The sequence below is a fragment of the Bufo gargarizans genome, chromosome 1, assembly GCF_014858855.1.
Source record: "Bufo gargarizans isolate SCDJY-AF-19 chromosome 1, ASM1485885v1, whole genome shotgun sequence".
NCBI lineage: Eukaryota > Metazoa > Chordata > Amphibia > Anura > Bufonidae > Bufo > Bufo gargarizans.
Genome location: NC_058080.1, coordinates 573,322,432 through 573,388,601, shown reverse-complemented (window position 1 = coordinate 573,388,601; position 66,170 = coordinate 573,322,432). Strand labels below are relative to the sequence as shown.

The 66,170-nt window shown below is 43.9% G+C and overlaps 1 protein-coding gene across 1 annotated transcript; it reads right to left on the bottom strand.

Annotated features, from left to right (window-relative positions):
• Window positions 1-9,507: 9,507 nt before the first annotated feature.
• On the bottom strand, window positions 9,508-65,209 carry ABCB9 (ATP binding cassette subfamily B member 9). Its single transcript, XM_044282012.1, has 11 exons — window positions 64,609-65,209; window positions 61,862-61,976; window positions 58,767-58,897; window positions 44,651-44,856; window positions 26,591-26,788; window positions 26,294-26,422; window positions 23,619-23,807; window positions 19,329-19,502; window positions 14,147-14,306; window positions 12,760-12,896; window positions 9,508-9,952 (listed from the first exon to the last, which is right to left on the bottom strand). Exons 1-11 carry the CDS (start codon window positions 65,207-65,209, stop codon window positions 9,671-9,673), a joined length of 2,322 nt encoding a protein of 773 aa, XP_044137947.1. The 3' UTR covers window positions 9,508-9,670.
• Window positions 65,210-66,170: the final 961 nt, after the last annotated feature.

The following is a 66,170-nucleotide window of genomic DNA, read 5'->3' as shown; positions in this document are numbered from 1 at the left end:
AGTATGGCCATTCAAAATGCCTTAGCTGTGTTGAGGGACACCATAGCCCACCACTGTTTTTGTCTAATTTCTATCTGAGTAAGTACTTGTACTCGCCTGATGTTTTCAGTCGTGGATTTACCTGGCATAAACCCAGATTGATTTTGGTTCCAAGTTGGAGAAATCTATGATGTCTTGTCTGATATTTCAAGGGATAGCTCCCAGACAGCAATGGCACAATCTGATGCGGAATCCCTTGCAAAAGTACTAAACAACTTCAAAATGTTGTGTTTCATTGTAATGGGGGTACAACATTCTAAATAGAATTAACTTTGTCAGCAAGCTGCTTCAAAGTAAAAGTATGTACCTTCCAGATGTAATTGATATGTTGGAATCTACAACAACTTTTTTGAAGGATTATCGTTCAGATCAAGGATTTGAAGATTTGCTGGAAGAGGCTAAAGATCTAGCCACAGAAATGGAGATTGAGCCTGTCTTTCCCGCGTTAGTGCTGCAAATAAAGAAAAAGAGGTTGTTTTCTTATGAAGCGCAAGATGATCCAATTGATGATCCTGCAAAAAAAAAATTAAGTTGAGTGCTTTTTTAACATTTTGGATGTTTGCATTAATTCTCTTGATGAGCGATTTGAGCAAATTAAGCATCACAGCAGGCACTTTCAGTTTCTTTACGATATCCAGAAACTATATCCATATGAAACACTTATGAAGTATTAGAAAGTTGAAAAAATTGCTCCAGCACCGCAATGTATGGTATGAAAATCCCGGTCTTTATTGACACCATAAAATCCAGGTGAGTACAGCAATAAATGACAAACACTAGTGATCCCAGGAGCCCCGGATCTACGCGTTTCGAACCGTTAGGTTCTTAGTCATGATCCTAAGTGTCTTCCATGTTCGAAGCCTTAAAAACTATCCGTCCGCCATTATCCCCTCCTAGTAAGGGAGGGGCATAATGGAACAGGGCGGGCAGCAGAATCGGCCAGGTCCATGGGAGACACCTGTGTAAACCCAATCATAGGTAACATAGTTTAAACCCCGCAAACACATTCTATAAGTCACATGAGAAGTATATACACATATAAAACCTCTTACTATAGATAACTAATATAAAATCTTCTGTTGGTTGTCTCTCCAAGCATGCTTAGTAAGGTGTTCTTATTCATCATGAATTATAAATCAGCAGGCACAATATTCAGAAATCAAAACAAAAAACCAAAACCCAGGATAACTATAAGGATCCCTGAGTTTTGGTCAGTATCCAAAAAGCGGCAAATAATCATATTTTACTAAAGTGTCCCATTTGTGTCACATATTTCTTTGATGTTCATCCTTTCATTTTATTCATCCATTATATTGGAATTAAGTATTTTATTTTCTTCGTTGAGCTCAAGAAACGCATTATGTGAACTAGGACAAAATGGGAGAAAGAGAAACCGCTTTTATCGGACATAAGATATTAGGTGGTTAGTCCATAAAACCAAACCAGAAGTATATCATATATCATGTGAACGGCTGCTACACAAATCTCCACAGTACATGCATTAATATAAAATACATGTGTGTGGAAAAAGCAGACCGTCTCACATAACAATAAAATTATTGCAGCGAAGAAAAGACAGAATTATCATAACAGCCGATCTACATATATATGATATTAACTCCAAATGCCTATCCATTTTGCATATGCACACCATGGGCAGGTTGTAATAATATATAAACTAGTACCCTATTGTTATAAGGACTTTTTTCTCTTTTTTCAGAGACATACTGGATTATTATATTTGATCCTGTATATTATCTATATCCATGTCTCGTTTCTGAGACATGGACTATCTATGCATCAAGCTTTATTTTTTGGGGAAGACATTAAAGCAACAACTATAGGAATCAAAAAAATTTAAAAAATTTCAAAGATTCAGCAATTCAGAACCGCACATGTGTTAGATCTGTGCTCCAATCCCGCCTGTAATAAACAAACATTCATTGTTCGCTTGATATACAAGAGGGTATGAGGTGAATAGAAAGACATTTCCATCCCCCCTAATACTCCTATTATGAAATCAATCAGTGTGAGCAATGTCGATCACATGTGCGGTTTTGATTCCAGCACTATAGCCTGCTGTTCATTACAACATTACTGGTTATCATTGTCTACCCTTGATTTAACATGATGGTATATCAGTAAGGAGAGATGACACTATCAGAAGAGGAAAAAAGAGCGAAAGAAAAAACCTTAGCAGTTAAAATAATCATATAAATATATATGTTAGGTTAAAAATAATGGCAAATCATGCGTATGCTGCAAGTCATTATCAGTATAAGTACATTAGTTCCCTTTTGAGATTGAGCCCCAAAGGATATCTTGTGCTCAATCTCCAGATCCAAAATGCTTCTCTTAGAAAGATTTTTTGTTTCAGGTCTCCACCTCTCTCTGGCAATGTAACCCGTTCAAAGGCAAATGTGCTGAGATTGTCTACACTACGTCCATGCACATTTATGAAGTGTTTGGCTGCATTCGATGTACCTGTTGCTGATGGATTACGGATATAATTGAGATGTTCTCTCAATCTATCCTTAAATTTTCTGCTTGTGCAGCCTACATATATTAAATCACATAATGTGCATGTGATAATGTAGACAACCCCGACTGTATCGCAATTTATGTAGCTCCTAATGGGGAACCCTTCTGAGTGGGTTGAGTTGAAAAATTCCTTGGTGTTAATAGTGAATTTGCATGTTATACATCTGTTGTTCCCACATTTGGTAAAGCCTGTATATTTTAACCACGTAGGTGGATCTTTGGCTTGAATTGGACTATACATGGAAGGTGAAAGTAGTTTGCCTAAGGTTCCGGGTCTCTTTGAGACCACGCGGCATCCATTTTGTAAGATTTCTCTGAGAATATTGTCCTCATACAGGATTGGAAGGAATTTTTTAATAGTTTTCTTAATTTCAGGAAATTGTTTACTGTAAGTTAAAACTAGTGTCGGTACGTATTCATCCGTCCGAACCTTTGTAGATGGAGTATACGTTTTACTATAATCATCTTTTTTCCTTTCATCCTGTATAGGACATTCATATCCTGTAGGGAATCTATTAGATTTGTACTTGGTCCTAAGTCCTAATAGGTCTGTTCTCGATTTATTTTTTGCTATTTTTAGACCTCTATATAACATCCAATGTGGGTAACCTCGCTTTTTCAAACGGGCCCAGATGTTAGCACATTCCCCAAAGAAAGCCACATCCGTGCTACAATTTCTTCTTGCTCTTATGAACTCCCCCACTGGAATGCTCTTAATTGTATGCAGTGGGTGGTGGCTATTAGCCTTTAGGATGGTGTTGCCAGACACCTCTTTACGATATGTCTCTGTCATCACCATACAACCTGGCTTTCCAGTCAACTTTAGATCTAAAAAATTGATACTTTCAGGGTGATGGAAACAAGTAAATTTCAAATTATATCTGTTGTAATTCAGATAATCTATAAAGCCCGGTATGGCAGACACATCGCCACTCCATATGAGTAACAAGTCGTCGATGTATCTGCCATACCAGGCAAGAGAACCAGAATAGGGACCATCCACTGAATATATATACTTTTCTTCCCAGAAAGCCATCGATAAATTGGCCAGAGATGGGGAGAATTTAGCTCCCATCGAGACCCCTGAGGTCTGAACATAAAAGGTTTCATCAAATGTGAAATAATTATGTGTTAGGAGATAAGCCGTGATCTCCAACACATAATCAATATGAAGTATTGTTTAGATTTGCAGACTGTATTGACTGATAAAAACTCAGAAGATACTAATTTGGATGGAGCACAGCTGTGTGAAGAGCTCACCATATTGGCTCCTATCTTGAAACCGACAATGACCCCTACACAGATTTTAGCATATGCAATTAAAATCGACTTTGCTCTCAATGTCTCCATAGCACTGCGGATATTATTGACATTGCCAATATCTGTTGCATCTGGTGAACAAAGCTTTTTAAAGATCAAATTAATAAAAAATTATCTACATTCAACAATATCACAAGAGAGATTGGTGGGACTTGAAAACCGTATTGCACAGGACATTGATTTTCAGACTTTGCTTTATGATTTTGTGAGCACAAAAGCAAGAAAAGTTAAATTTTTATCGAGCTCACTTTGAATGTGTGTATTATCTAGCACTTTAGTTGAATTGCGCTCAGTTAACTCGCAGGACACTTAAGTTATGTTATAGTTTGAAAATATGTTTATAATGTGAAAGGAAAAATGGGATTAAAGGGGTTATCCCATCTTAGACAATGGGGGCATATCGTCCACCACCAGGCGCAGCTCCCCGCCTCTCCCACTGAAGTGAATGGGAGCGCACCGCGCATGCGCGGCCACCGCTCCTATTCATTTCAATGGGGCCGACGGAAATAGCCGAGCCAGCGCTTGGATATTTTCGGAGGCTTCATAGAAATGATTGGAGGGTGGCTGCGCATGCACGGTGCGCCTTCCGCAACTTTCTCAGCCCTGTTCTCCTTGTAGATGCAGGTCCCAGAGGTGGGACCCGCACCTATCAGACAATGGGGGCATATCCTAGCGATATGTCCCCATTGTCTAAGATGGGATAACCCCTTTAATGTGTTGTCTTGAAACCTCACTGATCCTTATTGCACTTCTTTTTGACCAATAACTGGTAATGTTTTGCCTTGAACGGGCTGTTTTAGTATAGCACTGTTTGTGTGTAGTGCTTTAAGACAAGTATGTTTGCACTTTTTCCTGAACTTTTACTCATTGTTAAAAACTTAGTTTTATAGATGTATAACTTATTTTGTTGAACCGTTAATAAAACCCAGTTAACAAAAAACACAATTTAGTTTGTTTTTTATATAAAAGAAAAATAAGGTAAAGAAACATATACCGTATGCACAGGAGGTGGGTGCAGTAGGTGCACTGCAGAGTTTTGCGAGGCAGGCATTCAGGTGATTGGAGTGGGGTCCGGGTGGGAGCAGGTGATTGGAGTGGGGTCCGGGTGGGATGCTGGTGTTAGGGGGAGTTCTGGAAGCAGGAGGCGCCAAAATGTACCTTCGCTTGTGTTGGCAAAAATCCTTGCACCGGCCCTGGCTATGGATGACTTCAGGCAACCCCTAAGGTAAGCTTTCAGGGTTTCTCATAGTACTGATGGATTTTCAAAGGACTCATGATCAGTTAAAAATATGGATAGCTGATCAGGTATCTGGTCATTTGGTGTTAGGGGTGTCTGCCAAAATGGATGTATTCTCATGGAGACAGTTGGTCGATCCATTGAAGTAGATATGGTTAATTGTATGGGTGAGTGATCAAATATTCCTTGTAACCCATAATTTACATCTGAAACTTTGCCATATAGCATAGGGTTGCCCAAAGCATAGTCTATACGCAAAAGAGATTGATGACTAGACCAATTACAAGAGTAGGTAGCGATATTAGGGTTCCTGACTCTCCATATGTCTACCCATACCACCTCCTGTATTAGGCTAGCTAGCGGGATGGGGATATGGGTTCTGCAGTGTTTTTTGGGTTAATTTTATCTATTGAAGGGTCTAAAAGCATATTGTAGTCACCAATGCATATGATTATGGTTTGTGGAAAGGCAGCAGCTAAAGCTACAGCATTAGTCACCACAGCCATGGTTGCAGGAGGGAGAACATAAATACCCATTATGATATACAATGTAAAATTGATTAATGCCACTACAAAAATCTACCTTCGGGTCAATAACCAGGGTATCCACTTCCCACCTCACTGATTTACGTATCAAATAAGTGTGTAAACCATAAGTGAAAAATTCACATAACTGTTTGTGCAATAGCTGTGGCTGTCATGACAGGGAGTGCTGGTGACTGTTGTCGTCACTTGCACTAATGTTGCCACGTGAAAAAAGGGAAAAGTGCAAACATGTATCTCAACATAACAATGAGAATAGTGCTATTTCAGCTAAATTGGGTATATCGCACACATCAAGGAGGTAGCGAGGAGTGAAAGTCCCAAGTCTACAAGGCAGTGGACTCCAGAATGTTGGCTCAGATCACAGGCCTGGCAGGTCTTCTCTTGCCGTCAATCCAGGCACTTGCTTCAGTGGGTGTGTTGAAGAATCTGATCGTTTCCCCATCAACTATTCGCAATCTGGCAGGATACTCCATTGAGTATGGCATGTTTAGCTCTCTGAGTCATCTCTTGACCACTGTGAAGGTTGCTCTCAGTTTCTGTAGCTCAGCCAAGAAATCCGGGAACAGCATAATGGAAGTGTTCTCAAATCGGATCTCTTTTCATCTAGCTAGTTGTAGGATTTGGTCTTAATCAGTGGCGTTAAGTAAGCAGGCAAGCATAGGGCGAGGAGGAGCACCTGGAGGAGGAGGCTTAGCTGGCACACAATGCGCCATCTCAATGGCGAATGCAGTAGAAAACTTTGCTTCTGGAAACGATTAAGCCACTGAATCATGAATTCACAGGGGTTAGAGCCTTCAGCCCATTCGGGCAGGCCTATAATTCTCAATTTATTTCTCCTTAAGCGATTTTATACTACCAAAAGTTGACTTTTTTCTCAAGAGAGGCAAGCTACGCAGGGATAGGTGCAGTACAGTCTTCTAGCTCAGAGACACGGGTCTCAGCTTCTCGGACCCTATCACGCAGATTTTGCATATCGTGCCCTCAGTCCACTTTGACCTCCTCCATCTTACCCGATAATGATAATCTGTAGGCTGAGATAGCATGTAGTAGTTGGTCGGTGACCTGTTTCAAAGTGAGTTCAGCATCTGGCTTGATCTCTCCCGCATCTGCAGCTTCCGGGGAGGAAGGTCTGGATGGTGAGTCAGCACCATCTTGGGTTTCTGTGCGTGCAAGGATTTTAGCTTCTCAGCTGCTGTGAGGGACTTGTTCCTTGCCATGCTGCATCCCCGGGTCTGCCTGACCTCCTGCCTCTGGGTTGAGGAATTGTGATGGCTGTTAAAGTTCAGGATAAGAGTTGAGATAGCGTGGAGCGGCGCTCACTCAAGCACGTCTGTACATTCCCGCAGCTGGCCACACCCCCAATATTCATATTTTAGCCTGTGAAAATCAAAACCCCATCAACATGTGGTACCCATACCAATACTATCTTATGACATGTCTCTATGTAAAAGATTTTGACAGGATCTACTAGCAAACTCATGTCTATGACAACATCACCCGTCAAAGGATTTAGGGATCGAATGGTTGTTTGCTTATTATTTTCCTCTTCTGAGAAATTCTGTAGGAAAGCTGACCTATAGCTTCTAGGTTATTGGAGAGAAACCACAAGGATTTAAATTTTCACAAGCTGGTATATGTAGTACAGTCAAATTACTATTTATTGCCAAAATTAACAACATTTTGCTCTGGTTTTGTGGTAAATCGCCGCAATAAACTGCAATTTGATTGCACAATGAGAATATATCCTAAAATAATTATTTTCTATACTTACATTGTGATAGTGATTTCCTATATTAGTGAATATACATGGGGCTATGGTTTAAAAAGAGAAATTATTCTTATTTGCTACACTAGTAATGTATGAGCAATCTAGAGTTATACACACACAATGTTATGCAACAAATCAGTCCATGAACAGGAATATTTTTGGTATTTTTTTTCCCCATACATTGATGCGAGTAGTTAAAGGGACTCTGTCAACCACATTATGCCTATAGAGACGTATATAGGTTATGGTAGTTTTCCTGTAGCATGTCAGAACTATACCATTATCAAATTTATGGTTGCTTTAGTTTTGCCATACAATTGTTTTTATATACCTGTCAATCACCTATGAAAAAAGTCCAAGGGGCCGTTTCAAACGTCTGTGGAGCCCAGCCGCTCCCATTCAGAAGCAGCCTAGCACTGCCCCATATCCCAACGTCCCCTCCTAGCTCCCCCACCTTCACCCAGAGGACTCAGTGTAATCTCGCGCAAGTGACTGTACTCCTCACAAAAGCACTTGCACAGTCTTCCATCCCTGTACTGGTATCAGCCTCAGGAAATGGACTCTTTTCAAACCTGATTGACAGGTATATAAAAACGATTTTATGGCAAAACTAAAGCAATCATACATTTTTACACTGGTATATATGTAGTGTCCCACTAGGTAAGGTGGGCACTACACAAGGGTCAATTGGGCCACGTTGTCCTCCTACTCCTAAGGGACAGTGGCAGTATATTTAACCGTCCATTTTAATGTATTTTCTATATGCTTTTATATGTATTGTTCCCCTGTGATATGTATAGCAGGCCTATTGGGGTGTAGTCTAGCATCCTAGACACTAGAGGGAGATAGAGAGCCCCTAGTATAAATGTTCAGGCCCAGACAGGGAGGAGGGAGTCTGTAGTCAGGAGTCTGTGGAGACAGAAGTGAGAGGGCACCAGCCAGAGATATGCTGAGGGCCTCCTCCTGACATGCAGCTAGACAGTCCAGGGTTCTAGTTGCTACCAGGAGGCTAGTGGAAGGATCCTAGCCTGCCTGGGGATAAAGAGCCAGAGTTAGCTCAGAAGATTCACCCCATGAGAAGAGTTTGCCTCCTGGGAGAAACCTGCAGTTCCCACAAGCCAAGCAGAGCCAGTGTTTCCAGCTAAAACAAGTAAGCTGAAGGGCAGAAGTATTATTAGTGTAAAGCAAGGATAAATACAGGAGGAAGATTTCTACCAAGGATAAAGCCAGTATTAGGGCATCCGGGCCTTGGGATAAAATCAGACAGGAGTTCTAAGGAACAGTGTACACTATTTCTGAGGAGAAGGTACAACCTGATCTGAGTGTGTTGTTGTTTACCCTCTGAGTATCTTGCAAGGAACAGTATACCTGCCATTATTGTGAAAGCATGCTTGTGAAGGGAACCTGCTATATGGAACTGTATTGACAACTAACTGTACAAAGTTGTACTGTTGCTAGTAAAGAACAGTTTGGTTTACCATACCATCGTGTTCCTCATTTACTACAACTAGAAATCGGTGTGCCACCGTTACAGGCACTGGCGTCACGAACCTTAAAGGGACCTTGCCCTAGGCACATTAAACACCTGTAACATCCAGGGCACCTCATCCACCATCAGGCCTGGTCCCGAAATACAGAGTGTGCCCCAGAGGACCCCTGTGCCAGCCTCTCCTTCACTGCTGTACGCCTGCCCAGGGTTTTCCTACGGAACTGTGAGTAACCCTCGCTTGCCCATAAACCGTGACCTCACAATCGCAATATCCTGCAGGTCTGGCGTGCTGCATAGTTATGACATGCTATAGACCTACCATAACCTATAAACAGCTCTATAGGCATAATCTGCGGCAGCATGGCAAACATGCCGAGAGGCGGCCGGAATAAAACTACGACGTGTTTGTCTTGCTGCCGCCGGAACTCCGGCCCCCCTCCATTATAGTCAATGGGGCCAGGGGTGGACCTCCGGCAGGCACCCGCGCACTAGCGGCAGCATGGATCCAGCAGGCTGTTCACCTGCCGGAGAAGGCTGCCGCTAGTTTGAAAGTAGCCTTAGTCTTGCCCGCAAAACGGACAGGAATATAGGAATATAATTTGCAGCATGGCCACACGGATGCAGACAGCACACGGATGACGTGTGTGCCGTCTGCATTTTTCGCAGCTTCATAGTAATGAATGCCGCTAAAAATGCAGATTGAATACGGTCCAAAAATACAGTCTGTTTCCCTATGCCAGTACACTGGCTGGTTCAGATATTTCTGACTCTTTTGGGGGAACATGCAGTGAACTGGTATGATCTTTCTCTTCTGCTCCAAAACCAGAAACTTGACGCTGGACAAGCTGGGAATACAGTCCGCCTTCTTCCATCAGCTCTTTGTGAGTCCCTTGCTGCACCACTCTGCCTCCGTCTAAAACAATGATGTTGTGTGCTTTCTCCACAGTGCTCAGCCTGTGTGCTATTATTAACACTGTGCGCTCCTGGAGATGGCTGTTCATCGCTTGCTGGATCTGTGAAGAGTGAATCATCAACAGTTCCTTATGTGTTGCAAATATGTGTTAAACCTCCTAAACACCAGTGCCTCATGTTTATTCAAGACTATCAGTAGCATAAAAGTAACACAGAAAGGCACATGGAAAATAAAGCATACTAAGGCCTTAGTTACTCAGTACGCAGACTTCTGTGCCAATACCATGCGGTGTCTGTGTGGATGCCTCCCATTGTTTTTAGTATAAGCCTGCACTACCGTTCATAAGGCCACAGCTGTTCGGTTTTCCAGACCACATAAAGAAAGGACGCGGCATTCCTTGGTGCGGTTTCCATACAGACACTGCCGGAAATTGCAGAGGGGGTCTGCTTGCAGATTAGCTGCATTGAAGGAGCTAATTCAAACTGCAAAGCCGCACCAGAAACCATAGATCTGTGTCAAAATCCACGCACAAAAACACATGTGCACTCACACTAAGACAATTTACAATACTCACAAAAAGTAAGGGATATTTGGCTTCCTGGTGAAATTTATGGAAAACTTAAAAAGTTCACGCTACAGTCATATTCTATCATGAAAGTAGATTTCCTCATCTCAAACATTTTATTGAAACAAAAGCCAACACCAGTGGTGGGTATGTCACCACAAAAATTTATCCGTAACTTGTTATGTGGCCTTGAGCATCAATTACAGCTTGACAATGATGTCTCATGCTATTCACAAGTCGACTTATTGTCTTCTGAGGCATGGCATCCCACTCTTCTTGAAGGGCAGCCCTCAGGTCATTGAGGTTCTGGGGTACAGAGTTACGAGCCTCTACATGGTAACGCAGCTGATCCCATAGGTTTTCAAAGGGATTCAGGTCTGGAGAAAGTGCAGGCCACTCCATCTGAGGTACCCCAGTTTCCAGTATCCATTCCCTAATGATGCGACCTCGATGAGCTGGCGCATTGTCGTCTATGAAGATGAAATTAGGCCTGTGTTGTTCATGCAGAGGCACAATGACTTGATTAATAATGTTATTAAAGTAGTATAGGCTTGCTATTGTACCATTCACAAAGTGTAGGGCAGTTCTGTATCGACTAGACACACCTGCCCACACTGTAACACCACCACCAAAGGCAAACAATGGTTAATGCATAGTGCTCTCCTTGACGTCTCTAACATAGTTGGCGGACATCATTTCTGTTCAACGTGAATCGAATTTCATCAGTGAACAGCACTGAGGCCCACTGGTCCCTTGTCCAGTGTAGATGCTCCCTGGCCCATGCAAGACGATGGCGCCGGTGGTCAGGTACCCTTGCAGGTCGTCTAGCACACAGACCACACTGATGTAAACGGTTTTCAATGGTCTGACATGACACTTGGGTGCCTCTCACCTCCCTTAAATGTGCCTGGAGTTGTTTGGCATTCATTATCCGGTTCCGCAGGGCATTGTTCATAATGAAGCGGTCATCAGTGTGTGATGCGGCCAAAGGACATCCACTTCTATGCCTTTCTGTGACTCTTCCAGTCTCTCTGTTGCAACCAGCTGATGACACTCTAAGCTCAATGGCCCCTTCCATCTGAGAACATCCTGCTTGAAGCCTCGCAATGTCGAGGTACTGTTCATCAATTGTTAGGTGTCGTCTTGGTCTCATGATGTCAAAATGTGAACAGCATGATTAGTAGGACCGTTTACATACCAATTCTAATTGAACCAGGAAATTGGGCCATTCATGGATCAAACACATGTTGTGAATTTTGCCATTAAGCTCCTTGTTAGAGAACAGCAAGCTGTGCAAAAAGTACTGAAACATTGAACAGTTGATCAAAAGTTTAGAGAAGGTCACATTAAGTTCGCCTGTAAAGGTTAGAGTGCATTTTAGGTTCATCCTGAAATTTCACCCACAAGCCAAATATCCCTAACTTAGTAGTGTATATTACTGTTGGAACAATCTTAGGGTACTTTCACACTTGCGGCAGAGTGATCCGGCAAGCAGTTCCGTCGCCGGAACTGCCTGCTGGATCCGTCAATCTGCATGCAAATGAACAGCATTTGTAGACGGATGATGCATTGCAAGAACAGATCAGTCTGTCCTTTTGTCATACGGACAAACGGATCCGTTAAAAAAATTAAAAAAATAAAAAAATAAAAAATTTTTTGCTCTATTTTGAATGCCGGATCCGACACTAATACATTCCTACGGCATTCAGGCAAGTGTTCCGGATTTCTGGCCGGAGATAAAAGCATGCTGCAGTATTATCTCCGTCCTGAACAGTCAAAAAGACTGAACTGAAGACGTCCTGATGCATCCTAAACGGATTACTCTCTATTCAGAATGCATGGGGATAAAACTGATCAGTTCTTTTCCGGTATTGAGCCCCTAGGACGGAACTCTATGCCAGAAAATAAAAACGCTAGTGTGAAAGTACCCTTAAAAAACATATCCAGATATAAAGCAGAGATATATTTTTCTGCCTAATCTAGTTAAAATACAAACTACTGGGAAACACATTAAGTAAATGAAAAATGTAGCACATAAAAAGGTGAAGTGAATGAAAGGAAGAGAAACCTTCTTGCATTAAACCAGAAACATTCAACAATGTGACAAAACTAGAAACTGCAGTGAAACCCATGACAAACACACACCCCAGGGTATTGTACTTTTTATTTGCATTCTTAGCGAGAAAGATTTTGCATACTCACCTAACAGAAACTAAAAGGGGTTTTACATTATTGAGATTTGTATCTACCACTACTGCAGCAATACTGTATATTGAGAATAAAAAAATGAATAGTAGCTGAGAAGTGCTATAGAAAGCAGCTTAAAAATGCATTGGACTTACCGCATGCTCACTCTCTGAATCTAGTGCACTGGTAGCTTCATCCAAAATAAGCACCCTAGGGTTCCGGATTAAAGACCTAGCAATAGCAACTCTCTGCTTCTGACCCCCTGAGAGCTGTGCTCCCTTCTCTCCAGTTTCTGAAGCACAGAAAAGCAAGAACGGTATGGTATATATTAATAGTAAGGTTTACTGTAAGTACTCATTATACTTGTTATTCTGCAGCAAGCTGTATTACAATTATGGGGCTTCTGGTGATCCTGAAAACATTGGGACTTTATGCCCCGTTGGCTTGTTCTCTGCAATGCTGCTCCATTTACTTTCTCCCAGAAGCAGTAGTGATTACCATCTTCACATGCCCTGACTTGGAAGATGAAGTCACTGCTTTTCACTTCTCTCCTCAGCTTTTCTAGACACTTACACTCTTAATCCCATTCCCTCACATCTAGCGTCTCTAAAATTCCTTCCTTTCCACATAATCATTAATTTCCTCTTCTGTCTTGAATTCTCTACTTTAAACATCAATCCCATCAGTCATACTTCTGATCATTCATATGAACAATCCCCCACAAGGCACATAGCATTGTCATCCATGAGACGCAAAGTAGAGAATGACTCTGGGATCGGGCAGTTATCTCATATACATCATTTCTGTTCTCATGCTTTCTTATAGTCTTACTTCCAACATCTTCAGTTTGATCTAAAACCTTAATAGAGGATCTAATAAACCCTGTCTTAATAACCCCTATATCTGGCGGTGGATCCGGTGAAGTTATGAAGAGGCGCCAGCCTCTACATAACTTCGGAGCATCCACCGCTGGTCTAAATATAAGCCATCTTCCTTGCTGGCTTACATTTAGACCATTTTCTACGCCTAAGACTTCCCACACCCACTGTTTTAGACCTGGCATGAGAGGGGCAATCTGCGTCTGGAATAAACCTAATATAGGCGTATTTCAGGATAGTAAATGACCCCCTCAGTGTCTATGTGATGTCTCTCCAGTGGTTATACTGATGTCTCCACTCATTCATTATGCCTGTTTCCTCAACCATCATTGAAAAGAGTCCCCACAGTGCCACATCTTCTCATATCCATTCTCTCATTTCAATCAACCTAACCAATTTCTGATTGCCCACTGACCGACTATCATTGGTACTCATGACAATCTCCCATTTTCATCACCAAGAATACTTCCAGACAACACATTTACTGTGTAATGCTTTGCTTCTCGCCATCCACATGCAGTTGTTCTATACCGAAATTTAACAAATAATGCTTCTTGCTACTGGAGATGCCACACAGCATATATCCTTGGGGCTCCCATTCACTATCCACTTGATAAATTCAATCATGTATCACATTTGTATGAGAAATACAAATCTACAATACCTGTGTCATACCCATCCTGAAGCTCCATGATAAAATTATGGGCATTGGCTCTCTTGGCAGCACTTGTAATTACTTCCAGAGGGACAGAACTTAGACCATAAGAAATATTATGGTGAATGGAACGGGCAAATAGCACAGGTTCCTGGCTAACCATTGAAACCTATTATAAAGTGAGAAAAAAATAAAGGAGAAATCCCAAGTGTTAGCAAAGCAACATTGAAACATAAGCATCAATAATACTAAGACCGAACAGTAACAAGAAGTAGCCACTGCGCTAATCACATAACGTGCCCAGCTCAGCCGTTTCCTTTAGAAGAACAAGATGGCGTGGCTGCAACGACGGAGAGGATCAGAATGGTGGAAGTGGATCAGAGGAGGTTTGAATGGGTGATTTTAAGATCTTCCCTGCGCTTTAACATTTTTATTTGCTCTAAAAAAAACAGACTCTGAAAAATATGTTAAAACTGAGTAGCTGGAAGAAGCTCTGCAGGAGTATGGTGAGGGCAGACTCCAAGAAAGTATCAATGCTTGTCACTTCACCGACCTCTCCTTCCTTAAAGGAAATGTGTCACCAAAAATGTTATCTGCCAGTTAAAACCTGATAGTGACACATATCCTTTTATTCTAATCTCTTTTTATTTTCTGATTGCAGATGTATTTATTCTATTTCTGAACATGATTATGGGGGCGACCATCTTGCCTGAGCTGTTCTTAATGGCATTTACACAGCATTAGGAAAATTGCTTTACAGCAGCTCCATGGGCCATAGACACAATGGACAGGAGGGGACCTCATTGACTTCTATGGGAGAGTTTTCTAGGCATGATCTGTGACCTGTGCAGAGGTCATTGTACAAGGAAAGAATAGATAAGCTTTGGCAATCATCTATTGTAAATGGTGGATCCTGTCTTATCTATATACAGAGGTGATACCATTAGAGGCAGGATTAGAATGACAGGTAAGTAAAGATAACTGCAGTAAAGTGATCTGTACAGCCCAAGAAGTGGCACCTATTATCAGACATAGTGGCCAGTGCAAAAACTGCAGGATTTTATGTTTTTTATATACAGTGGGATGCGGAAGTTTGGGCAACCTTGTTAATCGTCATGATTTTCCTGTATAAATCGTTCGTTGTTACGATAAAAAATGTCAGTTAAATATATCATATAGGAGACACACACAGTGATATTTGAGAAGTGAAATGAAGTTTATTGGATTTACAGAAAGTGTGCTATAAATGTTTAAACAAAATTAGGCAGGTGCATAAATTTGGGCACCACAAAAAAGAAATGAAATCAATATTTAGTAGATCCTCCTTTTGTAGAAATTACAGCCTCTAAACGCTTCCTGTAGGTTCCAATGAGAGTCTGGATTCTGGTTGAAGGTATTTTGGACCGTTCCTCTTTGCAAAACATCTTTAGTTCCTTCAGGTTTGATGGCTTCCGAGCATGGACAGCTCTCTTTAAGTCACACCACAGATTTTCAATTATATTCAGGTCTGGGGACTGAGATGGCCAGTCCAGAACGTTGCACTTGTTCCTCTGCATAAATGCCTTAGTGCATTTTGAGCAGGTTTAGGGTCGTTGTCTTGTTGAAAAATCCAGCCCCGGCGCAGCTTCAGCTTTGTCACTTATTCCTAGACATTGGTCTTCAGAATCTGCTGATACTGAGTGGAATCCATGCGTCCCTCAACTTTGAGAAGATTCCCAGTCCCTGCACTGGCCACACAGCCCCACAGCATGATGGAACCACCACCATATTTTACTGTAGGTAGCAGGTGTTTTTCTTGGAATGCTGTGTTCTTTCTCCTCCATGCATAACGCCCCTTGTTATGGCCAAATAACTACATTTTAGTTTCATCAGTCCACAGCACCTTATTCCAAAATGAAGCTGGCTTGTCCAAATGTGCTTTAGCCCACCTCAAGAGGCACTTTTTGTGCTGTGGGCTTCCTCCACATTACTCTCGCATACAGCATCTCCTTGTGTAAAGTGCGCCGAATGGTTGAACGATGCACAGTGACTCCATCTGCAGCAAGATGATGTTGTAGGTCTTTGGTGCTGGTCTGTGGGTTGACTCTGACTGTTCTCACCATTCGTCGCTTCTGTCTATCCGAGATTTTTCTTGGTCTGCCACTTCGAGCCTTAACTGAGCCTGTGGTCTTCCATTTCCTCAATATGTTCCTAACTGTGGAAACAGACAGCTGAAATCTCTGAGACAGCTTTCTGTATCCTTCCCCTAAACCATGATGGTGAACAATCTTTGTCTTCAGGTCATTTGAGAGTTGTTTTCAGACCCCCATGTTGCTACTCTTCAGAGAAAAGAGGAGGGAAACTTACAATTGACTCCCTTAAATACTCTCTCATAATTGGATTCACCTGTGTATGCAGGTCAGGGGTCACTGAGCTTACCAAGCCAATTTGAGTTCCAATAATTAGTTCTAAAGGTTTGGAATCAATAAAATGACAACAGTGCCCAAATTTATGCACCTGCCTAATGTTGTTTAAACAATTATAGCACACTTTCTGTAAATCCAATAAACTTCATTTCACTTCTCAAATATCACAGTATGTGTCTCCTATATGATATATTTAACTGACATTTTTTATCGTAACAACCAACGATTTATACAGGAAAATCATGACGATTAACAAGGTTGCCCAAACTTTTGCATCCCACTGTATATATAAAAATAACATTGAAATTTCTCTGTCACTAGGATTTACCCTATAGAGATATTTATATGTGCCCATCAGTCTCCTTGTTTTGTATTAAATGATCCCACTCTTACTGCTCTGTGTGTCTTTTATTTTTCCAAAAAGCGATTTTATAGATATGTAAACTACCTTGCTAAGGAGCCCAAGGGGTTGTCCCATGATCCGTTGGAGCCCAGCCGCTCCCATCGTTCCGGAGCCCAGCACCGCCTACCAGTTAATTTATTTACTGCACTTGCCCTGACGTCATTCCTTCCAAGCGCCGTAATCTCGCGTACGCAAGGAGCCGATGCATGCACAGTTGGCTCGACGAAGCCTGTACCAGTAGTCCACACGGGCGCAGACTACTGTCTACACTGCGCCTGCGTGAGATTACGGCACTTGGAAGGAATGATGTCAGGGCAAGTGCAGTGAATAAATTAACTGGTAGGCGGTGCTGGGCTCCGGAACAATGGGCATGGCTGGGCTCCAACGGATCGTGGGACAACCCCTTGGGCTCCTTAGCAAGGTAATTTACATATCTATAAAATTGCTTTTTGGAAGAATAAAAGATACACAGAGCAGTAAGATTGGGATCATTTAATACAAAACAAGGAGACTGATGGGCACATATAAATATCTCTATAGGGTAAATCCTGCTGACAGAATCCCTTTAAAACATAAAATGTGATTTAAACAAAAGGTCATTTTCTGATGACACATTCCATTTAAGGTCCATTTACACTGCTCAATTGAGCAGACGATTGTTGGAAAGGAAGCGTCACTGACAATCGCCTGCTCGTCAGTGAAGGAGACGGCTGCTATTAAATGTAGTATGGGGAGGAACAATCGCTAATGCCATCGCTCGTCCCTATAGCGAACCATTGTTTGCTAGCAGCAGAGGCTGTTTAGACGGCACGAACTGCTGCCAGCAAGCGATGATTTAGGTGACTGCATGAAAGATCCTATTACCAGATGAACAAGCAGAACAGTAATCGGTGGCACATTTACAGTGGCAGATTATCACTAACAAGCGTTCCTATGATTTGCCTGATGCTTAGGCAGTGTGAACACCTCCTACAGCTGTATTTTAACAGGATATTAGATATTGTGTATGCTACAGGAGATCGATCTCACTGTTGGTAGGACAAAGATAAATTAGACACCATAATGTGTACAATAATAGGGCTATCAGTGTATTAATGGCAATTTTGTGGTGTGAATATCTCTTAAAATGTGATGTTACAAACACCATATTAGAAAGGGCCCAGAGCCACATTTTCAGATACACACAAATGTATTGGAAAGTGGTCAGGGATTTATAATTGCTTTCTAATTGTACCGAAGTTATATTGGGAACCTGCCAGCTGCATTTTGTACTAAAAATCTACTTATAAAAAAGGATATGTCACTAGTCAAAACAGACAGGACTTTGTTTCCGTCCTGCATAACGGAAACCAGATGAATCCGTTATGCTTGCCCATAGACTTATTTTATGATGGATCAAAACGGAATGCGTCCTTAAGGCTTCCGTTTTGCATTCCGTCCAGGAATTCCGTAATAAACTGAACCTATAATGAAATGCCATAATGCCCACCCTTAGCAAAATGCTGGACACTGTTCAACTGACCCAGCATCTTGTCCTGAACAGTTCCAGCCCTAGAGCTGTGCACAATGCAGCATGAGCCAAAGAGTCCTGAGATTCCCGAGGACCCGCGTCCTTCTCCCACACAAACTGATTGCTATAGGGAAAATACGAAAATCAGCTGCAGATGGGGAGAGCCAGGTTCTCATGAATACTAGGACTTGGCATGGGCTTGAAGTGTTCAGTACAAGATTTTAGCAAAATTGCTGGATTAATTAAAGAATGTGAACCAGTGGTTTGCTAGGGAGGTATGTAACTAATTTATGCTGCCATTAGTTAAGATAGCTAAAAGCTGGTGGCAGATTCTCTTTAACAGCTCTACAAGCATGCCTGTGCCTATTCTGGCTGATACAGAATAATGCAGAAAATGATCATTCATGTGCTGTATTATAAGTCACTGACAATAGTCATCTGGGAGGAGCCACTGGCCCCTGTTGTCATGCAGTCCCAGCTGTAGCCACACCCACTAAGGCACGCTTTACATTCCAGAGAGGGTCCGACGCCAGCAAAATCACTACTGAAATCTCGTGCATGCACTGTGTCCCCAAGTTCTCAAGTGATTCTACTGATATTGGACCTTCTCTGGAAAGTCAATGCCTCAACTAGCTCACTAAACAGGGGAGTGCATGACTATTGCAGCCAAAGCCTCCATCCAGATGACTAGTGGCATCACATGAACCATTTCTGTTATTCAGAAATAGCTACAGGCATGCTTGTAGAACTATTAAAAGCTGGTGGTTTAAAGTGCAAAATCGGGTGACAGGTTCCCTACTTTTGTTGTCTATATGAACATATTTAGATATGGATATGAAGAAGGGACTAATAGACCTGTAGCTAATCACATACCCTTGCATGCAGGTATTTGTGGTCATACATTTTAATTTCCTTATCATCAAGAACGACTTCTCCTTCCTGCGCAGGGTAAAAGTTTTCCAGGAGGTTCACACAAGAGCTTTTCCCGCTACCAGATGGACCCACCAATGCAGTCACTTTACCAGGATGCAGTGTGAAGGACAGATTCTATAGAAAGTCAAAATGAACATACACATTATACATACAGTAAACTGTCAAATGTACACACTGGTGTCATGGCATTTTTACAGATTCAATGACAGATATGGTGATCAGTCATTATTTTTTTCTTACTTCCGGTGACCTATAATGAGTCCATTGGGTTTCAATTTTTTCCCCTCTATTGAATGTTGCTGCACACTATGCTAATCTGACCATTATAAAGTAACAAAAAAATAACACAGATGTGAACAGAGCCTAACATTCATTTCATACATTCCGTTTTGGAAAAAAGTTTCAAATCTAGTATGAACCAAAGTCAGGTGTAGATAAAAGGGCAAGATATAAAATACAATCCTCCTGAATACAGCAGTATTCGATGCCCTGCGAAAAGACAGGTTTCTTTTATCATCTGTCTCCAGAACTGAAACACAAGTGCTGTGTGCTGCGGCAATGTGCTCTTCAGGAGACTGAACCTCAGCTTTGTGCTCTGTCACAGAAAGATATTTTGATGGTTCTTGCAATGAAAGAAATGCCTGTCTTGCTGCAGATCTAAGCCATCTTCATACTACTGGAAATTAACTGGATGAGGGCAGTTAGGTTTCCCAAGGGAAAATCTGCCAGAAACAATGAGCAGAGAGATTCAGCAGCACATAATCATGAGTGGGGGGGGGGGGGGGGGGATCTGTTCAGGAATATCATCTTTCCAAGTGTAAAACTGGATTTACAGGTCAACTGAGTGGCCGATTGTTGAGAAGGAAGCGTTCCTTCCCGATAGTCGGCTGCTCATTCAGTGAAAGAGACCGCTTCAGTTACATGCAGCGATCTCCTTCACAGTATGAGGATGAGGGATGACTATTGTGATCCCTCGTCCTCATACAGATTCATGGTTTCTGGGCAGCAGATCGCTGTTTAGACCACAAGATCTGCTGCCCAGAAACTATGATTGGTGGTGCCTGCATGAACAACAGGATCACCCGATGAATGAGCTATTCTCTCATTCATCAGGTGATCAGCGGCACATTCACATGGCCGGATTGTCGGGAATGATCGTTTCTCAACCCGATTCTCGGGCAGTGTAGCTGCACCTTAACTTGTTTTATTTGGAGCAGCTAAGGCAAGGTTCAGATCCTCACCGTTTAGGCTGGGCTCACATCTGTAATGAACTCCAGAAGTCTGTTCTGGTGGAGGAACAGACTGCCGGAGTTCACCATGTCCGGCATCGCCAAATAACACCGTGCACCGCCGGTAGTCCATTCACTGTAACAGGATCTGGCGATAATCCGGAAGCTTTCTGACATATATGCAGACTTTTGGCCAGACAAAAAATTTTGCATGTAGCAATTTTTGTCCGGCTGAAAGGCAGCATGTACGCGGGATACAGTGACTGGATTACAGAGCCGGAGTTCACAACAGAGATGCGTCAGAAGAACAGAAAAAAAAAAAGCGGTTATTTTGAGTATCAGTTATGCATAACATCAGTTTGTGTCACTTCTGTCAGAGATCAGTTATTTTTGATGGGACAAAAAGTACTGCATATCAAGAATAACTGATCTCTGACGGACGTGACACAAACTGATCATAACTGAGGCTAAAAATAATGGATCAATTTTTAGCTTATTTTTCATTAAAGATCAGAAGAAAGGAAGGCTAACCTATAATGTGAACTCGGTCAAATACAACATTTTAGCCATAGAAGTATGTGTCCTTAGTAGGAAGAGGGGTGGATGTTGCTGCCAAACTGCCCTGGCAGTGGCTTATCTCCCAAAGAACAAATGTATTGGGCAGTTGAAATCCAACATGACCAATCCTCATCTTCCCGAACATCTGCCATCTGGGGAGTACACATTAGACGGTCATCCAGTCCGGCCAAAATCAGCAGGTTCCGCTGACATGCATATAAGGTCTTGCTAAGAAGACTCTTTACACCCTGTTTTCTAGCACAAAGAAACATCTTTCCCTAATGAAGTATATCACAAAAATGTTTACCATCCCTGCCCCTACACTATATTAAAAATAAACCGACACATCAGGTTGGCTGCAATAAACCACATTTAGGGTGGTTGCACATTTCTTGTGTGAAAAACGTGGCAAGTAAGAAATATAATTTACATTGCATTACATTACATCTTTATCTTGTGTTTTAAGGCAGTTTCCTGGTGTTTTTTCCTCCCTTGGCATTTTTTCCTCCCTCTGGGTATGGCATGTTTCATGTGTTTACCCCAAAACTTCTCTATAGGTAAAAAAATGTGACTAAGAAATGCAACCCTAAAAAATGCTTATCTGCAAAATGTGGACTGTGGACCTTTTTCAGTAAATGGGTCTGCAAAAAAAATAAGTTTGGATGGCACACAGACTACTTTCGCATTTTGTTTACGGTCGTGTGCATGAGGCCTGAATAAAGTGTGTTACTACAGAAATCTGACAATCTGAATTCTAATGACAGAATACCTAAGATATCTTTATTGCATTGCTAAACGACATATGGTATACAGTGGAGGAAATAATTATTTGACCCCTCACTGATTTTGTAAGTTTGTCCAATGACAAAGAAATGAAAAGTCTCAGAACAGTATCATTTCAATGGTAGGTTTATTGTAACAGTGGCAGATAGCACATCAAAAGGAAAATCGAAAAAATAACTTTAAATAAAAGATAGCAACTGATTTGCATTTCATTGAGTGAAATAAGTATTTGAACCCCTACCAACCATTAAGAGTTCTGGCTCCCACAGAGTGGTTAGACACTTCTACTCAATTAGTCACCCTCATTAAGGACACCTGTCTTAACTAGTCACCTGTTTAAAAGACACCTGTCCACAGAATCAATCAATCAAGCAGACTCCAAACTCTCCAACATGGGAAAGACCAAAGAGCTGTCCAAGGATGTCAGAGACAAAATTGTAGACCTGCACAAGGCTGGAATGGGCTACAAAACCATTAGCAAGAAGCTGGGAGAGAAGGTGACAACTGTTGGTGCGATTGTTCGAAAATGGAAGGAGCACAAAATGACCATCAATCGACCTCGCCCTGGTGCTCCACGCAAGATCTCACCTCGTGGGGTGTCAATGGTTCTGAGAAAGGTGAAAAAGCATCCTAGAACTACACGGGAGGAGTTAGTTAATGACCTCAAATTAGCAGGGACCACAGTCACCAAGAAAACCATTGGAAACACATTACACCGCAATGGATTAAAATCCTGCAGGGCTCGCAAGGTCCCCCTGCTCAGGAAGGCACATGTGCAGGCCCGTCTGAAGTTTGCCAATGAACACCTGAATGATTCAGAGAGTGACTGGGAGAAGGTGCTGTGGTCTGATGAGACCAAAATAGAGCTCTTTGGCATTAACTCAACTCGCTGTGTTTGGAGGAAGAAAAATGCTGCCTATGACCCCCAAAACACCGTCCCCACCGTCAAGCATGGGGGTGGAAACATTTTGCTTTGGGGGTGTTTTTCTGCTAAGGGCACAGGACAACTTATTCGCATAAACGGGAAAATGGACGGAGCCATGTATCGTGAAATCCTGAGCGACAACCTCCTTCCCTCTGCCAGGAAACTGAAAATGGGTCGTGGATGGGTGTTCCAGCACGACAATGACCCAAAACATACAGCAAAGGCAACAAAGGAGTGGCTCAAGAAGAAGCACATTAAGGTCATGGAGTGGCCTAGTCAGTCTCCGGACCTTAATCCAATCGAAAACCTATGGAGGGAGCTCAAGCTCAGAGTTGCACAGAGACAGCCTCGAAACCTTAGGGATTTAGAGATGATCTGCAAAGAGGAGTGGACCAACATTCCTCCTAAAATGTGCGCAAACTTGGTCATCAATTACAAGAAACGTTTGACCTCTGTGCTTGCAAACAAGGGTTTTTCCACCAAGTATTAAGTCTTTTTTTAGAGGGTTCAAATACTTATTTCACTCAATGAAATGCAAATCAGTTGCTATCTTTTATTTAAAGTTATTTTTTCGATTTTCCTTTTGATGTGCTATCTGCCACTGTTACAATAAACCTACCATTGAAATGATACTGTTCTGAGACTTTTCATTTCTTTGTCATTGGACAAACTTACAAAATCAGTGAGGGGTCAAATAATTATTTCCTCCACTGTATATAGCACCATATGACATACCTTTAGTACTTGTGCTGCTGGACGGGTAGGATATGAGAAAGTAACATTTCGGAATTCTACCTTCTCTTCCATATGTTCGGGAGCATAGGTTCCATGGTTAACCATTGTTGGTTTGCGATCTATGAACTCAAATACTTTTTCTGCAGCACCAGCACCTTGCATTAGCCCTCCATATACTGATCCAATAGACTGCAACACATAAATCACAAATAAAACAATTAGACATGAATAATAAAATACTATCAGAATCATACTCCGAAAAGTGAGCAGTGTTGGTGAAGGAGGAGAAATCTGTCACTCTTTATTATACAAAAGAAATAAACAATAATACATGTTTAAAAAGATCCAAGAGAGGGGAAATAGATATACACATAGCTGCAACAGGAAATGGTAATTAAAATGAGAAAACATAAAAATGCCTTTGAAAACGTTAATATAGTTTCAGCAAATGAAGGTAAATCTTTGTATATTGAAAAGTTAAACAATTTTTCCAATACAGTCTCTGGTAGGGATGAGCGAATTTCAAGTTTTGAAGTTCGGGTTCAGGTATATGCTGAATTGCGTTATGGATTCCGTTACAACGGACCATAACGCAATTCCATGTCAGAAGGCATTCCGTTATGTATTCCGTCATAATAGAAGTCTATAGCCAGCATAACAGATCTGTCCAGTTTCCGTTATGCAGGAGAGGACTCTGGCTGATCTCCTGGCGTTTTTCAGAATTTCTGCTTGCTGTCCTTCAGTGGCAACCTTAATTGTTTACTTTGGGTAGATTAACTCTTAATGACCAGGCAATTTTCAATTTTTTCATTTTCGTTTCTTACTCCCAGCCTTCCCAAAGTGAACTCTTTATTTCTCCATTCACATAGCTGCATGACGGCTTGTTTTTTTGCAGGACAAGTTGCACTTTCTAATGGCAGCATTTACAGTTGCATGCAATTCGAAAAGGAATGTAATTATGAAAAAATATATACAATATTCCACTAGTTTTATAGGTTTTGTTTTTACAGCATTTGCTGACCTGTTAATTTCATTCTCCGAGTCAGTACGATTACAGTGATCACACATATGTGTCGTTTTTTTTTTTTTTTTTTTTCGTTTGAATACTGAAAAAAATAATAATAATTGGACTTTTTTTTTTCTCTTTGCATCGCCATATTCTGACCTCCATAAATTTTTTACTTTTATCTGTGTGAGGGTTCATTTTTTGCAGGCCGATCTGTACTTTTAATTAATACTATTTTGGAGTGTGTATGGCTTTTTGATCACTTTTTATAAATAATTTTTTTGTGGGAGGTAAAGCGACCATAAAACGGTGAATTGGCCATTTTGCCTTTTTTTCAGTTTGCCATATGGAATAAATATTTCAGATTTTAATAGTATGTGCGGCTTTGCATTGCGACCATGGCCATGATTTTTTTTTAATTGTTTATGTATTTTTATTTTCATTTTGGGGAAAGGGAGGTGATTTGAATTTTTTAATTAAAATTTTTATTTTTTTTTAAAAACCCTTTTCTTTCTCTTTTTTTTTTTTATTTCCTTACACCTTAATAGTTCCCCTAGGGAACTATAACAAGCAATCATTATATTGAGGGGTTAAATGTATGCGATAAATGTTATGATTGATCACATACTTTAGTCACAGCTGCCTGCTATGGCGCCTGCTTAACTCGCAAGCAAGTGCCATATTGAAAGTCCCAACCGCTGACGTATATAGTCGTAAGGTTGTTGGGAACAGGTTAAAATCTGTCTTGGTCAAAAGATGGAAGATGGACAATGGGCACACAGGTGCAATGCTTGCATAACTCCTAATTTTAAAAATAGTAACCTTTAGGGTGCAGAGGCGTAGCTAAAGGCTCATGGGCCCTGGTGCAAGAGTTCAGCTTGGCCCCCTTAACTCAGTGCTTTGTGGCCAGGGGCAGGGAAGCACATAGCCTTCATGCTGCCCAAGTAAAAAAATGACCCCTTCCCTCCAGCCAGAGGTGTAATTTGACCAGCATGCACTTTCTATAATACTTCTTATGTGGCAAAAGGGTCTTTGGGCCCCCTCAGGCTCCTGGGCCCGTTAGCTACTGCTACCTCTGCACCCCCTATAGCTACGCCCCTGTTAGGGTGTCTTCAGAAAATATGCAGGTGCAGATTTTTACAAAGTTGTGGATTTTGTGGTGTGAATTATCGTGTAGATTTTCTATATGAGAATCTCTCTATTCAAGTCAATGGCAAATGGATTCTGCAGCATTTTCCACTGCAGAATCAGTTTCCCATTGAATTGGATGGAGAGATTCTCATACAGAAAATCCACATTATTTACACTGGAGAATGTAAATTTTTGCCACGGACACAATGCAGGGATAACCGGTTTTAAGCCCCATAGGAAGTCTTAATTTTGTGAATTTTCTGGCAGAAAATTCCACCACATGTGAAGGCACGTCCTGCCCTTTGTTAGAACTGCCTATTGGACAAGAATAGAACATATTCTATCTTTTTTGCAGGCACATGTCATGGACATACACACACGTTGTGCTGTTCCGCATTTTTGCGGCTCCGATGAAATGAATGGGTCCCTATCCAATCCACAAAAAATGCAGATCGGATGCAAACCAACAATTATGGTCGTGTGAATGGGACTTTCTCTGATAAAATGTCATGAAATGTGCCGTCACTTCTGTTCTTACCTCCATACAGTCACCCAGTAGAAATTCATAAATTACAAAGGATATCAGATTACCGCTTGTCGTCTGTCCGGATATCACAAGGTGTCCACCATAGTACAGAATACTAATCTGTAAAACTAACTGGGTAAACTGGGGAAAAAAATAAAAAAATAAAATAAAAAAAGAATAAAGTATAAATACAAGTGGAGGAAATGATGCCTTTATTTTGCATTGTACATTGTCATAGTTATGACCACTTAATGTAACAAGTCCAGTGATGACAATGCAGAGGTATAGCATACAGGACAACATACTCACCCCAGTAGACCACACATAGTAAGTATGAGCGACAGCTTCCTTTTTGTACAGAGCGTAAACTTGCTGCAGTTTTTCACTATACACATTAGCCTCTGTCTCTTCATTGGCAAAACTGCGGACAGTTTTGATGGCAGAAATGGTCTCTTCTGCAGTGCTGTTGGCCTTTGCTAAAGCGGTCTGAACTTCTTTGGAAAGTTTCTTTAAAGGAAAAAGAAGAGAGAAAGAAAGAAATGTTTTGGATACATCTATGAAGTTTCTCAGTCTAAAACAGAATCAATTCCAAAAACAGATTTCCATTATTATCGGCCAAACGTTGCCACGCGTCTGCCGTTTAGGAGGTACGTATGTATACCACAGGGCTTGTCACCGAAAATGGCACACTACACACATTTCAGGGAATATAATAGAAAAGCCAATAGGATGTTGTCAATCTATGGTCTGCAGAATGTGCAGACCTCCATGGAAACACATACAAAGGACTATAAGCATCTGTACACTTGTCCTTCCTCGCCTATACTAAATTCAGTCCCTGGTTTGACCTGAAATTGGTAGAGATTACAACAATGGATAAAAGAGCCTATGCCTAGGTAGAAACATTTGTATTTTTTCATGGGCTGTGTCAGGGGATAGCTCTCTCTCAGGGGGTCGTCGCAATCACAGAATTCTCCTCTGATGACGGGGTTAAAGTCCAAAAGGTGCTTTATTTTGGCACTTTAGCACCAGCACAAACATAAGTCCAAACCAAACTAAACACCTGCCCGTCTGGGCCCTAGCTAATACAGAGGTCTTCTCCCTGACTAACCTCTAAAGCACAGTTTACCCACAGGATCTCAGGTTTTTATACTATGCCAGTCAGCTCACCAAACACAAGTCCAGGGTAGAGATCCAGCTTCACTTAGCCGCACGGTCTAGCAGCCCTCCAGGCTGTGACCACACAAGCCTCTCTGGCTTCCCTCTCTGTGGGGCCCTTCCTCTTTCCCCAGACTCCTACACTGAGGGTTGATTTATCCCTTCTTGATTAACCCAGCTGGCCTCACCTGGGACCAGGGAAACTGTAATGGATTAGGGGAGTGGACTGAGAGACTCCCACTACCAACCTGTCTCCCAGTCCAAAGAAATCCAGCCCATACAATTTTAAATAAAAAACATCTTCAGCAACTATGCCTTACTGAAGCCATACCATTTCTGGATTTCAGTTCTTACCTAAACTGAAAAACCGGACGAGATACACACCCCCACCATACCTCTACCGCGCACTTTACCATACACATTACCACAGCTGCCAAAAGAAAATGCAGAAAAAAGTGCAAACTAATACAAAATAACTAATAAAAAGATATAATAACATTTACCAGAACTGCATAAAACTGTAGCAAGTAGTCCTGATCCAAGTGAGATCTAATTTTCATGCTGACTGGGTACAATTCACCATGTTTAGATACAGAGGAACAGTTGGGTACCCCTATACAATTTACATCAATAGTAAATCCTCTAAAAGTTGGTGAAATCCAATCCATTAACTTGAATGAGTCTACAATCCTGAACATACGACGAGGTACAGAGTGGAGACACGGATTGGAAGCCCACATAAATGATTCCGTGGGCTTTTTAGTCCTTGCCTCCACACCACAAAAGATAGGACATGTCCTATCTTTTGCCATATATTGAGGATGGCGGAGCCATTCAAGTAAATGGGTCTGTGCAGCAATATGAGATTCACGCGGCCAGTGCTTATGCATTGCAGACTGCAAATTGTGATCCAAAGCACGGGCAAGGATTTTGACGAAACCAACCTCACCACTGGGTGGTGGAGAGGCCTGGCTACCAGCTTCTTGCCCCAGTATTATGGGCCCTCTCATCAGCCAGGCTTCCTTTGTTCACAAAAGAACTTTTACTAACGTTTGAACCCCTGGTCTAATTCGTGCCATTTTGGGATATGTGAAATGTCTATGTGTACTGTAAAGGGTGGGACATTTTATATTTGAGTAGCGATGTCTGTCCTATTGTCCCCACGTGTGTATTGGCGATTTCCCTTTGTCCTGAGAGATAATTGACTTACTCCTCTGTTGTCTCCAGGACAGAAGACACTGTGTATTCTCTTGCCTGTGATAAAATTGCATCAACCCATTGTGTGGGGTAATTGTATCACAGGCAGAGGGGAGGATTTTGTGTGGGAGTGTCTGAGTGTATTGTACATGGTTATTGGTTGTTTTTACAAAACTCTGTGGGTGGTAACCGTGTTGGAAAATGGGTATGTGTAAAGTCAATGCTTGTGTGTTCAATAAGGAGTTCCTGTTTTACCCTTAATCATGTTGACGCTGGTGTTTGGGTAACTGATCGACACTGGGGATTGCTATACGCTGAAGATTTGTTATACTCCCCTGGCTATACTATTAGCTCTTGTAAGAGCTGTTCCTGCTCTCTGGATTTAGGAGAGGTTCACCCACTGGAGCCTGGAGCCTTGTTGTAGGTCCAGGTTGGGTAGGAGACGGTGAAACCTCAACAAAGCTTCGGCGGTTCGTGGGGTCTGCAGTGCTTATGGTGTCAAGTGGAGTGCTTGGAGTCCTCGGGAAGCGCTAGTTGCATCTATTGACGGAGGTACCCGGTCGGGGTGCCAGGAGATCCGTTACAAGGATGGCTTACGTTTGTGTGAATGTACCCTTACACGGTTTGACATTGAAAGGTTACTCCTAGTGACATGGTAACACATGGTTTTCTCGTAAGAATGGAGGTCTGAATCAAAAAGGAGATTAATTGGCTCATGCATGTGGCGGTAGCCATTTTTGCAGTTCACAAATTGTAGATCTGCAAAACATGCATAGTGGGTGTATGCGTTACGAATTTTGCAGAACAGAACGTCCTGCCATATTTAAACCAGTCCTATCCTGGTGTGGTATACGGTGTGCTGCCAGCATCTTTTGCAGCCCCATTGAATTGAATGGGTCCTCATCCAAGCCGCAAAACATGCAGATCGGATGCAGATAAAAAACATGGTTGTGTGCATGAGCACTAATGCAAATAGAATGCTTGCAAAGAACCAAAAATCACAGTTAAAGGAGCTGTGCAAGAATAGTGGGTTGGCTCTCTTGCTGAAATCATACAGTTTGACATCACCGCAGCCAATCACTGGACGCAGAGGAGACTGGATCCTCTTACATCATGTGACCATTTGTCATGACATAAGGGGAGCCAGTCACCACCGTGTCCAGTGATTGGCTGTGGTGATGTTAAACTGGATGTTTATATCAAGGAGCAGAGCATCGCAGACCAGGAAGAGGAGTGGGGAGCCTGCGCCGGGAAGCAGGTAAGATATCTTCCTTTTACAAGTCTGGCCAAGTGGGGGAACAGGGGGTTGCCCCCCCCCCCCCCATACCTGCACAATCCATTTAACCCTTTCTACCCCAGTTTTCACCTTCCTGCCCAGGCCATTTTTTGCAAATCCGACATGGGTCACTTTATGTGGTAATAACTTTGGAACACTTTTACTTATCCAAACCATTCTGAGACTGTTTTCTCGTGACACATTGTACTTCATGACAATCCTAAATTTGAGTCAATATATTTCACCTTTATTTAAGAAAAAATACCAGATGTACCCAAAATCTTCATTTCTCTGCTTTTAAAACAGAAGGCTTAGAAGTTAGAAGGCTTAGAATTTACGACATTTTTCAAAGCCCACTTTTGAAGTCACCTTTGTGGGGCTTACATGGTAGAAACCACCTATAAATGATCCCATTTTCGAAACTACACCCCTCAAGTTACTCAAATTGATTTTTACAAACTTTGTTAACTGTTTAGGTATGCCACAAAAATGTAAGGAAAATGGAGATGAATATATTTATTACACTGATTCAGCAATTTATAGAAACACATGTAGTGGTAAACTGCTGTAAGTAGTTGGAAACTATGGGATAAGGTGACAGTTTTATTGGTACTATTTTGGGGTACATATGATTTTTTATTGCTCTATATTACGTTTAGGCAAGGTAACGTTTAGGCAAGGTAACAAAAAATGGCTGTGTTGGCACCATTTTTATTTTTTGTTTTTTACAACGTTCATCTGACAGGTTAGATCATGTACTATTTTTATAGAGCAGGTTGTTACAGACGTGATATCAAATATGTCTACTTTGTTTGTTTTAGTTTTTGTGTCTCGATTTTCTGAACGCCATATTTTTTTCTGCCGATCGTCTTGTGCAGGGGCTCGTTTTTTTTCAGGAAGAGTTGACGTTTTTATTGGTACCATTTTTGGGGTACATATGATTTTTTAATCATTCATTATCACACTTTATGGGGCAAGGTGACCAAAAAAATGTGCTGTTTTGGCACAGTTCTTTTTATTTATTTTTACAGAATTCACCTGAGGGGTTAGATCATGTGATATTTTTATAGAGCAGGTTGTTACGGACATGGCAATACCTAATATGTATACTTTTTCTTACTTATTTAAGTTTTACACAATAAAAGCATTTTTTAAACAAAAAAAATTGTTTTAGTGTCTCCATAGTCTGAGAGCCATACCTTTTTTATTTTTTGGGCGATTGTCTTAGGTAGGGTCTCTTTTTTTGCGGGATGAGGCGACAGTTTGATTGGTACTATTTTGGTCGGCATACATCTTTTTGATCACTTTTTGTGATGTAAGGTGAAAAAAAATGGTGCTTTTTGGCACTATTTTTATTTTTTACGGTGTTCACCTGAAGGGTTAGGTGATGTCATATTTTTAAATTGCTGGTTGTTACGGATGCGGCAATACCAATATATCTACTTTTTTTTTTTATTTCACTTTAACACAATAATAGTATTGTTGCAACAACAAAAATTATGTTTTAGTGTCTCCATATTCTGAGAGCTATAGTTTTTTATATTTTGGGCGATTGTATTATGTAGGGGCTTATTTTTTGTGGGATAAGGTGACTGTTTTATTGGTACCATTTTGGGGGAATACACCTTTTTGATCGTATGGTGTTGCACTTTTTGTGCTGTAAGGTGACAAAAATTGTTTTTTTTTTTATACATAGATTTTTTTTTTTTACGGTATTTATCATCAGTGGCGTCGCCAGGGGGGGGGGCAGAGGGGGCCACGGCCCCCCCTACATCAAACTGTGCCCCCCCATGTGCCCCCCCAACTAAAATGTCCCCCATTCATTTTGGTAATACTTGGTCTATGCTGCGCTGCTGTGCACTGTGTCGGCACTAGGCAGCCCTACCAGACATCTTCTTCACATCTGATATTCTGACCGAGTCTCGGACTCGGTGCAGTTGCGGTCTCACTCTCTAGTCTCCACCCACCGCCACCGCGTCCCCGCCCCAGCTCCGCCCCTGGCCCTGCCCCCAACTCCAGGACCTGACCAGTTGAGTCAGACTCAGTCAGACTCGGTGGCAGTGAGACGAGCTGATTCTGATTCATTCATCTACTGGCAGCAGCTGCTTAAAGTCATTTTTTTTTTGGCAACTTAAATTCCTTATAATGCGATATATTAATATATAATGCTCTTACTCATTTTAGTTGGGTAGTTTCTTCAAAAAACTGACTTTTATAATATGTAAATGAGCAGCGAGCTCTCTACCAGCAAGTAGGGCGGCTACTTGCTGGTAGCAGCCGCATCCTCCTTTCATAAAGATGCCCCTCCTCATGTTGATTGACAGGGCCAGCGAACGCGCTCGTCCTCTGACTGGCCCTATCTGCGTTAAAAATCTGGTGCCTGCGCTGTACCGGTCTTCAGTCGGCGCAGGCGCATTGAGAAGAGGACGCTCGCTCGGCCGCTACATCCTCAATGCGCCTGCGCCGATGACGTTACATCTACACCCGGCGCAGGCGCACTGAGGATGGAGCGGCCGAGCGAGCGTCCTCCTCTCAGTGCGCCTGCGCCGACTGAAGACTGGTACAGCGCAGGCTCCAGATTTTGAACGCAGACAGGGCCAGCCAGAGGATGAGCGCGTTCGCTGGCCCTGTCAATCAACATGAGGAGGGGGCGTCTTTATGAAAGGAGGATGCGGCTGCTACCAGCAAGTAGCCGCCGTACTTGCTGGTAGAGAGCTCATTTACATATGATAAAAGTCCGTTTTTTTTAAGAAACTACCCAACCAAAATGAGTAAGAGCATTATATATTAATATATCGCATTATAAGGAATTTAAGTTGGCAAAAAAAAATATGACTTTAGTGGGGTGACAGAAGCCCTTTATGCCAGCCAGGCCCAGACTAGAGAACAGACAGTGTGTGGTGTGGCGTGACCCTACCCTACCCTAACCTACCGATACCGAACAGACTGGACTGAGCCTGACCTAGTGGTGACGGTGTGTAGCAGGTTAACTTAATAATAATAAGGTACAACTTACAAGTAGTGACTGAGTGGACTCACTAAGTCTCTTTCTATTCTAACTAGAGAGATTAGATCTGACTCTGACTGAGTCTGAGAGGAGAGCTGGCTGGCGGCTGCCCCAGAATCTTCCTGATTTAAAAGTTAAAGGGGTTCTGCACTTTAATTTAACTGATTATCTATACTCTGGATAGATCATCAGCTTCTGATCGGCAGGGGTCAGACACCCGGGACCCCCGCCGATCAGCTGCTTGAGAAGGCACCGGCGCTCCAGTAGCGCCGCGGCCTTCTCACTGTTTACCGCCGGCCCAGTGATGTCATGAGTTACGACTAGTATCAACTAGCGTGGACGCGGCTAAGCTCCATTCAAGTGACAGAGCTTAGCCGCGCTCAGGCTAGTTGATACTAGTCGTGATGTCAGTCAGTGGGCCGGCGGTAAATAGTGAGAAGGCCGCGGCGTTGCTCGAGCGCCTTCTCAAACAGCTAATCGGCGGGGGTACCAGGTGTCTGACCCTTGCCGATCAGAAGCTGAAAATCTATCCAGAGTATAGATCAGTGATGGCGAACCTTTTAGAGACAGAGTGCCCAAACTACAACCCAAAACCCACTTATTTATGGCAAAGTGCCAAGATGGGAATTTAACCTGAATACTACAGTCCAATATAGTATATCTTCCATGTACTTTATCATTTAGCTATAATAGCCTGCCTACATTCAATGCACTGCCTGCGCCGTGCATAGTGTGCCCTGAGCTGATGAATGACAGGAAAAGTCTAAGGCATATTGGTACACCATAGACTTCTTCCCGGGCGCGGGTGCCGACAGAGAGGGCTCTGAGTGCCGCCTCTGGCACCTGTGCCATAGGTTCGCCACCGCTGGTATAGATCATCTCAGTAAAATGAAAGTGCAGAACCCCTTTAAAGTTACTGTCAGTGCAGCCTGGATGATTACAGTGTTTACTTTACCTTTTAGAGAAATCATGTTCAAATGTGAGCGCTGGGAGGGTGATCTGTGGGTCTGTGGATGTCATGAGTCATTACACTGTTATAGGGGGGGAGGGATCTGTGGATGATACTCTTATAGTGTTATAGGGAGGGGGATCGGGGGTCTTTGGATGTCTCATGACACTGTTACGGGGGGGGGGGGGGAATCTGTAGATGACATTGTTATAGGGAGGTGGATCTGTAAATGACACAGTTATGGGGGGGGGGGGGGGATCTGTGCCACTCTGTGGATGACACTGTTAGGCTCCCTTCAGACGTCCGTAACAGCGGCAATGTGTGGGTCCGCATTTTTTTTCGGGAACAGAATTGCGGACCCGGAAGTGCGGGACCGCCTTTCTGTATCCGGCAGCACATCGTGCTGCCCTATAGAAATGAATGGGTCCGCAATTCCGTTACGCAAATTTCGGATGTGTGAATGGGGCCTTATAGGGAGAGGGATTCTGATATGACACTGATATGGGGTGGATCTGTGGATGACACATAGCATGAGATGCTATAAACGGTATGTGTCATCCACAGATCCCCCTCCATAAGTGTCATCCACAGATCCCCAGGCAGCTAGGACATGTTGAAATCTGAGTGATTGGGGTTTTTCTTCCCTATTGCGGTTTTAGGTATTGGGTAAAGTATCGCAGCATTTCTAAGCATACTTGTGTAAATGTATCGTTATAGCTGCCCCCCTACTTTTGTCCTGGCCCCCAGTGTGCCCCCCCAAAATTTGAAAGCTAGAGACGCCACTGTTTATCAGACAGGGTGGATCATGTAATATATTTATAGAGCCAGTCGTTACGGACGCGGTGATGCCTAATATGTGTTTTTTTAAGTTTTTATTATAAAATCAGGGAAAAGGGGCTTTTTTTTTTACTTGAAACTTTATTTTTATCATTAAAAACACTTTTTTTAACTTTTTTTTTTATTTCTGTCCCACACTGGGAATTTAACCTTTAGGGGCCTGATCCCCTCTGCAATGCATTTCAATATATCTGTATTGTAATGCATTGCCTGTTAGTGTATTACACTGAGTAATACACTAACAGGTTCCCTAGGAGAATGAGCCTAGGGATGGATCTCCTAGGCCTTTTGTAGAAGGCAGGTCCCAAAGCCTTGCAAGGCTACATCTGCGCAGGGACCCGATGGGCTCCTTCACTGACCGCAAACCCCTTTTATGCCGCGATCATGGGGGTATAACCGCTGGGATGCCAGTATTCATAAGAACAGAGGGCTGCAAATCATGCTGAGTGCCCCCTCTATTCACTTCTATGGGACTGCCGAGGACAGAGCTTGCGGTTGTGGTCACACGTGCACCTCTGTGACATTCCCATGGGACACGGGACACCGTTCTCATGATCCCCAAGTATCCCAGCATTCAGATACCCTTTAGGCTGTTATTTTCCTGGTGATGTACAGTAGATCTATACATCCTTTAATGCTTACAGTACACAAAGGAGCTTTGTGTGTCACTGAAAATGAACCATATAATGATACATAACAATACCTTTGTCCCCACCCTGAAAAGCAATCACAGCGCTGACGTCCTATGTGTGCTAGCACAACAGATTAATCTGAACCTGAACTTTTATTCCTATAGGTCACTGTGCTTGAGGGGCAATTGTTAGAACAAAATATAATAACAGTGCATATGGTTTCCATAGCCATGGAGATCAGCAGGTAATACCATGAGGACTTATATGTAACACCGCCAACCTCTAATTCTATCCATGCCTTAGACCACTCCTTTAAACTACCATCACACCGGCCTAAACAGACTGAAAGTTTGCATGGGAAGATGTGCTGCATTTTTGTGTTCATATAAACAATACGATCAGCGAACAAATGAACGTTTGCTCATCTGAAGGACAACTTCTGTCCTAGTCACACTAGGCAGTGATCAGGAATGAGCATTCTTATGACTGCCTGATCATTGGCTGATGTAAAAGGGCCCTTACACTTTATTCTCATCGGCATTGGAGGCTCAGTTAAATTCTGGGCTCCATGGGGGTTCATTGGGTGCTGTTAATTTCCATCATTAAAGGTATCAGGTGCTGGGGTTATATAAAAAAAATTAAGTAGATCTGAACAAAGACTAATTTCTAAAATCTTTTGTATGAAATGAGCCACAATGTGCATTGTGTAAATGCTAGTAATTTCAAAGCAAATGGATAAAAAGTACCAGTGTATCTGTTAGGTGACCCTTGAGGGTAATCGAGTGCCTACCTGAACATTAGATTCATCAGATGTATATTTGCAATGTATTTACAAATAATGTTCTATTTTTTTCCGGTGCAGAACATATCTTGCGGATCGCAGACCCAGTCAAGTGAATGCTTTTTGAGGTCCGCAGCACGGGCACAGGGAGGAAACGCTTGTGTACATGAGCCCTAAATAGAACTGATTTTCAGTCACAGAAATTTCTGCAACACAATCTCCCATGTGTGAAGGCGCTCTAAAGGGTCTGTATGATATGCGTATAGAGTCCAGATAGCAGACAAATGGAAATCACTGTCATCTGAATTTACATCAGACATTAAAGGGCATCTGTCATCAGATTTGTACCTATGAAACTGGCTGACCTGTTACATGTGTGCTTGGCAGCTGACGGCATCTGTGTTAGGCCTCATGCACACGACTATATGTATTTTGCGCAAAAACCAGATCCGCAAGAAATACAGATGACGTCCATAAACGGAACGGACATGGAAATAAAATACGTGAAGGTGCTCTAAAGGGTCTGTATGATATGCCTGTAAAGTCCAGATAGCAGACAAATGGAAATCACTGTCATCCGAATTTACATCAGATATTAAAGGACATCTGTCAGCAGATTTGTACCTATGAAACTGGCTGACCTGTTACATAAGCATGTGGCAGTTGAAGCCATCTGTGTTGGTCCCATGTTCATATGCAAATGAGCCTCTAGGAGCAATGGGGGTGTTGTCATTACTCCTAGAGGATCAGCTCTCTCTGAAACTGCTGCACCCTCTGCACTCGTGTAGTAGGGCCAGGCATCGTAACCAGGGCAGACTGGGAACTTAAAGTGGCATTGGCAAAAAAACACCTCAAAGTGGCCCCATGTTGTAGGCGGGTCCAAACTGGCTGAAGGTGAGGCTACAGAAGTAAGGGGGCCAGCAACAGTACAGAACAAAATAGTGTCCCAGCAGAACCAAATACCATAGTGCAGCACAAATTATTGCCTACATCAATTAATGCTGAGAGCATCAGATCTTTATGTACCAATCTGGCGGCCAAGAGGAAGGCTTGGGTGGCCCTCTGGGCATCGGTCCACCGGGAAATTTCCCTGTGGGGTCTATGGCCAGTCAACCCATTAGTGTAACTGTGATCACACCTGGTCCTGATTTCTCCTAAAGTCTCAGGCTATGTCGTGTGCTTCAGTATCCAGTCAAGGGGTAGTATAAGAAAGAGGCTCACAGTATAGAAGAGAACTGCCAGCACGCCTCTTTCCTGTACTGTGCCTGTGCCGGATAATGAAGCACACAGCACAGCGTGAGGGTTTTGGAGAAGTCAGGGTCAGAAGTGATCACTCTTACACTGCCTGGCCCTGTCAATCACAGCGCAGAAGTTGCAGCAGTTACAGGGAGAGCAGAGCCCCTAGGTGTAATGGTAACGCCCCTGTTGCTCCTAGAAGCTCATTTCCATATATTAACACTTAATTTTTTTCAGCAATGCGTGCACATATGGGGCCAACACTGATGCCTTCAGCTGCCAAGCGCACATGTAACAGGTCAGCCAGTGTCATAGGTACAAATCTGCTGACAGATTTAACTTTTTCTGTACATTTTATCTATATGTAAACTCCATGCTGGACTTACACTGCCCTACCTGGCAGGCAGCAATCACCTCAAACTGTATGAGGAGGAGTGATGGCTACCACTGGCGCTCGTCCTCATACATATTAATTGTTTCTGGGCAGCAGAGCGCTGCTTACACAGAACAATTAGTTCACCAGATAAACAAGCGTTTTGCTCGTTCATCGGATGATAGCCAGCACATTTACAAGGTGCTATTATCAGCAAACGAGTGGCCTGAGAATTGTGCGTGTAAATCTGCCAAACGCATATTCTTTCCGTGTCCGTTCCAGGGTTTTTTGCAGACAGTATACGGAACCATTTGTTTCAAAGTTACTCCGGGTGCATTCCATTTCCGTATGTCTGTATTTCCGTTACGCAAAAAAATAGAACATGTCCTATTATTGTCCGCATTACAGACAAGTATAGTACTGTTCTATTAGGGGCCAGCTGTTCTGTTCCGCAAAATACGGAATGCACATGGACGTCATCCGTATTTTTTGCGGATCGGTTTTTGACGGACCGCAAAATACATACGGTCGTGTGCATGAGGCCTTAAATCGTGTAAAGTTAGAAATACAAATGTTGAAGGAAAGAGAAGAAAACATTGACATGAATACTTGGAAGCAGGAGCCAACTGTGCAAGTTATACTAAAGTACACTCTCTAGGTGTGGCTCCTGGGTCTCACATTACATGGTCTAATGCAGAAGTTATATTTGGCTTCTGACTAATAGCAGGAAGAAGGTGGGGGAGTCAGGTAGCTATTATACAACCAGCTTACACTACATGTACTGTTCCAGTGCAAAACTTTAATACCAAAAATAAAATTGTATACAGTGGTTCATTTTATGTTTTCCATAAGCAGAATAGTGAATTAGTGCAAATGAAGAAAAGGTTGTGAATTGTTCAGAGTTGGTCTTCATGAACAGGATCGCGATCAGCGGACAATCAATAAATGTGACTCTTCCACATAAGAACATGAAAGGAGTTGTCCAGGTTCTAATTATTGATGGCTTATCCTCAGGACAGGTCATCAACATCAGGTCGGCCAGGGTCCGACATCACTGAATGGCTGTGCTCGGCAGTTGCCAGTGCTGGAAATAACACAGTGGACAAAGCCGAAAGCAGAGACTTGAATGGGTGCTGAGCATGTCCACTACACTGTGGATGAAGTGGTCTGCTTCAGGGTCTGGATTGGTGGGGTGCCGGATGTTGGGCCCCCACCGATCTCATATTCCTAGAAAAGGTCATTAATATCTAGAGGCCTGACAACAACTTTAAGGCCTGATTCAGACCCTTCCTTTCTGTTTTCTCACTACACAACGCAGATAAATCTGGTTCGTTCAGGACTCAGTCTGGGACAAAAAACAGACCAGAATGATGATCCATTAAAACAGATATCAGCATGTGTAAAACAGCTGACGTGTTCCTACTGTTGTCCATCTCACCATAGCAGCCTCCGCACAGACTTTGTGAAGTGCATAGTTGAAATTTCTGCAACTGAAAATCTGTTTCACTTATTTAAATTTGGTGACCATGACCAGCACATAGATTTCTGCAATCTCCATTCAGATAAGGGTTCATGCACATAACCATGTGCCTCGTGCCTGTATTGCAGCCTGCAATCAGCAAGTCCATAATATACGGACACCAGCCGTGTGCAGGCCATACTGCAGATGTGGACCTATTGACTTGAATAGGCCGCAATCCGCAAGATATGGTGCGGTGCGGAGTGGAGGCACGGATCGGAAGCCCACAGAAGCACTACAAAGAGCCTCCATGGGATTTCGGTCTGTGCTTCCGCACCACAAAAAAAATAATGTTCAATTTTTTTGCGGTGCAGAACATATCTTGCGGATTGAAGACCCATTCAAGTGAATGGCTCTGCATCTGCAAGCGGCATGCACTCAGTCAGTACCCGTGCATTGTGGACTGCTATTTGTGGTCCGCAGCAACGGGGCAGAAACGCTTGTGTACATGAGCCCTGAATGGAACTGATTTTCAGTCACAGAAATTTCTGCAACACAATCTCCCATGTGTGAAGGCGCTCTAAAGGGTCTGTATGATATGTATAGAGTCCAGATAGCAGACAAATGGAAATCACTGTCATCAGAATTTACATAAGACATTAAAAGGGCATCTGTCATCAGATTTGTACCTATGAAACTGGCTGACCTGTTACAAATGCCTTCAGTTGCCAAGCGCACATGTGTTAGGCCTCATGCACACGACTATATGTATTTTGCGGTCCGCAAAAACCGGATTCGCAAAAAATTCGGATGGCGTCCATAAACAGAACGGACACGAAAATAAAATACGTTTGTGTGCATGAGGCCTTAGTCCCATGTTCACATGTGCCCGCATTGCTGAGAAAAAAAGTTGTATTATATGCAAATGAGCCTCTAGGAGCAACGAGGGTGTTGCTGTTACACCTAGAAGCTCAGCTCTCTCTGCAACTGCCAAACCCTCTGCACTTTGACAGGGCCAGGCAGTGTAAAGATCATCAAGCCTGGTCCTGTCAATCAAAGTGCAGAGAGTGCAGCAGTTGCAGAGAGATGAGCCTCTAGGTGTAATGGCGACGCCCCCGTTGCTCCTAGAGGCTCATTTGCATATAATAAAACATCATTTTTCTCAGCAATGCAGCAACATATGAACATGGGACCAACACAGAGGCCTTCAGCTGTATTGATCATGGTTTACATCCACAGAACAGAATACACTTACATGTCACTTATAAGCAGGGGCTGACTGGCAACTCTTTGCCCAGGGGGCAAGTAACACCCAGAGGCCCACTGAGCCCCCCTCCTGCTTTCCCATTTCCCCTGCCTCCTCCTGACCCCCCCCCCCCCTTGCCACTTTCGTCAGCCATGTAAATTACAACACAGTAAAACAAAATAAACTAGGCATGCTCCGATATATATCGGCCGCCGAAACATATCAGCCGAAAATTGCATTTTTGGTATAATGCCGAAAGTGTCATTTTCTGGCTGATACAGTGTTGCATCCGTGTTTTCTCTCCTCCCCGCTGGGTGCTGCTCTGTGTCCCCCCCATGACACTTGATGACTTTTGCAGGAGAAACTGTATATTGTGTGGCACAGTGTAGGCTATATGTGTATAACATAAACATATTTCATTTGAAAACTTACAGTTACTTGGCTTGGCCCTTGGGGATCTCGGACGCCACTTCCACACTTGGCCGGGGGCTCGGCGGAGCTGATGTTGTGTTTTATCCTAATGAGAAAGATTTCATAATAAGGATTTGGAGAAGGGGCAGAGGGACAGCAGAGCAGGGAGAGGCTGGTGCTGCTACTAGGGGGTCATACCATGGGGGAGTAATAAAGCCCACCATAATGCCCCCCCCCAGTAGAAATAATTTTCCTTATAATAGACAGTGCACAAAATACCCCCTTGTAATATCCCCAGTTGAGCTAATGTCCCCATAGTGCCCCCTATATTGTGCTAGTAGCCAGATAGGGCCCCCCTATAATGTGCCAGTAGCCATAGGCCCCCTCCACTATAATGTGCCAGTATCCAGAGAGGGCCCCCCTATAATGTGCCAGTAGCCATAGGCCCCCCTATAATGTGCCAGTAGCCATAGCCCCCCCCACTAATGTGCCAGTAGCCATAGCCCCCCCCCCCACTAATGTGCCAGTAGCCTTAGCCCCCCCACTAATGTGCCAGTAGCCATAGCCCCCCCACTAATGTGCCAGTAGCCATAGCCCCCCCTATAATGTGCCAGTAGCCACATAGGGCCCCCCTATAATGTGCCAGTAGCCACATAGGGCCCCCCTATAATGTGCCAGTAGCCACATAGGGCCCCCCTATAATGTGCCAGTAGCCACATAGGGCCCCCCTATAATGTGCCAGTAGCCATAGGCCCCCCATAATGTGCCATCAGCCCATAGTCCCCCTATAATCTGCCAGTAGCCATAGGCCCCCCTATAATCTGCCATCAGCCCATAGTCCCCCTATAATCTGCCAGTAGCCATAGGCCCCCCTATAATCTGCCAGTAGCCATAGGCCCCCCTATAATCTGCCAGTAGCCATAGGCCTCCCATAATGTGCCAGTAGCCATAGGTCCCCCATAATGTGCCAGTAGCCATAGCCCCCCCATATAATGTGCAAGTAGCCATAGCCCCCCCATATAATGTGCCAGTAGCCATAGGCCCCCCTATAATCTGCCAGTAGCCATAGCCCCCCCTATAATCTGCCAGTAGCCATAGGCCCCCCATAATGTGCCAGTAGCCATAGGTCCCCCATAATGTGCCAGTAGCCATAGGTCCCCCATAATGTGCCAGTACCCATAGCCCCCCCATAATGTGCCAGTAGCCAGATAGGGCCCCCCTATAATGTGCCAGGAGTAGCCACTAGCCAGATTCTGCCCCCCTCATAAAGTGCCAGCCCAGGGCCAGTAGCCAGATAGGGACAGAAATAAAGAAGAAAAAAAAAAAATGTCAGTCAGACTTATACTTACCTCCCTGCTTCTCTGGAATACTCCGGTCCCGCCTCCAGCCAGCACAGATGTAATCACTTTACGGCAGCGCAGCCAGGCCGCAGGACCGGCGCAGGTGGCACGATGACGTCATCGCGCCGATGACGTCATCGCGCCGCCTGCGCCGGTCCGGCGGCCTGTCTGATAGGCTGCCGGCAACACGCCTCCCCTGCTCCCCGTCTCCCTGGCTTAAAGTGGCAGTTTAGCCCGTCCGGCCGGGACAGCAAGCCAGGGAGGCCCGGGGGCCAATTGCCCCCCTGCCCCCCGGCCCAGTCCGCCCCTGCTTATAAGCCACAAAACTGATTATCCCTCATACCCCCTATCCCTAGCGATATTTATAGTTATCAATCAATCTGAGCTACTGATGACCCCCCAACTGCTCTGTCCTGACAGTATGGCTGATCCAGATGCTCTCTTGCATTTGCCTGTGCTCCTGGACTAGTAGGCTCCACATAATAATGTCACCCCACCTCAGGGGCACCCACTTCTGTGTCTTATAGTTACCTCTATGTACATTTATTTTCGCACATATAACATTTTAACATTTTCTTGTTTGTAAACTATATTTTTTTACTATTTATTTATTTTTGCTTACTAGTAACACCTCTGATTTGGGAAAAAGTTGTCCCATATAATGGGACATTAAGGCCTCTTTCACACGGGCGTCATGTTTTTTGCCCGGATAAGAGGCGGGTGCGTTGCGGGAAAATGCGCGATTTTTCCGCGCGAGTGCAAAACATTGTCATGCGTTTTGCACTCGCGTGAGAAAAATCACGCATGTTTGGTACCCAGACCCGAACTTCTTCACAGAAGTTCGGGCTTGGGATTGATGTTCTGAAGATTGTATTATTTTCCCTTATAACATGGTTATAAGGGAAAATAATAGCATTCTGAATACAGAATGCTTAGTATAATAGTGCTGGAAGGGTTAAAAATAATAAAAAAAAGTTAACTCACCTTCTCCTCTTGTTAGCGTAGATCCCGGTCTGTTCTTTAGCTGTGGACTGAATGACCTGAGGTGACGTCAGATCACATGCTCCAATCACATGGTCCATCACCATGGTGATGGAGCATGTGATCTGACGTCATCAAAGGTCCTTCAGCCACAGCTAAAGAACAGACCGGGATCTACGCTAACAAGAGGAGAAGGTGAGTTAACTTTTTTATTATTTTTAACCCTTCCAGCACTATTATACTAAGCATTCTGTATTCAGAATGCTATTATTTTCCCTTATAACCATGTTATAAGGGAAAATAATACAGTGAATAGACTGTCACCTAGAACCCATGCGTGAAAATCGCACCGCATCCGCACTTGCTTGCGGATGCATGCGATTTTCACGCAACCCCATTCATTTCTATAGGGCCTGCATTACGTGAAAAACGCACAAAGAGGAGCATGCTGCGATTTTCACGCAACGCATAAGTGATGCGTGAAAATCACCGCTCGTGTGCACAGCCCCATAGAAATGAATGGGTCAGGATTCAGTGCGGGTGCAATGCGTTCACCGCACGCATCGCACCCGCACGGAAAACTCGCCCGTGTGAAAGGGGCCTAAGGCTGAGTTCACACGGGCGAGATTTCCGCGCGGGTGCAATGCAGTAGGTGAACGCATTGCACCTGCACTGAATCCTGACCCATTCATTTCAATGGGGCTGTGTACATGAGCGTTTTTTTTTCATGCATCAGTTCTGCAATGCTTTAAAATCGCAGCATGTTCTATATTCTGCGTTTTTCACGCAGCCCTGGCCCCATAGAAGTGAATGGGGCTGCGTTAATAACGCATTGCATCTGCAAGCAAGTGCGGATGCAATGCGTTTTTCACTGATGGTTGCTAGGAGATGTTGTTTGTAAACCTTCAGTTTTTTATCACGCGCGTGAAAAACGCATCAAAACGCATTGCACCCGCGCGGAAAAAACTGAACAACTAAACGCAATTGCAGCCAAAACTGACTGAACTTGCTTGCAAAATGGTGCGAGTTTAACTGAACGCACCCTGAACGCATCCGGACCAAATCTGTCACGCTCGTGTGAACTCAGCCTAAAGGGGCTGTTCCACAATAACCAGAGTAAGTGAATGGGAGCTATGTAAACAGTGCAGCAGAGCTGGCTATGCTGTCTGAATAGCTCCCATTCACTGCTATGGGAGTTACGGAAACAGTGGATTGCGGATTGCTCAGCAGTTTTGGTAACTTTGCCGCCCCCTGGCTGGAATTTACTGCAGTTCTGGCCATGAAAACTCAGATGGGACAGCTCCTTTAAGCTGTCCGAAGGAAATGTATCTTACAAAAACACACTAGTACTTCCATTTGAAAGCATATCAATGCAAGCACATCACATCCCAAGGGCAGTCACTGGAAACATGCAAGGAATTGAGCTCATTAGAAGCGAAAATAACAGACTTATTACGCTAGGAAAAAAACAAGGGAAGCAGCACACCTTGTAATATCTGCCGTACACCCTGGAAACCAACATGATGATGGGAAATCCCAAGAAGGTCAGCACTGAAAGCTGCCAGGACAGGCTGAACATGAAGACTATAACTCCCATAGCTTTGACAACGCTGCGCAGGAAGATATTAACATTTTCAGAAACCATATCACTCACAATTGTTGTATCAGAAGTTAGTCGAGAAAGGATGTCACCTGGGATTAAAAATGAAACATATCTATCATTACCATTCTTATCAGGTAAATATCCTGTTTGAAGCTCTGAAACAGTAACTTACACATCACCTAAGGTGAAACTCGAAAAATTAGAATATCGTGCAAAAGTTCATTTATTTCAGTAATGTAACTTAAATGTAAATAAATGTAACTTAAATGTAAATAAATGTTAATATATTCTAATTTTAAGTTGCATTAATGCAATTCCTTTTAAAGGGAACCTGTCACTGGGATTTTGTGTATAGAGCTGAGGACATAAGCTGCTAGATGGCCGCTAGCACATCCGCAATACCCAGTCCCCATAGCTCTGTGTGCTTTTATTGTGTAAAAAAACCAACGATTTGATACATATGTAAATTAACCGGAGATGAGTCCTGTCCCTGACTCATCTCACGTACAGGACTCATCTCAGGTTAATATGCATATGTATCAAATCGTTTAGTTTTTTTACACAATAAAAGCATACAGAGCTATGGGGAATGGATATTGCGGATGTGCTAGCGGCCATCTAGCAACCCATGTCCTCAGCTCTATACACAAAATCCCAGTGACAGGTTCCCTTTAAAAGGAATTGCATTAATGCAACTTAAAATTAGAATATTGTGAAAAGGTTCAATATTCTAGGCTCAGTGTCACACTCTAGCAGCTAATTAATCATATTCTCTGAGCAATGGGTACCTGCAAATTGTCACTTTGGGGTTTTCATTGGCTGTAAGCCATAATCATCCAAATTATAACAAAAAAAGGCTTGAAATCTCACTTTGCATGTAATGAGTCTATCTCATATATTAGTTTTACCTTTTAAGTTGCATTACTGAAATAAATTAACTTTGCACGATATTCAAATTTTTCAAGTTTCACCTGTACAGTCATGACGTACACAAAGGTAATCATGAGTGGTCATTTTCATACAATATAATTCACAACTGATTTTGTTCATAAAGGTACTAAATATCACTAATGTGAACAGAAACAATTAAAGTCCTTTACTGCCATCTTGTGGAAGACTGCTGTAACTGCAAGACAACAAAATTCCTGCAGACAAGTTATCTACAGAAGAGGCCATGAAAACTCTCGTTCTTAATAACTGGCCAGTGTAAAGGTGCCACAGATCACTTGATAAACATGCAAAACACTAAGGCTACTTTAACATCTGCATTTTTGCTGGATACGTCATAGATCAGCATAAACGCCTCCGTTAAGATAATACAACCGACTGCATTGGTTGTGAATGGATCTGGTTGTATTATCTGTAAAATAGCCAAGATGGATCTGGCACTAAAACCATCGTAAGTCAATGGGCACCGGACCCATTTCTTTTGTGTCCGAGAAAAAGGATTTGGCACCATTGACTTACATTGTGTTTCATGCCGGATCCGTCTTGCTTTGCATTCCACGATGCACTAAAAAATGCTGCTTGCAGCATTTTTCTGTCTGGCATCGGAACACAACCAACTGGAACGGAATGCATCCTGGTGCATTCTGTTCCGTTTAGTCCCCATTGTTGAATGGGGACAAAACTGAAGCGTTTTCCTCCAGTATTGAGATCCTATGACGGATCTGAATAAGGCCTCATGCACGCGACCGTTGTTATGTTCCGTTCCGCAAAATGGGGTTCCGTTGTTTCGTGATCCGTTTCCGTTTTTGTTTCCGTGTGTCTTCCTTTATTTTTGGAGGATCTCCAGACATGAAGGAAAGTAAAAAAAAATCTAAGTCAAGTTTGCCATGCAAATAATAGGAAAAAAACGGACACGGATGACAATCTTGTGTGCCTCCGCGTTTTTTCACTGACCCATTGACTTGAATGGGTCCACGAACCATTTTCCGTGAAAAAAATAGGACAGGTTATATTTTTTTGACGGACTGAAACCACAGATCACAGACGCGGGTGACAAGCGGTGCATTAGCCGAGTTTTCAACAGACTCATTGAAAGTCAATGGGTCCACAGAAAATCACGAAAAACGGAACAGCGGACACGGAATGAAACAACGGTCGTGTGCATGAGGCCTAATGGAAAGGAAAAAGGCTGATGTGAAAGTAGGTTAATTTGTCGGGTCATCGCATTTTTAATCACTGACTGTTAGCAGCACATCGCCCTGTGTAAAAAAGGGATGTGCCGTTGACAATATGCAAAGTGAATGAGGAACGCCACAGTTTTGGAGCATGCACAGAAAACGGATGAACAGGCACAATCAACCAACAAATGAGTGAACAACTACTGACAGATCGACTGGATTAGCAATAATCAGGAGTGAATCCTCATAGGGATGTTTGTTTTCCCAATCGTCGTCCTATGTAAAAGGGTTTGTTCCATCTGGACATTTATGGCATATGCACAGGATATGCCATAAATGTCCAATAGATACAGATCCCACCTCCGAGAGCCTTCCTCTCTTAAAGGGGTTATCTGAGTTATTTTTTTGTTCTTTCTATGTTCCTCACTAAGCAAATGTAGCAGCTTTCCAATTCACTCACTTTATCTCCAGTGGCTGGTTTCTCAGATGTCACCGAGGGTCACATGACCTGTGATGTCAGCTTCTCTCCCTGCTCTGATAAAAGTCGTTTACTAGCCTATAAACAAGAGTCACTGTGCTGGCCAGAAAAGAACCAGGGAAATGAGGAAATATATATATATATTTTTTTTTTTTTCATAAAACTTGCTTAGCTCAGTTATATATCAGATTTTCAGTGCTATATTTTTTTTTTCTTCATAACTCGGACAACCCCTTTAAGTAGCCAGAAATGGAGAGGTCGCCAAAGATGAATGGCTCTCTCTCTATTCACTCTAATAGTACACATGGTGCTACTAATGTTAATGTAGAGAGTCGAGCGTACACAGCTGCCTCTACATTCCTGGCCAGGTGCAACAGGGCTCCATTCTGGAGACAGGAGAGGGTCTCAGAGGTGTAAAACCACAATTTGGATTGGGAGCCACATTGAGCTTGTGAGTTTGTTTATGCTGTTCCTAGCTACCAACACCTGTACTGTGAAACAAATGTAATAAAAATAACTAGGAACTAAAGCAAATAATAGTACAGTGCTCCCTTAAAGGGAGTGTAATGACCGGTGTCACGCACAGGGAGGAAAACAGGGAAAGCCCTGCCTAAGGGAGAGGGAAAGGTGGTGACCCCTAACTCACCTTGCGGCTGGCACCTGACTGCCCTGACGTCCCTAGACGGGTTCCTCACCCGTGCGGCGATCACGTGCCTAAACCCTGGCTTTCCCTGAAATGAGCCCTAGATAGTGAACGGGCCGGTGGGATCGCTAGTCCTCACCACTGCACTAAGAGGGAAACACCAGGGAGAGGACAGACAAACACAGACAAACACAAACACCCAGGTGGACGACAACAACTGTCCACAAAGGTCCAACAGGGATCCGGAGGGTAGCGTTCTGAATCAACAGTCAGAGAACGCAGCAACACAGCTCCAGTGGGTCAGGATAGATGTCCAGGCAGGAAGCTCTATCTCTGGCAACCAGAGAAGTGTGAGAGAGGAATATAAGGAGGTTTGGGAGTGCTGGACAAGGAACAGCTGAGGAGAAGGAGCTACAGATCCCTGAGTGAGCCAAAAGGGTTTGCAAAGCAAACCCAGAAAGCTACCATAAGGAAAACAGCCCTATCTTAAATAGAGCGTGCAGCCAACCGCTGCGACTTCCTGACCCCGGGTATAACGGAGTCAGGCGTGGTTCTCGATACCCTCGTGACAGGGAGTCTGTCACCTCTATATGGCCATATACAGTGCTTACATGGCTCTGTAGCACACCTAAACAGGATTGTAACCAGGGGCGTAGCTATAGGGGGTGCAGAGGTAGCCGTCGCTACCGGGCCCAGGAGCCTGAGGGGGCTCAAAGACCCTTGTGCCACATAACCAGACACCAGTATTATAGAAGGTGCATGCTGTTCAAGTTACACCTCTGGCTGGAGGGAAAGGGATAATGTCAAGAATTTGGACAGGGGGGTGCCATTTCACTTTACTCCTCCCCAGTCTCTGCCTTTGCCCGCCCTCCAAGTCTCCTGCCTCATCGATAGGTCCGGACTTGGAGGGCAGGCAAAGGAAGACGCTGGGGAGGAGTAAAGTGAAAAGAAGGCAGAGCACCCTGGGCACCTACACACTGAACGCCGCCCCTGGGCACTTGCGGGTGCTCATTTGCATATGAATTAAACTTTGCTTTTCCTGCTGGTGCAAGTCTAAAGAAAAGAACAAAGCCCAAAAATGTCAGCCCAGAATAAGAAAAAGTTAAGTTTTAAGAAAAATAAGCAGATAACTAAGACATATATAGTAAGTCCTTACATAAAACAGACAGGAATCGATGCTGAAAGCTGCCAATTACTTTCTATGGTGAGGGCAGGATCTTCTTCAGGGTCTTGCATAGTACATACATGTACCAGAAAAATAAAATGAAGCCGCCACTTACCTGGTGTTCAAAGGAGCATGTCATCCTGGCACAGACAGGGGGCAGTACAAAACATGTAGTACTAGACAACCAATAAAGGTGTTTTAGCAGTGAAATGACCAGGTTGACTGGTTGGCTCAAAGTCTGAGGCATTGTATGTTGAGTCTAGTTTCAACATACGATGGCCCAGAAAAGACCATTGTATGATAAAAATATTGCATTCTGAGGCCATTGTATCTTGAGAGATACTGTATAGGAAAACAGATCTAGGCACTCTGAATGGGCAGCCAATCGGGGACATTTCACAGCGTCTATCAGGGCTCGTTCCTGCACTTTTTTCATAGCAGGAACGCCATTCCCTTTCAGACCGCCCATCTTTAACGCTGGGCAAAAGGACTAGGAAGCGGTTAAGGCTTTGTACTTACCTATTCCTGGTCCTCTGTAGGTAAGGCTTCAAGTTAAAATATGCTACTGAGGAAGGGGTAATGTGATACCCCGAAACGCGTCTAGCCTAGACAGGACCCCAGAAATTTGGACCACTTGGGAAGCTGGAGAACTTACTGGATGGTCGCTAAGAAGGAATCGTCTGTCACACGAATGGCTCATTTGGAATATAACCAGTAAAACCTGAGTCCATGTGGAAGGCCTGAATACATGTGCCAAACAACTGCCAGTGTGCGAATTCATTGACGAACTATCGGTCTACATCTCAGAGGACCATATTATTTCCTTCGTTGAACTACCAAGGGAGACGGTAAAACCGTTCGATTTTATCCAGCGATTTTATCCAGCACTTTTATTCGTATAACTCCTAGTCCAGTGGGACACTGCTGGTGGATGTTATAAGCGGGATGCCGCTTAAAGTCTGTTCAGTGGATTGCGTATTAGGACTGTAGATTCTTTGGATACCCCTGTGATTAAATCGAATAGGACAACATCAGAGGACACTGTTTATCGCTATCACTAGCTGGGTGACTTTTCCATCCGAATATTCGGCTGAATATTCATATGAACATTTTATTATCGAGTATTCCAATTTCATTCCTAGAATTTTATGACATTTTAGATCTCTATTTTCCAGGTGTTTTATATGATTTCACTGCAAGTTATGTGTTATATATATTGATTTTTAGTGTTTATTATTACCGCCAGTATATACTGTTGCTCATTGCTATTTTATTATAATATATGCTAATAAATTTCAATTGGTTCAGATATCCTGAGAGTGCCCAGTTACTTTCACTTTATTTTTACTGTTTCTGGGTGTGGACAGAGTGAGTCCACCCGACTGAGTGCACCTCTTTGGGCTGTAGTTGCTCTTGTGCGTTACATATATCTCTCTTTTGAAGTTAAAATATACCATCGGATTGGAGAAAATTCCGATCCGATGGTATATTCTAAATCCGAGGCATTCCCATGGTGATGGGGACGCTGCATCATTGGTGGGCAGTGCGCCCCCCCTCCCGGTATTCCGGTATTAAAATCATTGGTGGGCAGTGCGCCCTCCCCCCTGCCCTTCCCAGTATTAAAATCATTGGTGGGCAGTGCACCCTCCCCCCATCATTGGTGGCAGCGGCAGTTCCGATCGTCCCAGCAGTGTAATGATGGGGCTCCGATCGGTTACCATGGCAGCCAGGACGCTACTGAAGTCCTGTCTGCCATGGTCAGTTACTTAGCAGCATTATACTTACATGCGCTGTGGCCACCCAGCGTTCCTTCTGCTTGTAACTCACAGGTCTGTGCGGTTCATTGCTATAAGCACACTGCCCACCAATGATTTTAATACCGGGGAGGGCGCACTGCCCACCAATGATTTTAATACCGGCGAGGGCACACTGCCCACCAATGATTTTAATACCGGGGCCTGACGGAGAGGGTACTCGGGGCTGGTGAGAGGCACTGGGGGCTGATGGAGATGCACTGACTGGGGGCCTGGGGGATGATGGAGTGTCACGTAAGGTGTACAGGAAACAAGGAAACACAAAATGAATAAACGACTGACTGGATCCAAAACTAAGGAACAAAAAGGAAGACCCCTGCATAAGACCTGACTCTCTCCCTTACTGCTCAGCCTATGCGAAAATCCCAATGGTGGATGATCGCATATCCTCGTACCTCGACTGTATAACACCTGAACACCCTATAATAGTGAGGGGACACGACCACCGGCTCCTTACACTAGATACGGAGGGAGTCAGGGTCACCTGGGATCCAGCAAACAGAAAAACACAAATGAATGCACAACACTTATCTTGTAGAAGACTGAGAAGTAGGATCAGCATGCACGCACACTCCAGGAAGTAATATAAACTGCAAACTGATGCACTATGGGGAGGAATTTAAAGGGATGCAATCAGTAGAACTACATGACAGCTGAGAAAGGCTAACGAGATGAGGAACTGAAAGCAAAACAAAGGAAGCTCAAGGAGGAGGTTCTGAAAGGCATCTGTTAGAGCTTCTCAGATGTCTGGTGGTGACATGGAGATGCACTGACTGGGGGCCTGGGGTCTGATGGAGAGGCACTGGGGGCTGGTGAGAAGCACTGTGGGCTGATGGAGAGGCACTGGGGGCTGATGGAGAGGCACTGGGGGTTGGTGAGAGGCACTGGGGGCCGATGGAGAGGCACTTGGGGGCTGGTGAGAGGCACTGGGGGCTGGTGAGAGGCACTGGGGCCTGATGGAGAGGCACTGGGGGCTGATGGAGAGGCACTGGGGGCTGGTGAGAGGCACTGGGGGCTGATGGAGAGGCACTGGGGGCTGGTGAGAGGCACTGGAAGGCTGATGGAGAGGCTACTGGGGGCTGCTATGAGGCTACTGGGGGCTGCTATAAGGCTACTGGGGGCTGCTATGAGGCATGGGGCTCTTATCTGAGGTCTAATTGGGGGGTCATTCATATTGGGGTCTGAGCTGAGGTGTTATCTGATATATATATATATATATATTATAATTTATTTTTTGGGGAGGGGGGGGGTCGGAGTGGCAGTGGATCTTGGGTGAGTTCCCACACTTTTTTTCCCAGGACTTGACCCCGGGCATCTATCAATCAAAAATGTTAGTTTCTGATGCTGGTGATGCCACAAAATTACCAAATGTTAGGGCTTTATTTTGCAGCCACAGCTTTCAGGAAAATATTCAGCAGCACTTCAAGAAATGAAGCAAGTAAAAGCATCAACAAGATATATTCTGTCTGTAAAAGCGTCAAGATATATTCTGTAATTGCATATGTCCGACAATTAAATGTCTGCAGGATCATGCATTTTATAAAAACAATTACAATTCCAACTGACTTCTAAACATCACCTATCTCAGAACATCGGGGGAGACAGTCAATCTTTGTGAAAAGGTAACCCTCTCATCATAGATTGTGACAGACTTAATTGAATATTCATTAAGTGGGTTATTATTGTCCAAAACATACATATGTATGCTGCATCTTTATATCTGATTTTTGTCTGTTGAAGATAATCAAGGTTGCTCCACATAGGAATGAGCTGCTCGGCTCCATGAACATAGACAAATGCAGTCAAAAGAAGTGGAACTAAGGTCCTGTTCACATCACGTCATGGCCCTTTGCCTGCTGTGTACTCTGGTAAAATGTCCTGTATGTTTGTCAGGCATAGCCATAAGCTTTCATTCACCTGACAGAGGTCAAAAACTGTACTTTTGGCTTACATCAGGGCACTCTACATCGGTAAGGTATACCTTTTTTATTTACTGGAGACAAGTATATTAGACTATGCTTTTCTATACAGAAGCATCCTGCAAAAATAAACAACTATACATTTTTTTTAAATGAAAGAATATGGGCAGCCAGGGCTGGCATGCCCAGATGCAGGACTCACAGGCTTGGAGACAAATGTGCTCTTAGCAAATGGGTGTGGTGTTATGCTATCTAAATGGTTAAACAAATGTTAAAAGAGTAGAATTTTAACCAAGAATATGTTCTTTGTGGGATAGCAGATGTTGGGTGAGTACCTATTGTCTGCCTGTATGCCAATTAATCTGTTTTAGGTAGTGGAGAAGCCTATACTTGGCACTCCTCAATAAGATTACTCACAGTAAATCCAGAAAAATGTGTACCCCACCTTCATGTACCTGTAATTTTTTACAAACCCCTGAAACATTTATGGTACATACATGTCATGACATGGCATGTGGGCAGTGGTGTATCTTGGTTTTGTGCTGCCCTAGGCGAGACTAAACTCGGGCACCCCCTAATATAAATTTGACCCACCCCTTCCTTGTTAAAAAACAATGTGCAGCTAGAGTTAGTACAGTATTAATCCCTCCCTAATTCTCCCTCCTCTAACCACCCAACGGGTCCAAACCCCCTTACCCCATAAAACAACTAAGTAATTGATTTTTTGTGAATTACTGTAATTTAAGTACTTACAGTTTTTGAAGACAGCAGGCTCAGGGATCAGTGCATTGGTGGCCGGGGCCTGGCCTCAGTGTTCACGGTGACCGTGTGCAGGATCCGCTCTGCACTTGGAGGAGATAAAGCTCACCCTAGCGTTGCCGACCCGTGACTCCACCTCCGTGTGACGTCACGACGGCAGCGTGAGAATGCAAAAGGCAGGGGAGGTTGGGAGAAAGTCAGGAGGGGGAGGAAGTAAGTTTTTCAACTCCTTCACTATGTGGCGCCGGCAATGCCGCTTGCATAATGAAGGATCGGACAAGGGGCAAAAAATATATTTAGCATATTGTGTAACTATCACTAAGCAAACAAGGCATTTTGCCGCCCCCTTTTCAAGTGCCGCCCTAGGCAAATGCCTTGTTTGCCTTGTGATAGATACACCCCTGCATGTGGGGCCTACTATTAATTCATCTGATAGCAAAGAAATCAGCAGCACAGTCCAATGTTGTTTTCAGCAAGGAGTTGCACCACAGCCAATACTCGGCCCGCATTCTCAGCATCAGCAGCACAAAAGTAAGAAGTGACTGCAGCACTCAAGAATATTTTGAAGAAATCTGGTGTTTATTCACCTGGAGAAGAGCACTTGAAATTCTGGAGCACTACGGTCTCTTATTACCTTGATTTTGTTTCCTATTTTAGAAAAAAATAAAATCTTTGTGTTGTTTAACTTTTTTGTTACCAGGACAATTGTCACACCCTTGACAAACCCAAATAAAATATGATTTATTAAATAAAATAATTATGTTATAGACTAATAATCATAAAGTGGCACGCCAAGAAGTGGGAAGTAGTCTGCCCCGGGTGCCAACTGTCAGGTGGGTTCCGGATTCAATGAGCGTTTCCATGAATACAGATGGAAGCCCTTATTGCTAGAGCGTTGGGGAGCTGGCAGTCCTTTCAATTACTGACCGCTCAGCTCCTTCCCTCCTCCTAGAGCCGTCTGCTCCCTGCTTCACCATTCAGCCCTGCAGGCACAGATCGCACTGCCGGACTGTGTAGGAGGATCATGCAAGCCCGGGAATCTGCCTGTACACTCCTCGCACACAGTGCTGCAGGCATGACCTGTGCTTGCAGGGGAGTGCTGGAGGGGATCTGATCATCAGGAACGGGACAAGGTGAGTAGTTACTGTTTTTTTTCATTAACACTAAGGGGGTCACAATGTGAGCATTACTACTATGAAGCGGGCACAGAAAGGTCATTACTTCTGTGAAGAGGCATAACAACTGTTATGGGGACACAGAGAGAGGGTATATCTACTGTGAGGGGGGGGGAACAATGAGGGCATAACTACTCTGCAGGGGGCACAGAGAGGGCATAAATACTGTGGGGGCACAATGAAGGCATAACTACTCTGAATGGGGGCATAGAGAGGGCATAACAACTGTTATGGGGGCACAGAGAGGGCATATCTACTGTGGGGGGGCACAAAAGGGTATAACTAATGTGAAGGGGGATAATAATGAGGGCATATCTACTGTGAGGGGGCACAATGAGGGCATAACTACTCTGAAGTGGGCACACAGAGGACACAACTACTGTGAGGGGGGCACAATAAGAGCATAACTTCTGCAAATTATCCCCGGAGACATTGAGGTCTGCCAATTCAGGACCCGGCGGCTAGTCCTCCACGTCTCCCCCTCTTCCACCGAAGTGGCGGTCACCCCTACAACTGGCCCTTCGGTCTCAGGTTCCCAGGGTTCTGGTCTCCCCCCTGAGCCGGGCCACTCTGCTAGGGTTACCCCTGTCTTGTGGGAATCAGTCACTTTCATAGCAAGCCACAGTGACAGGAATCCCGGGAAGTCTCTCCCTATTATAAGTTCGTAGTGTAAATTTAGGGCATCTGCCACTTCGTGAGTCCATCTGCCAGCCCCTGTGGTTAGAGACACCAGGGCAGTTGGATAGTCTTTTAAGTCTCCATGGATGCACATGACCCCGACTTTCCAGCCAGTATACTCCGCTGACCGTACCAGGGGAGCCCTTACTAGGGACATCAGACTCCCTGAGTCTAGCAGAGCCTCCGCTGGAGTGTCTCCTACCTCCACCTGGCACAGGTGGCTTAGAGTTTTTGGGGTACCTGCTGCACACAGCTTCCTGGCATATAACGACTGATGGTAGCCATAGTTAGTATCCATGGATTCCACCTGATGGGGACAGCCAGCTTACAAGGCCTGGCTCCTGACACCGCCAGAAGACTATTGGAGCCAGGTCCGTAGAGGGTCCGTAGAGGTGGGTTTGGCTGGTAAAAGTCGCCGGGTCTGGGATGGAGATTTACAAGGTTTAATGACCCCCCCTCCCGACAGAACCCTCCTTTAGATTCCTGGTAGTTTCATAGCATTCTACCAGGTCCACCATCTCAAGGGCATTGCCAGGAGACACCTGACGATCCAGTGCTGGAGAGGGTATGGCAAAGCCCTCCAGAACATATCGGCTAAAAGACGATCCAGCATAGCAGTGGGACTCAGCACGTCAGGATTTAGCCATTTTTGCAAGAGGTTAAGTAAGTTGTAATACTAGGGTCTTGCAGGCTCAGCCGGGTTGAACCCCGGACCAACACATTCACCCACAGTCTTGCCAGAATCTCACCCTTGACTTTCTGGTAGTCGACCACTTGATTGTCCGGCAAGTCGAAATACACACGCTGGGAATCGGATGCCAGGAACGGAGCGACGACCTCCGCCCACTGGTCACGGGGTAGCTTTTCCCTGATAGCCACTGTCTCGTACATCGCCAGGTAGGTTTTGATGTCGTCTGCGGGGGTCATCTTAGGAATCGCGGCACGGACAACTTTCCGGGCATCGTGGATGCTAGGGGTTGCTCCTACTGTCTGCAAAGCCATCACGTGTTGTAGCACTGTCTCTTGCTGCTGCTTATTAGCCTTGCGTTGCTGCAGGTTTGTCTCTCACTGCTGCAGATTAGCCTCCATGAGGGCCTTCACAACAGCCTCCATTTTGTCACGGGGGACTGGTTGTAATTCAGCTGGTTTAATGTACAACATACAACCGTGCAGTCTTTCAGCGATTTGTCAATTATATTTTCCATCATTTAGTTGGAAGGTTTGTTGTTATTTATCTTGATGACATAATAATTTACTCACCCAATTTGGAGACCCATCAGGATCACGTGAGACAGGTGTTGTCAATCCTTCGGGAGAATAAATTGTATGCAAAATTGGAAAAATGTGTATTTGCTGTCCAGGAGCTACCGTTTTTGGGATCCCTCTTTTCTGACTTTGGTTTTCGTATGGACCCCGAAAAGGTCCGGGCGGTACTGGAATGGGACCGGCCTGAGACTCAGAAAGCTGGGTGAAAAGATGGGTGAAAGATAAAAATGGATGGCTGACAGGAGACGTATGACTGGTCCGGACCTGTGTGTGGGTGATTCGGTGTGGTTGTCCACTAAAAACATTAAGCTCAAGGTACTATCTTGGAAACTGGGTCCAAGATTTATTGGCCCTTACAAAATCTCTGCTGTGGTCAACCCGGTGGCGTTTCGTCTGGATCTTCCGCAGACCTGGAAGATCCATAATGTGTTTCACAGGTCCTTTCTGAAGAAATTTGTGGAACCTGTGAAACCATCTCCATTGCCCCTGTCCTGGTGGATGGCAATTAAGAGTTTGAGATCTCTAGGATTCTCGACTCACGTGTTCTTTGGTGTTCCCTCCAGTACCTAGTGCACTGGAAGGGATACGGTCCCGAGGAAAGAATGTGGACTCTGGCTTCTGATGTTAGTGCTAGCTGCCTGGTGTGGGCCTTTCACAGGGCACACCCGGATAAAGTTGGTCCGGGGTGTCCGGAGGTCACCCGTAGAAGGGGGGATACTGTCAGGCCTTGCCTTGTGAATGTGCGGAGATCTGCGAGGCTGGCTGCACATGTCTGATTCTTCTCTTTGTTTTGGTTTGGGTTTAAGTTGGATCCACCTTCCCTCAGGTGTACTGGGTTGATTATTAGTGAGGCTATTTATTCCTCCTTCTCCCAGTGGCCTGTGCGGGTTATAGTTCTTTCCTGGGAGCACTTGATTAGTGGTGGATTGTCTGCTCCAGCTCTGCTCAAGATAAGTCCTCTCCATTTCCCTTTGTGTGTTTTATCTAGGCCTCTAGGGAGACGCTTGCTTCTTCCTGGTTTGAAGAAGCAGGTTGCCTCTTCTCTTTTGCCTGCTGCTTAGGGTTTGCCCAGGGTGTTCAGGTTTAGGCACGAGGGCATGTGCATATCCACCCTAATGGTATGCACATGGGCACAGCAGTTTAGGAACAGCTTTTAGGGATCGCTAGGAGGTGACCCTTTTCTCCCTAGCTTTTGGGCCTAGTCATTTATTCTGTTTGTTTTCCCGTGTTTGGTTATTTCCCCGCTTATCTACCTACCGTGATATTAGGAGAGCGGAGAGACGCAGGACTCACCAGCATGCGCTCTAGCACTAGAGTTGTTCCATTACATGTTTTAGCAAAATAGCTGGGTTCATTTAAGTGTGTGCCCCTGCATTTTGCTAAGGGTGGCAGACACCAATTAATGCTGCCCTTAGTTAGGGCACCATATAACTGGGGACTGATCCTCTTCAATCTTACATTAACGAATAAAATGGATATAGTCTTTACATCTAAAAAGCTAAAACTGTTTACCTCCAGTAGCAGTAAAAACTGCATTATTTTCTCCAGTAAAAGAAAGTCCTTTGAAGGTTTTCAACTTTCTTTTCAAGCAGGAAATATCTGTTCCTTATATTTCTACAGCTTAAAAAATATTCATAACATCATCGGTAGACAGGATGATATATGCACTCCCCTGCATAACGGAAACGGGACGGATCCGTTATGCAGGCCATAGACTTCTATTATGACGGAATGAATAACGGAATGCCTCTAAAGGCATTCTGTTATGGATTCCATCATAGAATTGCGTTATGGTCCATGGTAATGGAATCCATAACGCAATTCTGCTTTTACCATCAAACGAAGCGCAAACAAATTTCAAAAAATGAAATTCGCTCATGTCTACTTGTTATTTATTTATTTTCTTACAGGAAAGGAAATTTTGGTGAACATATCTGTACAATTAGTCTTGCCTTCCATCAACAGGAAATACTGACCTGTGTGATTCTCATCAAAGAAGGCAATCTCCTGCGACACTAGGGAGCGAAAGAGTAGATTGCGAATTCGGATATTTAGCCTTGCAAATGTAAAAGTAAAAAGGCCACCTCGCACCCCTGCAGAAAATGAGCTGGAAAAAAAATTACATATCCACTAAAATGAAAAGATATATAATTATATCAGATTAGAAGAAAAACACTAATAGCTTATTGCTTAGATAAATTGCTTGCTCATGCTTTATTGGGATGGGAATTTTTGATAGTATTAGAGATAAAAAATATTCACACACATATATATATATATATATATATATATACAGTACAGACCAAAAGTTTGGACACACCTTCTCATTCAAAGAGTTTTCTTTATTTTCATGACTATGAAAATTGTAGATTCACACTGAAGGCATCAAAACTATGAATTAACATATGTGGAATTATATACATAACAAAAAAGTGTGAAAAAATTGAAAATATGTCATATTCTAGGTTCTTCAAAGTAGAAACCTTTTGCTTTGATTACTGCTTTGCACACTCTTGGCATTCTCTTGATGAGCTTCAAGAGGTAGTCACCTGAAATGGTCTTCCAACAGTCTTGAAGGAGTTCCCAGAGATGCTTAGCACTTGTTGGCCCTTTTGCCTTCACTCTGCGGTCCAGCTCACCCCAAACCATCTCGATTGGGTTCAGGTCGGGTGTCACGACCCTTGGTCATGGTCGTGACTCCTTGGGAGCCGCATGCAGTTACCCGCGGTTTTGGTGTTGTGTCAACCGCAGCTGGGGGCACTTAGTGGTTTGCCTCAGGTGCGGTTGCCGCGGATAACAGGCATGCGTGCGGTTGCCCTTGGCAACGTGTTTTATGTGCACTCCCTTTGTCTGTTTGTGGTGCACTAGGTCATGTGTTGTATGCACGGAGACACCTTCCTTCACCTGCGGTTGTCCGCGGCAACGTCTGTTGCTGTGTGCATGTGGTGGCAGGGTCTCGGCCTGCTGGCTGTTCCCCAGAACATGGTTGCCACGCATGCCGTTGCTGGCGGTAACAGGTGAGTGTGTTGGTGTGTGCTATGTATTGTGTGTACTTCCCCTTTAAGTTGGTGTTTTCCCTTTCCTGTGGTGCTGGAAGGTTTAACTCCCTTCCCAGTGTGTCTGATGTCACTGGGTGTGGTTGATCGGTGGGTGTGGCCACTCAGGCCTATAAAGCCTCTGTCTCTGGCTTGGCTCAGTAGGTTGCTCTCAACCAGGCATAGCTGGAGCAGCCTCCTGTATATTACCATCTACCAGTGGGGGCCTCCCTTCTGGTCATAAAACTTGGTTATTCGGTGTTATCTAGGTGTGTGTGGGGTTTCTGTATCATTGCAGCTTATGGTCCGGGTCCCTGTGTGATGTCTGTGTGTGCTGTCATTGTTGGTGTCCTGAACAAACAGCACCTGCACATGGGTTCCTGGTTGTGTTGTTCTGTGACAGGTGAGTGTTGTGTTGATTGCGTTTGCCTGTCACTGCCATAAGGTGTTTTCTGTTTCCCCTTGTTGCTTGGCCATTGAGACTCCTGCTCCTCCGTGCCAAGGAGTAGTAGGTTGTCTCACCCAGCTCCTAGGTCAGGGATCTGCGGAGGGTCAGCAGGGATCCGAGGTTCCTGAGTATGGGCCCTCCTACCATCAAGGTCGGCCCATGCAGGTAGGAGACAGGGTCAGAGTTAGGGACGCAACAGGAGGTGACCTGCTCCCTAATTCTGTGTTGTTTGGCCAAGTGGTAACCCTACCATCTCCTGGCACCGCACGGCTGGGGGTTTCCCCCACCTCCAGCCGTGACATCGGGTGACTGTGGAGGCCAGGTCATCTGGCGCAGCACCCTATCACTCTCCTTCATGGTCAAATAGCCCTTACACAGCCTGGAGGTGTGTTTGGAGTCATTGTCCTGTTGAAAAATAAATGATGGTCAACCTAAACGCAATCCGGATGGAATAGCATGCCACTGCAAGATGCTGTGGTAGCCATGCTGGTTCAGTATGCCTTCAATTTTGAATAAATCCCCAACAGTGTCACCAGCAAAGCACCCCCACACCATCACACCTCCTCCTCCATGCTTCACGGTGGGAACCAGGCATGTAGAGTCCATCGTTCACCTTTTCTGCGTCGCACAAAGACACGGTGGTTGGAACCAAAGATCTCAAATTTGGACTCATCAGACCAAAGCACAGATTTCCACTGGTCTAATGTCCATTCCTTGTGTTCTTTAGCCCAAACAAGTCTCTTCTGCTTGTTGCCTGTCATTAGCAGTGATTTCCTAGCAGATATTCTACCATGAAGGCCTGATTCACACAGTCTCCTCTTAACAGTTGTTCTAGAGATGTGTCTGCTGCTAGAACTCTGTGTGGCATTGACCTGGTCTCTAATCTGAGCTGCTGTTAACCTGCGATTTCTGAGGCTGGAGACTCGGATGAACTTATCCTCCGCAGCAGAGGTGACTCTTGGTCTTCCTTTCCTGGGGCGGTCTGCATGTGAGCCAGTTTCTTTGTAGTGCTTGATGGTTTTTGTGACTGCACTTGGGGACACTTTCAAAGTTTTCCCAATTTTTCGGACTGACTGACCCTAATTTCTTAAAGTAATGATGGCCACTCGTTTTTCTTTACTTAGCTGCTTTTTTCTTGCCATAATACAAATTCTAACAGTCTATTCAGTAGGACTATCCACCTGACTTCTCCACAACGCAACTGATGGTCCCAACCCCATTTATAAGGCAAGAAATCCCACTTATTAAACCTGACAGGGCACACCTGTGAAGTGAAAACCATTTCAGGTGACTACCTCTTGAAGCTCATCAAGAGAATGCCAAGAGTGTGCAAAGCAGTAATCAAAGCAAAAGGTGGCTACTTTGAAGAACCTAGAATATGACATATTTTCAGTTGTTTCATACTTTTTTGATAAGTATATAATTCCACATGTGTTAATTCATAGTGTGAATCTAAAATTTTCATAGTCATGAAAATAAAGAAAACTCTTTGAATGATAAGGTGTGTCTAAACTTTTGGTCTGTACTGTATGCTCCGCTATATTGTTTATCAGACCTTATCACACCAGAGACATGAATTAGAAGTTACCTTCCCACAGCCAGGACGGCTAGTATTACAACCGCGTTGGAAAACTGCTTTAAACTTCTGTGTACGACAATACCATCTATGACCAGTCCTGTGTAATATGGGCTGAAAATTTCTCCTGTTATAAAAGAAAACCGCATTTGTCAACTGCTAACAAGCCCCTTCTCAAACAAGAAGCTCCAGTTTGTCACCCTGGCCGTTAAAACAAGTTTTTACAGAACAATTCTATTAAGAATTTATATATAAAAAGAATATAATCAGAGAATACCTTTTTCATAGCATGATCCAATTAGGTAAAGGTCTAAATTGTAATATTTTGCGCCCAGGTTTGGCAAAGTCTCTTCCCTTTTACTTTTGTGTGGGGAAGGAGAGAGAAGTAAAACCCCCTATAAATGCCATCCTGAAGTCTCACCCTTTAAAAGCTCTACAAAGCTGTGGATTTTTGTGCGGATTTTGTTGAAAAACATAGGGTTTTTCACACTAGCGTTATTCTTTTCCGGCACTGAGTTCCGTCCTAGGGGCTCTATACAGGAAAAGAACTGATCAGTTTTATCCTAATTAATTCTGAATGGAGAGAAATCCGTTCAGGATGCATCAGGACGTCTTCAGTTCAGTCTTTTTGCCTTTTCAGGACAGAGATAATACTGCAGCATGCTACGGTTTTATCTCCGGCACAAAAAACTGAACACTTGCCTGAATGCCGGATCCGGCATTTTTTTCCATAGGAATCTAATAGTGCCAGATCCGGCATTCAAAATACCGCAATGCCGGAGACTGGTAAAAAAGTGGAAAAAAAATAGAAACGGATCAGTTTGTTCGTATGACAGACTGATCCGTTCTTGCAATGCATTTGTGAGACGGATCCGCATCCGGATCCATCTACAAATGCTGTCCGGTTGCATGCAGATTGCCGGATCACTCTGCCGCAAGTGTGAAAGTACCCTTAGTCTTTATGCTGTGTATTTTCTGGCAGATTTTTCTACCACGTGTGAAGGTGCTCTTAAAGTCCCGAACCAACTGGCTAACTAACTGACTTGCATCCTAGGAAGGAAAAATTAAAGGGGTTTTCCGGGAGTTTTGCACTAATGATCTATTCTCTGTATAGGTCATCAGTAGGGATGAGCGAATCAACTTCGGATTAATCATCCGAAGTCGATTCGCATAAAACAAGTGGTACTTTGGAACCGAACCCGAGTTCGGGAAATGTTTTTTTAAGTACAAATTAATTTATGAAGCAAATTAATTTATGCGAGACTTTGCGAAGCAATAACTTTGGCTCATCGGAGCCAATACATTTTAATACTGTACGGTGCTCCTGCTCCGTACAGTATTAGAACAAAGTTTTATGCGAATCGACTTCGGATGTTTCATTCAAAGTCCATTAGCTCATCCCTAGTCGTCAGTATCTGATCGGTGGGGGTCCAACATCCGGGACCCCAGACGATCAGCTGTTTGAGAAGGCACTGGCAATTCCAATAGTTCTGCTGCCTTCTTGCAGCTCTCCCCAGGACAGTGACGTCACATTCATTGGTCACATGGCCTTAGAGCAACTTGGCCCTGTTGAAGTAAATGGGGTTGAGCTGTGATACCACACCCGCTATACAATATACGGTGCTCTGCTTGGTTTGCTGAAAGAATGCTGCGGTGCTATTGCGAGTACTGATGACTTTTTAAACAGCTGATCAGTGGGGGCCCCGGATGTCTGACCGCACCGATCAGATACTATTCAGAGGATCGGTCATCCTTATAAAACAACCCGAAATCCCCTTTAAAGGGGTTGTTCCAACATTTAAAGTGGATCTGTCAGCTTAGGCTAAATAATCTATATTATAGCATTCCGGGACTCTGAACCGTCAGAGGAGCAGAGTTCCAGAATTGCATCCGGCACAGCACTGCTGCAGATTGCATGCAATTTTTTATTTTCCGGCATTCTTACCAGACAGCCGACGGATCCCATTATAGTGAATGGGGATCTGGCAGGTCCCTGCAGCATCCAGCTATCCCAGATATGACAACTCTTGGATGCTGCTCCTCTGCAGGAACAAAGTACCGGAATGCGAAATAGCAATTACTTGCACAAGACCCATTTTGCACAAAAACTTTACTTTTCCCCCTTTCGGGAAGGCGTCGCTTTTATAAAATGTGAGAGGGGCCTAAGTAAACCAACAAGAAATTTACGTCAGCTACTAGCTGTCCTAGCTTTCTATATCTAAAGCATGGATCTCCTGGATGTGCCTGTTAATAAATTCAGCACATCTTATACCAGTGTATTTATTTTTTAAATTAAAACTGGAGTAACAATCCCCCAGTGGCGATTGACAGGCCGCTTTGTAGGCTGGAACAACACTCCGCTAACTTGAATGGGACGAGCAGTTGTAATTACACTGCATCGCCTCTACGAGCGCAACTACCGCTTTATACGGCTGATCAGCGGGGGTGCTGGGAGATGGATCCCTGCCTGATCTATCCTGAGGATGTCATCAATATTGTAGCACTGTACAACCCCTTTAAGACTTGTTTCAGACAGGTATCTTTAAAGTAGTCCGACTGCCTTCTTGGTGAGTCAGACCGGCTGAAGTAGCTCATTGACGGGCAGGGGAGTCAGTGCTATTTCCACATACAAGTGCTACATTTCAGCCTTTGTATCCACTTCAATTACAGAATGAGAGAAGATAAGTACTGAATATCTACATGTCACAATAGCATCTTCTGAATTTACTAATTACACCAAGGATTTAATCATCACTTACCTAATGTGCATAAAAGCAAGAAGAGAAATGCAATCAACAAATACCCAGAATCCTGTTTCGAATAAGATAATAATCTTCCTACGGTTGCTCCTGATATCTGACTTTCTGTATCCGTTTTTTGTCTGCCCTCCTGATCCTCAAACACTTCAGAATAGGATCTTCCCTCCTGTCTGCAAAGGGTCATCTCACCCATTTGTCTCCATGTTAAGAGCGTGACAGCCGACGATACCCATGTCCACACCAGAAGGCTCCAGAACCAAGGATCTTGAACAGGCTTCTCTTCCTCAGAGAACAGCAACAGCTTAATCATGGCATAGGAGGCAATGAGATAGCACACCAAGGTCATAGGCATTAGGGACGCCTGCAGCCTCTGAGGACCGTTCACCCGATTCCATGCTACTCCTAATAATGCTCCAAGACATATGGAGGCTCTCAAGAAAGAGGTTCCCCAGACATCCAGCAGAGAATGAAATATGTTAAAGTGTGCTATGTCTTGGGTAATACTTGCCTTTTTACAGCTACAGATGTACAGCAGGGAGGACACAGTAAGGTCGCAGGCTGTGAATATGAGGGTGCAAGCCATAACATGACGAGGACTCATCACGGCAGCTTCTCTAATACCATGTGAGTGACACCTTCTGTGATACTCCTGTAAATGAACATGAGACATTGTTCACTATATTAAACCAGTTGTCGCATTACAGACATTGGTGGCGCATTGCTGGGATATGCCAAGAATGCCCAACCAGCGGAGCCCCAACCTCTATACTTCCTGCAAAACTCTAGAACAAAATTAAATTGGTACCAATGGCAGCTTTATCTTCTGCTCCCTCTGCTCAGCTTCTTCCAAGTGCCCCCCACAGGCAGTCATTATAGTCAGCGGCTGTCCATTTGGTTGCCCAGAAAATGTCAGACAGGGCCGTCAGGAGCCTAAATAGCGCAGGCTGGATCGGGGCACAATGCTTATAGTTCTCTAACATAATCACTGCTAGAAAATCAACTACTAAAACTAAGGATAGAACTGTCAATCATCGGCGGGTGGGCAGAGCGAGAGGGAGCTCAGCAGTAACCATGACTCTTCTCGGTCGTGTAGTGCCAACATTACAGGGGTTGTACTGTGTCAGGATATCCTCAGGATAGGTCATCCATATCAGATTGGCGGGGGTCCAACTCCCAGCACCCATGCCAATCAGCAGTCTAGTATAGGCACTGTGTTCTCTTCTACGCACCAATGTCTAAGGTGTGCCCTTGTGTATAACATGCCAATGTCCTGTGTATAAAGGTGTGCCCTTGTGTATAACATGTCAATGTCCTGTGTATAAAGGTGTGCCCCTGTGTGTAACATGCCAGTGCCGAATGTATAAAGGTGTGCCCCTGTGTGTAACATGCCAGTGCCGAATGTATAAAGGTGTGCCCCTGTGTGTAACATGCCAATGTCCTGTGAATAAAGGTGTGCCCCTGTGTGTAACATGCCAGTGCCCAACATATAAAGGTGTGCCCTGTGTGTAGCGTGCCAATGTCCTGTGTATAAAGGTGTGCCCTTATGTGTAACATGCCAATGT

Bases quoted from the DNA above. Each gene is read 5' to 3' on its own strand.
- ABCB9 (XM_044282012.1), bottom strand. From the start codon at position 65,209: ATGAGTCCTCGTCATGTTATGGCTTGCACCCTCATATTCACAGCCTGC. The intron at 61,977-64,608 runs GTAAGTGATGAT...CTTTTATAACAG, and splicing joins CTTGCTTTTATGCACATTAG to GAGAAATTTTCAGCCCATAT. The intron at 26,789-44,650 runs GTGTGCTGCTTC...TTTCCTTTAAAG, and splicing joins TGTACGGCAGATATTACAAG to AAACTTTCCAAAGAAGTTCA.